Source organism: Olea europaea, chromosome 18 (genome assembly GCF_002742605.1).
Source record: "Olea europaea var. sylvestris chromosome 18, O_europaea_v1, whole genome shotgun sequence".
Classification (NCBI taxonomy): domain Eukaryota; kingdom Viridiplantae; phylum Streptophyta; class Magnoliopsida; order Lamiales; family Oleaceae; genus Olea; species Olea europaea.
In genome coordinates this window covers 31,165,647-31,225,193 of record NC_036254.1, presented here as the reverse complement: position 1 = coordinate 31,225,193, position 59,547 = coordinate 31,165,647, and the positions used below count along the sequence as shown (strand labels likewise).

At 34.0% G+C, this 59,547-nt stretch overlaps 7 protein-coding genes across 12 annotated transcripts; 3 read left to right on the top strand and 4 right to left on the bottom strand.

Moving 5' to 3' along the window:
* Positions 1-1,320: 1,320 nt before the first annotated feature.
* On the bottom strand, positions 1,321-10,765 carry LOC111368159 (probable E3 ubiquitin-protein ligase RHG1A). 6 transcript variants are annotated; one of them, XM_022989396.1, is made up of 7 exons: positions 10,747-10,765; positions 10,119-10,163; positions 6,867-8,752; positions 4,743-4,796; positions 2,511-2,609; positions 2,284-2,427; positions 1,321-1,736 (listed from the first exon to the last, which is right to left on the bottom strand). In XM_022989396.1, the coding sequence occupies exons 3-7, from the start codon at positions 8,661-8,663 to the stop codon at positions 1,596-1,598; spliced, it is 2,235 nt and encodes a 744-aa protein (XP_022845164.1). In that variant the 5' UTR covers positions 8,664-8,752; positions 10,119-10,163; positions 10,747-10,765; the 3' UTR covers positions 1,321-1,595. The 6 variants fall into 6 exon arrangements, with proteins under 6 accessions (XP_022845164.1, XP_022845163.1, XP_022845162.1 ...); XM_022989395.1 differs by lacking the exon at positions 10,747-10,765 and adding an exon at positions 10,254-10,534; XM_022989394.1 differs by lacking the exon at positions 10,747-10,765 and having other exon boundaries at positions 10,119-10,498.
* A 13,097-nt stretch (positions 10,766-23,862) lies between these two features.
* LOC111368158 (classical arabinogalactan protein 4-like) lies at positions 23,863-24,719 on the bottom strand. Its single transcript, XM_022989393.1, has one exon. It carries the CDS (start codon positions 24,550-24,552, stop codon positions 24,184-24,186), a length of 369 nt encoding a protein of 122 aa, XP_022845161.1. The 5' UTR covers positions 24,553-24,719; the 3' UTR covers positions 23,863-24,183.
* Positions 24,720-27,557: 2,838 nt separating this feature from the next.
* Positions 27,558-31,810, bottom strand: LOC111368157 (14-3-3-like protein B). Its single transcript, XM_022989392.1, has 4 exons — positions 31,132-31,810; positions 28,420-28,542; positions 28,078-28,194; positions 27,558-27,844 (listed from the first exon to the last, which is right to left on the bottom strand). Exons 1-4 carry the CDS (start codon positions 31,612-31,614, stop codon positions 27,785-27,787), a joined length of 783 nt encoding a protein of 260 aa, XP_022845160.1. The 5' UTR covers positions 31,615-31,810; the 3' UTR covers positions 27,558-27,784.
* A 1,141-nt stretch (positions 31,811-32,951) lies between these two features.
* Positions 32,952-36,604, bottom strand: LOC111368156 (cytochrome c oxidase subunit 6b-1-like). Its single transcript, XM_022989391.1, has 4 exons — positions 36,460-36,604; positions 33,416-33,745; positions 33,223-33,305; positions 32,952-33,132 (listed from the first exon to the last, which is right to left on the bottom strand). Exons 1-4 carry the CDS (start codon positions 36,499-36,501, stop codon positions 32,967-32,969), a joined length of 621 nt encoding a protein of 206 aa, XP_022845159.1. The 5' UTR covers positions 36,502-36,604; the 3' UTR covers positions 32,952-32,966.
* A 7,020-nt stretch (positions 36,605-43,624) lies between these two features.
* On the top strand, positions 43,625-47,055 carry LOC111368154 (putative receptor-like protein kinase At3g47110). The gene is made up of 2 exons (XM_022989388.1): positions 43,625-46,290; positions 46,565-47,055. Exons 1-2 carry the CDS (start codon positions 43,659-43,661, stop codon positions 46,954-46,956), a joined length of 3,024 nt encoding a protein of 1,007 aa, XP_022845156.1. The 5' UTR covers positions 43,625-43,658; the 3' UTR covers positions 46,957-47,055.
* Positions 47,056-49,278: 2,223 nt separating this feature from the next.
* LOC111367014 (cytochrome P450 81D11-like) lies at positions 49,279-49,887 on the top strand. The gene is made up of 2 exons (XM_022987691.1): positions 49,279-49,334; positions 49,431-49,887. The coding sequence occupies exons 1-2, from the start codon at positions 49,279-49,281 to the stop codon at positions 49,885-49,887; spliced, it is 513 nt and encodes a 170-aa protein (XP_022843459.1).
* A 342-nt stretch (positions 49,888-50,229) lies between these two features.
* Positions 50,230-51,137, top strand: LOC111368155 (F-box protein GID2-like). Its single transcript, XM_022989389.1, has one exon. The coding sequence runs from the start codon at positions 50,371-50,373 to the stop codon at positions 50,878-50,880; it is 510 nt and encodes a 169-aa protein (XP_022845157.1). The 5' UTR covers positions 50,230-50,370; the 3' UTR covers positions 50,881-51,137.
* The last annotated feature ends 8,410 nt before the right edge of the window (positions 51,138-59,547 follow it).

Here is a 59,547-nt window from a genome sequence, read left to right as displayed (position 1 = left end):
ACATTAAAGTGTCACCTAATTTCAAATATAAGTAACAGTAAGAAAAAAGTTAAATATGTTAATGTAAAATTATGTGTCAATTAATCATTTGGTGGACAGCAAATTTTGAACGGTAGACCTCAACTCTTCTTTAATTACTTATCCAACTGGATTCCACCGTCTTGAACCATTTTTCTTTGAGGTTTTGGGGAAAAAAATATATTTTAGAATAATGATTTTTTGAAAATGTGTAATTAAAAAGAAAAATGAAAAGTTTTGTGTTTATGTATAATGTTATTTTTTCGAAGAATGTTTGATTAAAAAAGAAAAGAGAAAAAACGCATTTAGAATAAAATGGAGCCCAAACTGAAACATGGAGTAATAAAAGCGCGATTCCCAAGTAATTCTTCACACATTTACAATCCCACTTGCTTCTTGGATGGGAAAGGAAATAGAGATGAGGTAAAGATTGAGATCGCTATCTCTTTGGAGATTTTTGAGAGAGAAGACGGTGCAAGATGGATTTGGAAGCTAAAATATCATATCATACGAGTGTCCAAATGAAAACTACGATCTTCGTCCCACTCTGATTCACCAACTAATCGGAAAATCACCACCTCATTTGAAATGCGACAGCGTGGGTCAAGACATTGTCTATGTCAAAGAAGGAATTACAAATATGTTTTCTTGTATTTAGTGTTTTAAAATCTGAATTGATTCATGAAATGCCAAAAGAATTTAGATAGATGAATAGAACAATTCTTTTATTTTGAAAAGGTTTGGATCATTCGATTTCTGTGGTACGCCAGCTAACTTTGCAGTTATTTAACTGGCTTTTAAATTTTCAGTTTTCCATATAATTCGACAGATTCTCAATCTGATTTTTTTTTTTTTTTTCCTTTTTTATGGGTTAACGTCACATGTCAACCCATTATTTGGGAGAAAATAAGAGTTTTAAATAGTGATTTTTAAAAAAAATGTGTAATAAAAAAGTAGGAAAAAGTTTTCAATTTATGTACAGAACGTTTTATTGTGTGAATGTTTGATTAAAAATAAATATGCTAAAAAAGAATTTGAAAATAATGATTGTCAAACAAGGCCGGACTTGTCTTCACAATCAATTCATTGTTATATCTTTCAAAATTGACACTACGTAAGATACCACTAACCATGCATAAATAAACTGAATATGCCCCAAAGGGTAACATCCATCGATGACTCCAGAACAATTTAACTCGTGGAATCAGAGCCCCCAAACCTATTGCTCTTTCACAAGCATCATTCTTCAAGACAGAACTTTGAGGGCACACAATAAATAAATGAATGAATGAATGCAAAAAATAACACCCGCATAAAATCATTAGATTTCGATTAAACCAAAGCAATTTATGACTAAAAATGAAAGAAGGGTTCTACTCTGTTTTATCAGTTTCAACTTCCACAAGGAGATTGAGTATATGCAACTATTAAATATGAAACTTGTCCTGAAATTAAGGAGAGTTGTGCCCTGGATGAACACATACTCCACTTACTGATACCAACCATATTAAGCAGATACTTTTCGGCGCACACCACAACCCGTTTCAACCGGGGAAGAAAGCAGTGGCCCGATTTGTTTACCCGTCTTGTGTAGACAATCCTGTCATCTTACAGATGGGACACAGATTTTTGTGCATGAGCCACTGTTTAATACACTCTACATGAAAGTCATGATTGCACTCCAATGTTCCAAGATCTTCTCCATCTTTATATTCTTCCTGCATGGTATAATATCGCAGTTAAACCAAAGTATTGCATAGAATACAAAATGGGGAAATTTGCATTATTGGCACTTCAAACTTTCATTAAAGTTGTACGATTGGTCCGGGAAACCATCCAATATTTATAAATATATGTTGCTTTTCAACTTGGGCCAATACCCAGAAATTTGAAGTAAAGCATGTTTCTATGAGTCACGTAATGATTTAGGACAAAGCTACAGGTATAAGCCCTGCTTCACAAGGTATGTACAAGACACACATGGGGCGTGGGTAGGGTGATATTTTTTGACAATATTTTAATCACATGGGCACACCCCATGTGAGTATTCGTAAAAATTTTATAAACCATACCCCTGTACATATGGCATTTTCCAAAGATTTAATAGAGACTTGGATGGTTCCAGTCGTTAAGGCCAGATTGTGCAACTCTAAAGAAAGGTTTGCGACCAAAATGCTACTCTAGCAATAGATTGGGGACGGATGACGTAAGTTTCCCTTCAACTCGAATACGAAAGATGCATAAAGTAACAAGAAAAGGTCATACCTGACATATACAGCAAGGCTCAGTCTCTACTTGACCTTCTATTTTAAGGTCTACATATTTCATTTGCTTCAAACAGCTTATAATGGTTTCTTCACTCAGTCCTGTGCACACATTTCCGATGCGCTCCTCTAAAGCCAACAACTCCTGGCAGACAAATAATTTTAAATAATGTCGAGTTGTATCAGGAAACTGATGTCATTATATATAAAGTTATCCTTATTTCTCACCTCATAAGACATGTTATCTACATCTAGACGCATATCCCGATGTCTATCATGAATATCAGCCATTCCAAAAAGCACCGACTGATCAAGGATCATAACATCCTAGGGCACAATCAAAAGCACCCACTGGATTCAGAAATATGATGCCACAAAAATATAAAACAAGAAAAACGTCCTTTCTTTTCTTAGGAGTGGTACAAAAAATCAGAAAAGACAAAATACTATGTAAAGTGCGCAGATTCCAACTTATTTCATTTCGTATCAGATCCCATGCATCTGCAACTATAAGCTTGTTTAACAGAAATATATATATCATGATGAGCAAACCTTGCATGCATTACTCTCACCCCACCATCTTGCGGAAGATATAGTGCCATGGTGCAGGGTATGGGTTGGGGGTGCATAATTTTTAAGGATAATTCTACATATACATTATGGTATCCATAAGGGTGTCCATAATGTACATGTGAAATTCCATGATTGGCGGATTGAAAAAACTGTTTTTCAACTCTCCAATGATATTATGTTACTTGTACATTATGGACACCATAATGTACATATAGCATAACCCAATTTTTAATATCCTCAAGAGTAAAAAATAACACTAGAACAGCTGAGTGATCTATCCAAATCTTGAGGAACACCCATTTATTCGAACAAGATGGTCATAATAGTTCTCATTCACTTTGACAACGAGAAAAGCACCATCTTGGGCCAACCCCGAATGATTGACCATTACCATGTTTAGCTAAGCTTAAAAAGTTTACTTATATGTATATAAATAAAAATGTTAATTACTTAAATATTTTGCTAGTAAATTAAAGACTGACTTCCAAAATAACCAACTTTTTTTAATTGGAAATAAGAATAAGAATAACATAACTTATCGATACCTGTTCGTGAAACAAAAATTTACTTATATCTTCTACATCATTATTAAGCTTAGCCAAACAGGCTCATGTGCAGTGAAAACACAAATATACTGATCACTATTATGCCCAACTAATTTCTACAAGCTACTGCAGTTGGACATCTTTACAAATTGCCATAATCAACATAGCAGGCCTAACCAGATGGTGCGTCAACTTCTCAAACCAGGGGTGGAGCTACACGGAGCCCACTGAGGGCAGTTTGCATCACGGGATGTTGGGGAAAATTTTTATTAGGAGTGAGGGCTTGGAGGCTAAATGATTTTCCAATGCCTATATTGACTGTGGTATGGTGTAGATGGAGTGAAACATGAAAAAAGGATGGGATTTAACTGCCACCACACAAATTAGAGAAAGAAAGTAGAACAGATATACATTTATATATGCACAAATAAATATAGACAAATACCTAAGAAAGATACAAATTATGAACTTTTCAAGATGAGATTTAAGGCAGATACAATGGAAGAGGCTATGAAATTATAATTGTAGTTGCGACAGACTGTGTGAGTGATCAAGAGGCTTATCACCAATTAAATCAAGAGCAAAGAATTTATTGCAGGTGAAATCTGCTAGGTGAGGGAAGAAAAGAGAGTAAAATTGGAGAAAGAAAGAAATATGCGTGTATTTAAAGAATACTGCACACGCAGACATGGTTATGTTTTACACTTTACAAAGAAGTATGTTGGGGTTGAAGTTACAATGAATAAAAGAAGGTTCCAGAACATTGAGCCATTAATATTTTGTTTGACTATCTACTAATTAATTAGACCTATTAACTAATTAGGTGGAAACAAATATTCAACAGCTAAGGCTAGAAACAAAGAAACAACTGCTTGAACTTTTTAATATGGAGGATTTCTTAAAACCTTGTTCTTTACTTTTTGGTTCATTGGCTGGAGATTTGGGTACATTTTTAGGTTGAGATATGGAAAGTGTATTCCTGATTAGAAGTTAATTCTTTCCCCCAACCTGCCCCCCCCCCCCCCCCCCCCCCGCCTGCGGGGGCGCGGAGTAACAGTCCTGGCTTCACCCCTGTATTCAACACCCCTTCCATCACCCTTTAAAATAAAATTTATCCATGCTATGTATGTCTAACTGCCTTCAACTCCAATCAACAATGACTACGATTAATGCCACTTATAACTAAAAGACATCGCTACATAATGATAGAATAGAGCTGGTTAATATGAGCATGTAAGTGGAGGGGTGTAATCAAGATTGAAAAATTATATGCACACAAGTCTTAATCCGCCAACAGTTGCAAAATTTAGTGTTCACAATGAATGATGTTGAAGAATCTAACCTCAAATCTTAAGCCCTCTCCTCTTCGCATGAGATCCAAGACATTGCGAATCTGCTAAAAAGCAAAATAAACATTATTATTTTAATTCAAAAATTTCCTCAAAACAAATAGGGTCCATTTGGTTGCAAAGATGGAATTTGGGTGAAAAGAAAACGAATTCCAGAGAATTGAATTGCTTGGAAATTATTTTCCTGATATTGTCAATATATTGTGTTTGATTGGTATAATTTTCCACGTGAAAAATGTTGAAATAAAAGTATTTTTTGGTATTCGTTTGACTTTATTTTACATGAAAATTGTCAATTAAAAGGATAAAATTTACTAATATTGGGATAAAATTTGTTTCTATTTCCACAAAAAATAAAAAAATAAAGAACCAAAAAAACCATCTATTTTTTTAGTGTTCGTTTGGCTTTATTTTACATGAAAATTATCTATTAAAGGGAAATATTTTTTTTTACAATAATTCTTAAAATTTGTTTCCATTACCCCAAAAAATAAATAAATAAATAAAACAGAATAAAAAAATGCCGCTACAGTAACCGGGAAAATGAATTCTCACCAAGTATTAGTGAGAATTCATTTTCTTCAATTACATGGAAAATGTCTAGTTGGCACCCAAAGTTGGAAAATGTTCTCTATGGAAAACAAATCCTATCAAACACTACAAAAGTTGAAAAATGGACTTGATTTTCCAAGTTTCATGGAAAACCCTTGGCTATAAAACATAGCCTTATAGGAAATCTTTTTCTTTCCAATGGTAACTAGCATATAAACTGATTGAGTAAACCAAAATCTCATCTTGGATTCACAAACATATGCATGTTAAAGAGAAATAGGAACGTAATTCAACTTATAATGACATTCTCTATCAACGAGCACGTAACACAAGTTCGTTCCACACATTAGGTATTGGAAATGCCCACATACAGATTAGGCCCCTGTTTGGGCTCCATTTCAATTTCAATGAATCTTTATCTCTCCTCTTTTAAACCACACATTCTTCAATATAATAATATTACACATAAACCTGGATTTTTTCCTATCTTTTAACCACACATTCTTCCAAAAAAAAAAGAGGGGGGGGGGGGGGGGGGGGGATCACCATTCTGTATTACATTTTCTCCAAAAACACATTAAAATGGAGCTCAAATAGGGGCTAGATATCAATCGTCTCAGCAACAATGTTTCACAAGGAAATGTGTGAAGAAAAAAATTTTCAAAAAAAAAAAAAAAAAAAAAGGGGGGGGGGGGGGGGGGGGGATCACCATTCTGTATTACATTTTCTCCAAAAACACATTAAAATGGAGCTCAAATAGGGGCTAGATATCAATCGTCTCAGCAACAATGTTTCACAAGGAAATGTGTGAAGAAAAAAATTTTCAAAAAAAAAAAAAAAAAAAAAGGGGGGGGGGGGGGGGGGGGGATCACCATTCTGTATTACATTTTCTCCAAAAACACATTAAAATGGAGCTCAAATAGGGGCTAGATATCAATCGTCTCAGCAACAATGTTTCACAAGGAAATGTGTGAAGAAAAAAATTTTCAAAAAAAAAAAAAAAGAGTGAAGCCCTAGTGGAAGGACAAGACAGAAACAAGATTTAAGGGTTCTGTTCAAAAGCTCATAGAAGATAGAGGGGGGCAGAGAAGAGTTCATCTGACTCTCTCCTGTCTTTCATACAATTGAGACTCCAGTGTTTCATGGTTGTTCAAAGATGGTAGGGAAAGAGCATTAGCATATGAATATTACTATTTGTACATAATGGAGTTATAAAATGGTTTGCATACAAATGAAGCATTTAAAAAAAAATAATAATAATAATAATAATTGGAATTTTATTTTTATTTTTTTTATTTGATTGAAGAAATTCTAACCCAATCATATCTCACCACATCATCTGTGTGTAAATCATTATGTAAAGATAGCACAACCGTTAGCATTTTAGTTACAAGGCAAATGTGAATTCCTATCACAATGCAGAATTCCAAATTAAACAATATAATCTTAGAATCCAGTTTACGATCTATCAAGTCTAAATTCCAACTATATGTAACACATTAAAACGATAAGCTCATTCAAATTGTGTTCATTGAGTGCAGAGAATAAGAAGATACGGTACATACCTCAGATACTAGCCTACTGTTTCTTCCTTCACTGGAAGCAGCCAAAGTTCGCAGCGAATAAGGTACTCCAAAAGCTCCATCTAGATGTCTCTCCAACATGGCTGACCTTGAATTTGGCAAATGATGCTCATGATTATCAGATGCAGACGAAATTGCCACCTCCTGGGAAGCAGCAGAACGCAGCAGTGCGCGATTGCTGGTCTGACTCCCAGACTCGGTACCTGCAGAGGTCAGCAAAGATCTTCGAACAATTTCCGACAGTCTTCGAGGATATTGTGGAGAACCCCGATGGGACCAATTAGGCATAGATGAGTTGACTCCAGAAATAGAGCCTGCACGAGAAGAAGATGCAATGTTTCCAGCCACATTGATATTACCACCAGTTGAACGCATTTGGGGAGGATTTTCAGATGAATTTCTCATCTCAGTAGCAGAAGCAAACACGGGATGTTCAGAAATGTTTCTTGGCACACTTCTTGTGGTAGTTTCTTCATAAAGCACAGCATCCGTCTCCCCAGAAATACCAGAAGCTGATGAACTGCTGGCTCTTGAGCTAGATGCTTCATACCGCCTAGACTGTCGACTCCAGCGCAGCGAAGGAATGTGCAAACCAGATGATACATGAAAACCTTCATTTTCTTCTGTAGATGCTGGCCTCGACTCAAAGAAATGATTATGAAGACGTAATCTTGCTGACTGTTGGGAAGATGGAAAGCTTGTGTTCCCAACATTAGCCTCTGTTGATAACAGATTGCCAGGTATAGAATCTTGTTGGTTTGAGCCATTTATCTGCAAGCATAAATTTTGTCTGGAACTTTCGGCAGTCCCAGAAGCATTCAGAGTCAGAGGACTTGTAGAAGCAGATCCTCCAACATGAAGCCCCAGTCTTGCATTTGTGGAGAATTCTTGACCTCTCTCAATATCTCTCTCTATTAGAAAATCCTGATCTGACACATCAATGGCAATAATGGCATCTGGTGCTGACATACTAGTGCTGCTCATGGCACCCTGTGTTGCTGGCATGGCATGCCATAGACTTCTTCCAGCATGCTGAAAATACGTTGAACTTCCGGTTCCAGAAGACTGTCCCGCATTGCCTTCAAAGGCTTTTCTTTTGCATGATAAGCGTCGACCATCCATAGAACAACCTGGCCTGCCATCACTTTCCTCCATCAAATATCCACCACTACCAGAGGAAACCCCAAAAGGATCAGAGGAACTACTGGCAAAGGGCATCTGTCCATTTGAAGATCCATTGGATTTGAATGTGTTCGGACGCTCCACTACCTGACAGTCATCATCTTCCTCGTCTCCAAACCCAGAACCCATGTTAAGATCCCCGTTACGGATGTCATAACTAGAATTTTGCAACAAAGGTGACGCATCTGTTGCCTGATTGTTATTTGAGTTTACATCAACATTATCCAATAAGAGAATATCAGATGATTCATAGTGCCCATCGTCCAATATATGAGCAGCTCCAGAGTGAAAACTCGTAAATGAAGGCCAGCCATCTTCTGTTTTTCTCTCATCCAGTTCAGACTGATTTCGTGCACAACTGGAACTTGTTTCACCCACATTCCACCCACTTGAGGACTGCTCCTCATGGCTAGCATGGCCAAGATATGTAACATCTGCGTCACTCGACATCATATAATCTGATAGTTGATTTTGAGCAGAAGTTTGTGTATTATTCCAGGACATCTGCTGATTTATTCCAGCATCACTTGATGTAGACCCGTGATCCGAGCTCAAATTTTCAGCCAGTGTACTGACAGCACTCCTTTGCCCTTGCATTAAAGCTCCCGTTTGATTTGCTCAATCACTCCAGATAGATTCCAAAACAATGGAGATAGAATATCCGTAACCGTAATTTTTCAGCAAATCTGGAAATATTAACCCACAAGTTTAAAAGACAGATTTCAATAATTGAGAAGTTCAAAAGAGTACATCAAGCACAATGAGTTCATATAGCAAGAATAAACAAGGAATGTTAACCAAAACCACCAAATAATGGGTTCCAATAAAACAATGATGATCTGCAATTAAAAAGCCAAAATTCTTTAGATAAAAAAGGAATCATTGATTAATATTAGTAAAGATAGAAAATCTAGTAAGAGGGATAAATCATTTAATTTCTACAACAGATTCTATCAAATCCTCTAATGACACGTGTGGTTCATCTGTCTGGTACCATTTTCATTGGTATCTCAAGTGTCACGTGCATCGACCACCACCAACTGCATCCAAACAGATACTTAAGAATCTAATAAATTTACTCTCATCATATGACCATGTTCAGACAATTTTTATTTGTCATCATGTGCACATTATTTTCCCAGTCGCACATGAGAGCCTCCACGTTAATGTCATGTTGCTGAAATAATGACATGGCCATCTCCTTCTCATCAACGCAACAATAATATTTTATTCCACTCACAACACAAATTCCAACCCAAAATACATGACTACATTAGCATAAGAGCATTAATTACACCATAGGAACTTATTTTTATCCTTGTATCAACAGGGATAAACACTGTTCAGAATTCAAAACCCAAGCAAATAATAAAAGCTTTAAGATTGAACAAGAATCAACATTCTAATATCAAACAACTAGAAGCTCAATACAAAGACATCAGCTGTTTTTAAACACCCCAACAAGCTGAAGAACCAAAATGAATATATTAGCATTTTGTATGACAACCCAACCTTTACACCCAAGTAAAGATTGAAACATGCATATCACCAAACAGTAATATTATAAGGTATAGAAAAGGAAAACAAAATAAAAAATCACTCATTTATTTCAATATGCATACATACTAGCATAACTCATATATACATACAGATAAGAAACTTTATTCTAGGCATCAAACGATATTTTCCAGTGTAAAAGAAAAAATTAAAATCAAATAAAAAATTAATAGTGTAAATATAAAATCTTTGGTACAAATACAGAAATTATCAAACCTACTCAATCATGAATTATCTCGATAACATCGAACCCTTAACAGATTGAAACCATTGAAAAGGGGGAAAAGGGTTTACAAATTCAAGGAGCCAGTACAATTCTTTTGTTTTCCAAAAAAACAAAAAGAAACCCATCCAGAAAAATGATTTGAAAAAAAAAAGGATCCCAGAAACCAAATTCATTTAAATTTTAAACAAAAATAAATTAAATTAAAAAGAGCTAACAGGATTGTGTCATCAAAATATCAATACAGAAATGAAACAATCTAATATATTTACCTGCCAAGAGCGTAGCAGATTGAGCAATAGATCTAAGGCTAAGACCTGAAAATAGTAAAACAACCGTCAAAAGAAATTTCTTCGGCCAAAGAAAATGTGGGCTTTGAAAATTATCAAAAATTCTTCCCAACTCACCTCTATTTTCACTCTTTAGAAGAAGAAAAAAATTAAAAAATACAGAAATTTAAACAAAAAATATAGAGAGAGTTTTAGATTGAAATGAGATGAGAAATAAAAATTGGGTGGTGTGGTGTGAAAGAGAACAGAAACTGAGAGATGGGTGGGGGGATTAATGAGGACAGTAATCTTTATTTACTCAAAACACCCCACCAATAGCCCACGGGGCCAGGCCACCTCCTCCATCTTTATGCACAGACAAAAAATTTATACAAAAAAAATGTAAAAACTGAATTTTCATTAATGCAAAAAAATAAATAAACAAACAAAAAAAGGGTAAAAACTGAATTTTCGTTAATGCAAATAATTTCTTAAGTCAGCAATGAGGATTCTTCCTTCTTAGCTGTTCCCAGTGATGGGATGTAAATGAAAATCAATTTTGAATGAAAATGAAATGTCAAAAACAAAAATTTGTGTAATCTGTCATGGATTCTTGTCGAGGGTGGCTTACTGAATGGCCCTTTTTTCTTGTGAAATGGGTCATTGTTTTCAACTCAATACTCCCAAGACCCGCCGATGTAGGTGGTCTGGTCCGTGGGGAAGGGAAACGTATTTCGTTTTCGTTCTCCCTTTTCTTTTGTTTTCAATCTCCACGCCAAGCACCTGTCCCCTGTATGTGTCACGATGCCATACATCACATGGCTGGCATGTGTTTGTACTCTTTTAAGTTCAACGTATGCCAGATTTTCTATGCGTATTTTGGGTAAATTTTACCCTTTCATAACGGGTGGAGAATTTAACCATGGTGTTGGATGATAGTGAAATCTCATTTAATGCCATAACTAAATAAGTCAGTCGATAAATGAAGTTTTTAAATTTTCAAAATACATGGTATCCATCAAAATATTTGGTGACGGGTGGAATCTTATTTATCGTCATAACTAGATGACAAGTAGAATCTCATTTATCATTATAACTAAGTAGGTTAGTGTCACGGCAAAATGCAATTATACAAATTTTGGAGTACAACGTATCCATTAAAGTACAAAAATCGGAATTTTCTTATGAAGTATTCTGGTATGAAAAATGTACAATTGTAGCGATAAGTACATAATGATCTACCGACAAAGAAGAAGACTCGTGTCACGATAAAATCATGATTGAATGCTTTTAATTGTGAGAGACGATGCATGTCAACTACAATATTGAAATCACAATTTGGTGATGTGCATATTTCTGGAAAGTATTTGAAGTCATTTCTCATACCATATCTTAAATGCTAAAAACTAAGTAAATATCTAGATTTTGAATGCCAAGTTATTTAAGCAAAAAGATTATTCTACCAAACTAGTACTCCTACATGTAATAAAACTATGATTTGTGAAAAATAATTTACCATAAAATTTTGCTTTAAATGAGATAATCAATATCAACATCTTAGAAAAAGAGAGAATAATAGTGTCCAAGCAAGAAAATGAGATACGAAAGTTTGAACGACCTTTAAATAAAAGAGAATCTGCACTCGAAATCAACACAAATGGGTAGATAGAGAATACTTACGATGCTAGACAACACTAACTAAGAAACTCGACAAAATAGCTTCGTAACTTCGAGAGAATGGATGCTTCCTGTTTGACCTAGTTGATCTCAAAATAAATATTTTTAATTTTAAAAATAATATATAAATTACAAATTAAAATTTATGCAAGTGAGAAATGTACTAAATAATTTTCCCAAATTTCCTTCAACCAAAACTTGGATGGGGAAAATAGTTAATTAATTTAAAGAAAATATATCCCATAATTAGATGGACTTAATAATACTTAAATTTTCTTCACAATATGGCTTAGGCAAATTTGTCAATCCATTAATAGACATATTGTTCACGAAGTGGTCCAAAGAAAAAATGACCTAATTTAGGTCAATTTATCTTATTAATTATTAATTTCACTTTTGGTAAAAGCATTTATTCTAATGCTCTATGCTTCATGCTGATAATCCACTTAGCTTATGTCAAAAATAGTGATCGACTTTCTTTTCTCATTTTTCAAAAAATGAAAGTAGTGTAAAAGAAAAAGGCTTATGCAAAATTTCCCTAATCTTTGCCTCTATTACGAAATATCCACTATTCTTTTATTTTGATAGAAAACCTTCCCGTATGACATTTGAGGTATTGAAGAACCCATTTTCTTTCATTTTTCTCAATATAAACCTTGTGAATTGATTAATATACCCTCTTATTTAAATAAAAAAAAGAATTAATTTCAACTATAATCTCAAAATTTTCAAAAAATGCAAACAAGTACCAGAAAAAAATTCATTTTCCTTCCACCCATCCCTCCTACTTCCTACCCCCACCACCAAGAAATCCTCTTCGATCTGTCTCTTCTCAACAACTGTAAATGATCAAGTATTCTTTGATCCCAAATTTTGAATATTGCTACAGACACAATAATTGGGTATTCTTTGGTTCCCGATTCTCATGTCGAAATTTGGCTAGCAGAAGTAGTAGCCAAGGGGGACCCAAAGACTTCGGACTGTGGGGTCAAAAATGAAGGCTTTGGCCTTTGCGGCTGCGCCGCTACTGTTTGGGAAGAAATTGTTAGATATTTTTCATCATTTTGCATGTATTTATTTTTTTGTTTTGTGAATGATTTGCCGCCCCGACTAGTGTTTGTCGTTGCGTAACAGGGATCCACCTGACCGGGTCGTGGGGGCTCGGGGGCAATGCCCCCGAAAGAGAATTTTATTTTCAAAAGTTTTTGAATATGTGCGTCTGTTCATTTTGACTGCTACTTCCAACATATGTGTTCTTCATTTCAAGGGACACACCTATTCAAACGGTTGCGTCAATTTCTATAAATTCTGGGCGAATTCTCATGTGCGAAACACATTAAAAAATATTCTTCTCTCTTTTTCTTAGCATCATCAGTTCTTTTTCGAGTGTCTTCTTGGTTTGATCAAATAGTCACAATTTGAATCAAACGCCTCCATTGTATTCTAAGAGAGATTTTCTATCATACCCCGTGACTTCGTTGGATAGGAAAGAAACACCTCTTAAAAGATAACGTTTTTCATGCCTTAGAGTTCATTAAGTTTTCAGATTTTCCTACATTTTTCTCATCAAAAATCGGTGGGGAGACAATGGAGTGGAGAGTGGATTATGGTCTTAGGTCTATCATCTATGGATTATGGATTAATGGATTGGAGTCATTGGATCATATGGATATGGATGATGGATTCTCGACATTGGGCTAGCCGGCTAGGAATTAATTGGAACCCCCAAATGTTCATGGATAACCGTTTTCAAAAAAAAAACTGTGGGGTCCTTTGACCCCACATGACCCCATGTGGGTCCGCCCCTGGTAGTAGCGTAGAGGCTATTTAAGAATAGAGAAGATAGTGGTGCGACCAACAAGAAAAGCTCAAGAGGATAGAAAAGTCTTTCCAATTAGGGGATGCTGCAGAAATCGGTAGACAACTGGGTGCTTGAAAAAATGGAACGACGAGTGTGTGTGCGTGCTCTGCTTCAAAATGGAGACCCATTAAGCGAAGGGATTTGGGTAAAGGAACGGTGAAATAATCAAGTCATGAAAACTGCTCAAGGAACTTGCCAATTAAAGTATCCATTATACTCTTTTCTCCCCCCAATGGTGAGGAATTCTTTTATTTAATTTTTGAAATGATTTTGTACATTCGTAGCTCAACATAAAGCCATTGCAAGGATGATTTTCCAATCGAAAGCCATGATGATGATTGTCGACGGCGAGAATTTGGTATGGTGTGGCGTGGTGGTTACTTGCAGCAAGAAAAGAGGGTGAAGAGTTACGAATAAGCGAAGTGATATTGAGGTGGACATGGATGGGAAAATCTTGAATGTTAGTGATCATTTGGGAATTTTACATGAAGCCGTGGATGGAGAAAGAAGGAAAAGTAACAGAGATAAATAGAATTATAGATAGAAAGTTGTGAGCAATGTTTGAAGATAAAGTTACAGAATGGGCACATCTCTTACTATCGCTAGCATCTTGCTGGCCTCTCGCTCAAGCGCTAGTAGCATATTTTAAAAAAAACTTTTTGCCTGCTTGTCACTCGAGCAACAACTTTGCCACTCGACCTACAGGCTAGGGGCTAGCCTAGTGTTTCAGCGGCAGTGTCATATGACTTTCTTCTTCTCCTCCTCATTTTTACTTTCAATTTTGGATTATAATTTCTCATTCATACGAAATTGGTATTGAGACTCAAAATATATTAGAATGATCTACTCAATGAGTAGAATAAGTTAATCTATTTATTTTTATAATTTGATTATTGCATCAAATCCGAATATTTGATCAAAATAGACACAAAGTCAACTTTTCAAGTTTTATACTTAACCAAATTTTACAGTTTTGAAATCAAATTCCAACATTGTCCCACATGAATGAAAATTCAAATATATTCATGCAGTGCAAAAAATATGATGCATCATAGAGAGGGTAGAAAAATACTACATCAGGTAAGGTAGCTTTCAGCTTGAAAACTTCCTTAGTAAAATACTATTGGATTTACTTAGCAAACTGGTAAATGTGATGTCTTGAACCATTTAGCCGTTAGGGTAAACCAAGACAACAATACTTAGACAAATATTTTCCCTAAACCGTTCATAGTTCTCATGATTTGATTCATTTTGATCATAAACCACTCTTGAGTTTCATAGGTGTTTAGAAAATTACAGCCTCAAACAATTTTCGTTGAAAGCCCCACTTCACATTTATATAGGTGATTTCTTATTAAGAGTATTCTGCCATACTCTACTTAACTTAATTAAAATATAGGAATCATTAAAAGAATATTGATAAGTGTGTTTTTGCACACTTATGTACATCACAAACATGACTTAAATACAAGTAAAATGATTGAATTGTTACTTAATTTTGTCAAATTCATGCAATGTAGGTGATTCTATGGAAATAGTGGAATTCAGGAGAAAAGAGCCGAAAAAGGACCAAATTGAAGTAAAATGAAAATTCAAGGATCAAATTACAATTATCTGAAAGTTGATCCGATGAACACATTAAGCAATTGATCAAGCTAAGCACCAATTGGAAGTTATAATGGAACATTGGAGCAACTAGAAACAAGAGAGGAGGTCAAGGAATGAAGGAATGAAATTTGAGGATCAAAATGACTCAATTTGGAAGTTCACTCTACTATGCGGTCGCATAGTAGAAAATCTATGCGGTCGCGAGTAACCCTCCAGGGATTAAAAACGCCAAAATCCATATACCTATGCGGTCGCATAGGTTATGCCTATGCGGTCACATAGGTATAATCTGTGCCCGATTTTTGCAGTTTCCTTATATGATTGCAACTCCTTTGGTAACATAATTTCGATGGGTTTAAATAGCAAAAAAGTCCAGAAGCCGAGACGAACGAATTGGGAGGCAAAAACATTCATGTTGGAGAGGATTTGAAGGCAAGAACAAGGATTGACGCGAAGATTTACAAGATTTCTTCAAGTTTTGATAACCCAGTGATGTATTTTATTCAAAACTTGATAGACTTCATTATTTTTATCATGATAGGCTAGATTTCTGAAACTAGGTGATCAATGAACCATGTAATTATTATTAAACCTTTTATTTCATAACTTTGAATTCATAGTTCGATGGGATTATTTGAATGAATTATATTGATTTATTTGTTTCCACAATTAATGTGCACTTAATTTGTGTGAATTTGGTGGTTTAATTCTGAATTTGAGGAAATTGGATTAAACTCGACATATATAATTCATCATAGGGTCCGATGGGGGATAGAAATATACCCCTATGCCCTATGTAAATCTTTAATTGCTCACAAAAGAAAATACATGCATTCTTGTATAATTGCATCCGTCATAGAAATATAGGTTGTTGATTTATGAGAATAGATTCAATACATTTCGAGAGAGAGAGAGTATTGAATAGATTTAGGACCATTGATTTGTCAAATTCTCATTGGATTATCAAAATTGTGAAATTAGGGTTTACTTAATAATTATTTGGGGATTCGTGACCCTAGTGCATTCGTTTTACATAAATTTTCATAAATTGACAGTACATTTCATTTATTTTCATAACATTTCGTAAATGAGTCATTCGTTAAGTGAATTTGAGTAATTAGGGTTTAATTTGAAATTAGGATTCTTCAATTTAGGGATTTCTCCCAAAATTAGGGCTTTTAATTTTAAAATTCTTCTTAAGTCAATTAGTTTCGGTTAAGGCTAAAATAAATAAAATTAAACTACTCTTTCTCTGTGGGACAATACTCGGACTTCTAAAGTCCACTTTATTACTTGTCACGACCCTTACACTTGCGATAATTTAAATCGAAAGAAATATTTCGTGAACAAATATATTAACCTTTAGCATTCTGTAGAAAGCACTATGATTACCACAAGATTGAGTTTGGAAGTATTTTCCTAAGTGCCTTTTTGAATCTTCATAATTTAGTTATTACTTTGAACCAAGATCTTGGGATTTCCAGTTAGTAAGGTAGGGATACCATAACAAATACTCTTATGTAATAAGTTTTAATCTCATTCCTTTCGATATGCAATGTACTTAATCTCTTGGTAAATCTTTCCTAAAATGATTCACGATATTCTCCTTTGATATCACACAATCTATAGAGACGATAGTATTTGAGATCAGGTGCTTAATGGTATGGTGTCTAGGACATATATGCCTAGATTTTCCATTATATATGATGTTTTTCGCCCTTCCAATCACCGATTGACTATCACAATATTTACCTATTGCAGGTACCGACTTAGGCCAACATAGAATATCTTCCAGGAAATTACGAAGCCATTCTATTACTTCTCCAACTTTGTCCAAAGTAATAAACTTCGATTCCATCATTGGTCGAGCTATACACATTTGCTTTGTTGATTCCTATGACACGACAGCTCGGCCAATGGTAAATACAAAACCACTAGTAGACTTGAAATCTTTCATGTCGAATTTCCAACTCATATCACAAGATATACTTCAAATACCTAAGAACCCTTATCAAAGTCTTCTAAAGATCATGTTTTGGATTGCTTATAAATCTATTAAGTTTATTCATAGAAAATACTATATTCGATCAATTGCAGTTTGTAATATACATTAGATTGCCTATAACCAACGAATACTTTAGTTGTGACACGCGTTTACCCCTATTTTTTTACTAAGTGTCAACTAGTGTTAATAGGGATTTTCGCATGACTTTCTTCAAGCACATTATACCTTTTAAATATACTCTCAATGTAATGAGTTTGAAAATATGCAATTCATCCGATGTTTTAGAAATCTCAATTTCTAATATCACATCAGTCACATCCAAGTCTTTCATATCAAAATATTTCATTAACATTCTCTTAATGTTTATTATTATTACGTGACTACTACCCATTATTAACAAGTCATCTACATATAGACATACAATCACCTTGGCTTTTGGCATTTGTTTTATTTATACACACTTGGTGCCCTCATTTATCTTAAATTCATTCGGCAGCATCATTTTGTCAAACTTTTGGTGTCATTATTTAGGAATTTGTTTCAATCCATACAAGGACTTAACGAGTTTACAAACATTTTGTTTGTGATTAGGAGTGACAAACCCTTCAGATTGTTCTGTGTATATCTCTTCTTCTAACTCACTATTTATGAATGCCTTTTTTACATCTATTTGATAAATTTCAAAATTATATATTGCGATAATTGCAATCAACAACCTTATCGAAGTAATTCCAGTCACGGGTGAGTAAGTATCAAAGAAGTCAAATCCTTTCTTTTATCTATATCCTAGAGTAACCAATATAGCCTTATATTTGTCAATAGACCCATCCGATTTTAGTTTCTTTTTGAAAATTCATTTACATCCTAAAGGCTTATTTCCAGGAGGTAAATCAACCAATTTCCAAGTATGATTTTGCATTATAAAATCTATCTTTCTATTGATAGATTCTTTCCAATCGGTGCTTTCGGTGTAGACACCGCTTCATCGAAAGTCTTTGAATTATTTTTTACCAAGTAGGTTATATAATTTTGGCCAAACAAAGTAGAAGTTTAGTTGTTTTACTACATCTTGGTTCTTTCTTATTTGAAGTGTCATTTGTAGTTTTATAATTTGTTTTTTATTTGGAGTTGTATTTTCCTTGTCTTTACATGAAAAACATTCAAGAAGAACTATGCATTTCTCGAATCAATTATGGTTCCTTCATGTAAGAGGAAACAATATGCACTATTATTATTGATGTATCAAATAAATATGCAATCAATTGTCTTAGGATCAATTTTTCACTTGTTTAGGCTTCAACCTTAGCCAAACATTCCCACTCTTTCAAGTGTTGGTAGAATGGATGATGACATTTCGATAATTCATATGGAGTTTTTCCATTTTTTCTTAAGGAAAACTTTGTTATGAATGCTATTTGTCGAAAAAATAGCCTCCTCCCAACAAATTATGGGGTAAATCCAAACTTAACAACATTGAATTCGTTATCTCTTTAGGAATTCGACTTTTGCATTCAGCAACATCATTCGATCGAGGTAAGTTGTCGTTGTTTGATGAATAATTTCATGCTCACAATGGTGCCCCTTTATTCTTTATATCTATCACTACGAATATTCTTTATTCATTTACCAAAGTTGATTCTCAACTTCCATCTTATAATGCTTAAATATATCTAAGGCTCCGTCTTTACTTCGTAGTAGAATGACATAACAATACTTTGTATAATTATCGATGAAAGTTATAAAGTATTACTTACCACTTTTAGTTTGACCAATTTCAAATCACATATATTGCTATATGTTAACTCTAAAGGTATCGTGTTCCTTTGAATAGAGTGAAAATGTGTCTTGGCCAATCTTGTTTCAACATATACTTTACATTGATGATTAAGATCAATCTTAAACGCCGAAGTTAAACTTTAATTCATAAGTTCGCGCATAGATTTGTAGTTAATGTGTCCTAATAGATTATACCATAAACAAGCCAACTTAAGCATATAAGATGAATAGAATATTTATTCATAATGTTTTTTAGTACAATTGTTAGGATGTTCATTTTGAACATTTATTCACTAAGATAACACTTACCAACATACATATCATTTTTGGTAAGTAAAAACTTGTCCGATATAAATACAAGTTTAAAGTCAATCTTGCCAAGTAGAGATCCCAAAACTAGGTTTTTGCGAATGTCAAGCACATGAGAACATTATTGAGGACTAGTTCTTTCCCAGAAGTCATTTTCAATGTGAAATTCCCAAGTCCTTCAACCTTCGAACTTGCAAAATTTCCCATAAACAATTGTTCTCCTCTCAATTTATGATAGTTTGATAACACAGTCTTATCTGCACAAATATGATTGGTAATACCAGTGTTGACCCCCCAATTCATTGGATTACCATCTGTGTTGCGTTCAAAAACAATCTCGGATAGACTCATTTCCTGAACCCCTTCAAATAGGGTATCTCTTTCAACCATGTTTGCTTGAGTAGTCTTCTTCAGCTTTCAACATCCGTTTGAATGATGTTCAACTTTTTCACAATTGTAACGGTTGCCTTTAAACTTTTTGGCATTCTTAGAGGTGTCCTTTCTCGATGCATCACTGGAGATCTTACGCTTCTTGATGACAACCAGTTTCAACAAAGTTTGCTTCAAAATGTAAAATAGACTTTTTTTTTTAATTTTTCTATTGCCTTCTTCCATTTGAAAAAGAAATCTGAGACAAGCTATTAACATGTTTTTATTAAGACAAAATTGTCCTGAAATGGTGCTAACGAATTATGGCATTTATTTTTCAAGATACAATGGGTGAAACTTGTGATAAAAGTACTTCAAACCACAAGCAATAGCGAATTCGAAAGAATTTTTTCTCTCTACAAGAAAATAATTATGGAATGATTTTTGGAAAGTTTTTGTAAGAGATTTTGATATAATGCTCAATGCAAATAATATATGATCATAATGGATATCCAAATGGTCCTATATATAAACAAGGAATGTTGTGAGTGAAGAAACAAGCCACAAAATTTAGCAACCTTAAAAAAGGGACTCATTTCTTGTTGTAACTAGCTTGTCGCTGTCTTTCGCTCGAGCGCTAGAGACATATATTCAATTGAAACTTTACGCCCACTTGTCATTAACTTGCCGCTCACTTAGCGCTAGCCTGCCACCTGAGCTGCAATGCTATATGATTTCCCCCTCTTCCTCTCCTCGTTTTTCCTACTAATTTTGGACTATAATTTCTATTTCATCCAGAATTAATTTTGAAATTCCAAATATACTACGATGATTTACTCGACGAGAATAACAAGTTAGTTTATTTATTTTTATAATTTGACTATTGAATCCAGTTTGAATATTTGATTGGAAATTGACACAAAATCACTTTTCAAGTTTATACTTAACCAAATCTTTCAATCTTTAAACCAAATTCAAACAGGTATTGTCCAGTTCTTTAAGGTAGAAAAAAATTAATTTATTAGAGAGAGAGATGGGAGAAACAAGGTGGTGGTAGGAGATAGGGAAGATTGAAAAGAAGAAGGTTTTTTTCAATCTTTTATTTTTTATTATTTATTCGTTTGCACTTTTTTGAAAATTTTGAGACAATGGTTGAAATTATTTCTTTATTATTTCTGTTTATTTTATTTAAATATGAGATTATATTAATCATTTTACAAGATTTTATCGAGAAAGCGAAAGAAAATAAAGTCTTCTGCACATCAAAGGTCATATAGGAGGATTTTATTGCCAAAATGAAAGAATAGAGAGATATTCGACAACGGGGGATTTTGCGCCAGTAAGCCGAAAGAATATATATTCTCTTAATTTATAATTTCCTAATAAAAGAAAAGGTAAACTATATAGAGTTTTAGATGTATTTTCATATACAAAAAATTGATATCAAAATTAAGTATAATCGATTAAAAATGTTTATACTTCTTTCTCTTGATAAATAAAATAAATAGATATAAAAATATAGAAAATGTTGGTAAACCCTAATGAATTCTTTCTAACGTCCTCCCTCAATATCACAAGTTGGGCAACATCTTGAGCTTGGTTCTCAGGTCAAGAAACAATCGAGTTGGCAAGGCCTTTGTCATAATATCAACCAATTGTTCTTCAGATGGAATGTGTCTCATTGTTGAAGGACCCTCTCTCAAACAAAATGACAAACAATTTTCATATGGTTTTTTGGAGAATGTAAAATAGGATTGATAGTTAAGTATTAGCTCTTATATTGTCACACGAGAGTAATCATAGTGCTAGTAGTTGAAAATGTAGTTCATTAAGCAGAGACTCAATTCAAGCCACTTCACTTTTAAATGTTTGCAAGACCATCATACTCAAATTTTACACTTTATTGAGAGAACCTTTTAATTGGAGGAGGACCATGAAAATACAAATAGCCACTTGTACTCCTGCAATCACCATAGCAGCTAGCATTTTTGCTGAAGTAAATCTAGTGAAATAGTTGTTAAGGGAAGAAAATGAAAGAATAAAGAGAACAGTAGGAAAAATGGTGGGAATTGAATCCCACTTTGGTTTGTTATTTTAATTTTTGGGGAAAAATGTGTTATATCTTGAAAATACAAAAATGAAAATTGCATGGTCTGAAATCAAAACTTTGTTGGACAGTCATGAGCTTTGGAATAATAATCAAGAAAGGTAATAATTTTGGTTTGTGTATGGGGAGATATATAAAATGGTAAATTTTCGAGCAGGTCTCAACAATCAGTTTGTACATTCTCCACCGACTAGTAACTACAAAATCGATCATAAGCAATACATATAACAAATACATCAAATGATAATCAAGATTAAAGGAAATCACTTGAGATTAAATTTTACTCTAGAAACATTATGCCACTGCCTTTTTCTTTACATATTCATTTTAAATCACATGTTCACACAATAAAATATTCTGTACGTAAATTTGAAAAAAACTCCTAACTTTCAACCACACATTTTCCTCAAAACCAGTATTCAAAATATTGTTTTTCCCGAAATAATAACCATCAAGCAGGAGCTATGTGATCTCCAATTTTAGATGGGATAATTGTTACGGATTTGCTAGAATCGACGTCATCCACTAAGCCCTCACATGAGCAGATTAGCATGGTTGTATTTTAAATTGTTACTATTACAACTTTATCATGTTATCACTTGTCACTATATATTTATACATTCAAATCTCGATACGCATCATAATTTTATTTACAAAAATTTAAATTAAACCCCTTTGAATATACAGTTCCTACCTCAAAGGACTTCGAATCAGGGCATCCCATTTCCATTTTGCCTTTTTTATGAGTTAGATTAGAAAGCAACAACAGTCAAACAAGCATAGGTAACATATATGGTATTCTTAATTATTTTTTCCATTAAATTCAAAATTACTAACCTTTCCATTCGAATTGAAAAATAATTTTTAGGGAAATGTTCTATTGAATTGAAATTATTTGATAAATACTTCAAAACTAAAAAAGCTACAATCGCAGCAATTGTATGCTGTTTTACAGCTGCTCAAATTCTTGTACCATGCGATCACAATGTTCATACCACGTGATCGCTTGGGTATTTCGTCCAGCAAAAGTTTGGTTTTCTAATTTGATTCAACAATTTTTTAAGAAGTAATTGGGTCATGAAATTTGACCTAATTCTTTGGTTATAAATAAAATTCTTTATCTACAGTTAGAAAGGCGAAGCAAGGGGCTTCTGTATTAAATTAAAATATTTTAAAAAAAATTCAAAAAAAAAAAAAAAAAAAAAAAAATGCACTTAAGGGCGTTACTTAAGAAATTCAAAATCAGATTCAAATTTCATTTTCAATTTCTCTACTACTTCCAATGGTGGATTTAGCACCCAATTAGCACCAACGGCCTCGCATGCTGAATTCGTCAGGAACAAATTTTTTTGTTGACAATAGATAAAAGTTTTAGATTATATGTCTGATAATTTATTTTATTTTTTAAAATCTATTGAAGCTCACTTGGTTAGAGTTTCCATTTACAAATTGGAAGTTTTGGGATTGAATCTCTTCCAAACCAATTTATTGTACAACTTTTCTAGTTTTACAATTTTTATCAAAACTAATGCAAATAGAAAGGAGATTCGAACATGTGATCTCTCTTTCTTTGAATTATACAAAACTTAACTACTATGTCACTCAGTTAATATTTGTTTATCCATATAACAGAATTATATATGTTAGTTTTAACAAAATAATTATTATATTTAATTTTTATTGTTTTATTGCAACCGATCGTTGATAGTTGTCCGTGCTCACTCAAAATCTCAGATCCGTCACTGACTACTTCCTTGAGAAGCACCTCCATAAGCGACGCGGGAACACAACATGCAAAATATATGTATGTGAAAAGGGCATATATACAATCTTATCATTTGGTGAATATTGTCAATACATATAACAAAATTATATATGATAGTTTTAACAAAATAATTGTTATAGATCCGCCAATCCTCGAGAAGGAAAGTACACTTTATTTTGTTGCACAGCAGCTTTTGCGCTGGAGCACATGGAATTCCAAAACAGCTGTCACGTCACGTGATATCTGTTTCCCCGCAATACAAGCTGCTAATAATAGAATCATAATTCAAAATGTTGCATGATTGATCCCTCTTACATTTCTCAATTAGCAATTTAATCCAAAACTTTTAAAATAGAACACTTTTCCAGCAATAGACATTAATTTATTTTTAAGCACAACAGACAGAGATCTCTACAATGTGTAAAGTGTAACAAGCCAATGGATTTAATGAACAAAAGCGCAAAACTCAAATAAAAAAGAATATTTAAAAAATAGAGCACACAAAAAGTAAAACTAAATAATCAAACAGTAACAAAACCCTAATCTTCATGCTTGCCGGAAAAGTGAATATTTCGAACTAGATCAGTAGGTCTAGAGCAAAAAAGCAGCAAAGAACAACACTGCAGCTGCAGATCCAGCAATCGATACTCTGTTAAAAGCAGCGGCGTTGGGTGAGGAGTTAGGAGCGGCGCCACCGGGTGCGGAGGCGATAGATGGAGGAGTAGCGGTGGGTGCACCAGGAGTGGGAGGCGCAGGAGGAGAAGGCAATGGAGATTCAGAGGGTGATGAACTTGTAGGAGCTGAGGCTGGTGCCGGAGTTGGAATAGCACCTCCCTGTGGTGGAGACGCAACGGGAGCCGCTGCCGGAGATGCCTTTGGCGTGGCGGCTGGAGCCTGAGCTAAAGCTATTGCAGCCAACAATGCAAAAACCAAAGCCACCATTGATTTACAGTAAGCCATTTTGTCCCTTAATACTTGGAATTTTGCTAAATAGAGAGAGAACAGTATATAACTGTAGAAATGCTAATTATGGAGAGAGAGGCTCTAGTACTGGAAGATAACTGGAGAAGGAGACTTATATATACACAGAGATATAGAGAGAGAGAGGGATCTTCAATGAGAGAGAAACAAAAAATTATTTATGGGGTTAAAATTGTCTCTGCTCATTGATAGACAACTCAGCAACAGAGAAAAGTAGATAACTCAACGTGTTAACCATTTGACGAATAACCGAAATTGATCCAAGCCGTACGCGTGTGATTGTTACTTTTAGGTTAATGTTAATCTGGGGAATTTGAACGTTGGGAAATTTTTAGTGACCGTTGTGATTGGCATGTTGAATGATGATTACAGTACAAATGATGGCCCTCTTGCTCTCGACTTTAGCCCTCCTTAGACAATTATTAAGCACATTTGATTTTCATTTTTATCAAAATATATATTTTTTTTCTTTTTAATGACATATTTTTTTATTAATATAATATTATATATAAATAAAAAAGTTTTCGTTATTTTTCATCCACACATTCTCCGTTAATTTACTATTCTAAAATTCATTTTTCTCTATAAAAATGGGTGTCAAACACCCTCTAAAAATAGTTTCTTTTAAAAAAGATGAATTTTAAAATAGTAATTTTTTGAAAGATATGTGATTAAAAGAAGGAAAAAATTTCAATTTATGTGCAAAATAATTTTTGTAAAAATGTCTAATTAAAAATAAGTTTGAGGAAAAGAAAGTTTTATTTTAATGATAGTCAAATGGGAAATTTAATGTTGGAAGAAGTTTCTTTTTATTATCTATTTGCCAACTATATGGGAATAGATTTTAACAAAATGTCTACACCCAACGTGATGGACGGAAATTGATAGCATCTTGACTCCCAACGAAAATGGATCGGAAGATTCTTCAATAATATTGGACGCGTTCTCGTTCATAATTTGAGATTTGACAGATGTTAAAGATTGAAACCCGCGTCGAGTTTAACACTTGAGTTTTGGCCATATTTCAAGGCTTGAAAGATTGGAATGAAAGGCAAACCCTTCTACACACACTCCCCTCACACGAGGGGAGGCAGGGGCGGAATCCCATTAAGTCCAATACGGGCATCTGAACTTTTGGGCTCTAGTAGACCCAAATTTTTATTAATTTTTTAATATAAATTTTGTTTAGCCTTGTTCAAGTCTCCAACCCAAATAGAAGCTCAATTGCCTACAGCCCATGACCCGTTTACTGACGTAGACCCGAAATCATAATTCAATTAACCCGTTTTCATTCAATCAAGCTCTTCATTTCAACTGAAATCAAGACCAAACCCTTGCTCCCTCATATGAATCGCCTCTCTCAACTCTCGCTTCCCTTCTCGCGACTCGCCGACTTCCAATTCCAATCCATTGTCTACAGGCATCTCCTAAATTAGGGGCTCAAATCTCTGGCCCCTGACTCTAGCATTCCCAATCCCCCACCGCAACTTTAACCGCCAACCGTCACCACCACCTGAATTGCAGAACCGGCTATTGTTTCTTCCAGTTCCAGCCAGCCCAACGAAAGAAGAAGAAGCCAGAGCCCAGAAGAACCGAAGAAGGTGATTTTGATTTCAATTTCAATTCTTTAGCAGCAGACTAGTGATTTATTTATTTATTTTGGTAAAATCATCATAATCATGTATTTGTTTTGTATTGTATATGGAGTTAGCTCAGTGAATTCATTGCTCTGTGAAATGTGAATTGCTTTTGCTTCCAGTATTATTACCACTGTGTCCGTGAATTGCTTAGCGAATAGCTCTATTTTTGCTTCCAGTATTTGTGATACGTGAATTGAATTGCTTTAAGTAATTGGATGATGTGAATTGAACTGCAAGGTAATTGGCCTATATTGAGCTTTCTTGATGACATTTTTTCATAGAACAATGCTATATCATTTTTAGTTTGCGGTAGTATTGTTTTATATTTTTATCATTATTAAATTCATAGTCAAAAATTCAAAGTTCGGCTTTATTATGCCCGTGTCGAAAAATATTCTTAGCTCCGCCCCTGAGGGGAGAGGTCCAAGCCCATTTAATGCTTGGACTCGTCCCCATGTGAGGGGGATCGATGTACATATAGCAAAGTCGTTTCTTTTTATAAAGGGAGATGCATTCGTGGAAAAAATTTCATTTTAAAAATCAGAATTTAAGATTTTTTTTATTTTTTTTCAAAATCAGTTATATATTGCATCCTACCTTCCAGTTATCTTCTACCATCTCATCCTATCACTTAATTCAACTCTTCCCAAATTTACCCCCATCTCTCAAAACCACACTGTCATTTTAAAAATCAGAATTTAAGATTTTTTTTTTTTTTTTTTTTTTTTAAAATTCTTTTTATTATTCACCACCAATTGCCAGAGGCAGAATCACCTCCCCTACAGGCTACAACCCCCACCAACTCCACCACCTCCAATCTATCAAACATCATCGTCAATCCACCAAGGTCATGATTGTTGTCGTTATGAAGGAACCATTGACGATGCTGACAATGGCGGGAGCTCTAGTCTGTAAAGCCTTAGCATTCCCCAAATTCCAGTTACTATCAATCCTTCAATCGCTAACTCGTGATATAATCAGCTGAATCGACTTTGCCATCCCTTTTTTACTCTTCATCTTTAACATTCAACCCTAACTTAGATGAATCATGCTTTCCATTGCTAGCAAAATGGTGTCTGGGTGTTGGTCAGCACTAACTTTGCAGATATGGGTGGCCCTTTTGTGGACGAAAGGGTGTGGATTGTGGATTTGAGGTTGCGATTTGGTGGTGGAGTGGAGTGGAGTGGTGTTAGATGAAGGAAGTTTATGACCATCATCAATTTTTGTTTTGTTTAATTGTTGTTGTTGTTGTAATTTTTTTTTTCTTTTTTTCTTTTTTTAAATAAATGTCCAATGCTGGTTCTACCCTAAAATATGTACACTTGTTAACGTGAATGCACCGAGTATAAAAGAATCATGGTGCTATTATCGATTTAAGTAACTATTCACTTCAAATTATTACAATTAAAAGAGGCTGCAAGGGAGAGCCATTTATATCAATCAAGCACAATTCAGTAACAAAGAACTTTTCTAAGAATAAAATCCAGAATAGCAGGGAAAGGAATAAAATCAGCTTCCCCAAATAAAAGCAACCAATAGAAAGTGAAAATCTCCTTCAAGGACGAATACCCTTACTGTTGTGGGTCATCATCGTGATTTGGAGCATCTTTTATCTCATCAGCTCCATCCTCCTGTAGCAGAACCCATATAGAGATAAATCAAATACCATAGAAAAGAAAACAAAATGCCAAATGAGAAGTTTGTAGCATGTGAAACCATAGTTGTTTGGTAAGGCTGGTTGGATAGCAACAATGGTTACAGTTTGGTCATATCAAGTACTACATATAAAAAAATGCGCTGATAGTTTATAAATCGAAAGAAATGTTGACATGCATGTAACACTGAGTCCTACATAAATGAATACCTGCATATCAGAGGTCCATAGAGTGAGGTTATCACGAAGAAGTTGCATAATCAAAGTGCTGTCTTTGTAGGACTCCTCGCCTAGTGTATCCAACTCGGCAATTGCTTCATCAAAGGCCTGGCCAAAGTAGGGAAGAAACTAGCATCATAAAACTGATCACGATGAAGTCTAAAACGGAAAGGTGAACCCATGAACCAAAGCTTCCACAATGAGACAGAACTTACTTTTTTCTTCAAGTTATAAAATTTAATTTTCCAGTAAGCAAGTCTAGTAACTTTTAAGCATGGCGAGGAAAGCTCTAATTCATGAAGTTCTAAACAAAGGATATAGGTGTAGACTTACCTGTTTCGCAAGATTACAAGCACGGTCAGGAGAGTTCAAAATCTCATAGTAAAACACAGAGAAGTTCAGAGCCAGTCCAAGTCGAATTGGATGGGTCGGCGCAAGTTCTGCATTGGCAATGTCCTGAAAAGGCAAGAAGCACAAACTCATTTTAAACATGGAAATTAAGATGATAAGCATATCTCTACATACTCTGTAAAAAAATAAAAAATAAGAAACTCGTTAGCTCGTTTATACACAAGAATTACCAGACAAAATTTTAATAATTAAGCACCATATGCAGATTAATCAACGTAAGGAATCCCTATCTAAGACAACATACTACAGTATTAGATTGGGCAGGAGAATCTTGAAGTACCAAGGATGACAACAAATTTTAAAACGTTAAGTTTCCGTAAATTTGCGTACAACAAATGGCTGACAAATCTTTAAGCAATTTATAGATTTCTTTTTGTCCCAACACCTCGTGCTTTATCTACACAAACAACTTACCCCAAAGGTAAATACAACATTACAGTAAACTTTCAATCCAATAAATTTGAAGCCACTTCCATGAATCCTTTTTCATCCGTCCATTAGATCTACCTTAGTGCCTTACACAGTATCACATACCCCAAAATATATATATATATATATATATATATATATATATACAAAAAAAAAAAATCATTTTCTTTAAGGTAAAATGGGATTTATAATCAAATTTGGTGTACAGATGAGTAGCAGGCATCGGATATATAGATTTTAGAAGGTTAAGACTTAAACATAAAAACCAATATGTTTGCCAGGAGATGGGGAAAAAAACATTAGAGGCTTCAAGTAATTGCGAATGGGTAATTATCCATTCACCAATTAACATACATAATATACAAAGGAAATCTATAATGTCATTGAAAGGGTTGATGGTTAATTCCTGGAAAACAGTCCATAAATATTGATTTTAGGATGAAATGTATGTATAGCACCAAATGAACATATATCTATTAAATATCACATCAAGTGAGAATCACTTTTTGGATGATTATAGTCCCACTGCAATTCAATTATTTCAATAATACCTAACTTTTCGTTTTTCAATATGTATTTAATATATAAACTGTAATAAATACTACAATATTCTTTTTCATGCACGTATTCCCTATATTAAATTCTCTATTAATTAACATTCACATTCATTTAATTAGTATTCACATTCATTTAATTAGTATTTCGGTCTATGTCCCTATTATTAATTCTCAATTAATTAATATCCACATTCATATAATTAATATTAATTAGAATTTTACATTCAAGAGTGCAGTTCATTATTCACGTTCATGTATGTTAATTAACATTCATTTTCACTAAATTGAAAATTAAATTATATTCATTTAGTATAAATGATTTGACATTCATTTTCACGTACGTATTCCTTGGTATTAGTTCTAAATTAACTAACATTCACATTAATTCATGTATCGTATTTGCCATTCATCTTCATTTATACATTTAATTGTAATTCTAATACTCACATTTAAGTGTATTTTACTATTTACTTGCATGTATAATAATGAGCCTTTTATTTACAGATGTTCACATTTCTATCATATTTAGATCAAAATGGTGAATATGTGGTTAAATATTACTTTCATTGTACTTATAAAGCATTACAGAATAATGTGCAATACTCTTTCAACATTAATTAGTAAATACAAAATAGGTAAACATTATTTTTCTGAAAAATATAGATTTTTGGTAATAAACTGTTAAATTTATCACAAGTCAATCTCAAGATTCAATAAAACCTATAATATATTAAGTATCACATGAAATGAGAATCATTTTTTAGATGACTTTAGTCTTATTATAATTCAATTATTTTAATAATACTTTACTTTTCGTTTTTCAATATGTATGTAATTTATTTAATTATTTAGTTATCATCAATGTAAATGTACATTTGAAAGATTCATTTCACCTGTTTACTTTTATTGGTATATGAATTATTAATTCTCAATTAATTAACATTCACATTTATTTAATTAATATTCATTTTCATTTATTGATTTCAATGTCATTAATTATAAGTTAATTAGAATTTAAAATTTAAGAATGCATTTCATAATTCACGTCAATATATGCTAACATCCAATTTTACTTAATTAGAAATTAAGCCCCCCGTCTAGACCCATTTTGTATAAATGAAAATGGATGGAATTTTTTATTTTTTTTTAAATGAGTGGTTGAAAAAAAAAAGGAAAAATTTTCAATTTACGTGTAATATTAATTTATAGAAGATTATGTGATTGAAAATTGGAGAGACAAAAATGAAATATAATGGAATTAAAATTAATGGGAGCCAAGTGGAGGCTAAGCACCCATTTGTTTTCCATTTTTTCTTCATTAAAATGAAAAATATGACCGTTATCCATCACATCAAACCACCAAATTTGAATCACTATCTCTTGTGTGGGGCCATAATGGCTATATTGTTCATTCTCATTTTTACATTAATATGTACCAAACGGACTCTAAATAAATGATACATTCATTGTCATATATTCCTTGAAATTAATTCTAAATTATTTAAGATTCATACATATTCAAATATTACTTTGGCAGTTATAAATTATTTCATTATAAAGTGCAACTCAACATTGACTAGTGAAAACAAAATTAGCAAAAATTTGAAAAATTGCATCTGATTTCCATAAATATGTACCGTAAACAGACCTGAGCAGCCTTGTAGGCTGTGAGGGTGCTCTCAGCAGCCTCTTTTCTTTCAGCACCAGTTTTGAACTCAGCCAAATACCGATGATAATCCCCCTTCATTTTGATGTAGAACACCTTCGAATCACCCGAAGATGCCGAGACGATGAGCTTAGATTCAAGCAGCTTTAGAATTCCATCGCAAATATTGGAAAGCTCCGATTCAATCTTAGATCTGTAATCCTTGATTGTGCTGACATGGTCCTCATTCCCCCTCGATTCCTCCTTCTGCTCTATAGACGATATGATCCGCCATGACGCCCTCCTCGCTCCTATCACGTTCTTGTACGCCACTGACAGAAGATTCCTCTCCTCCACAGTCAGCTCCTCGTTCTCCGTCAAAGACTCTGATACTTTCTCCATGAACTCCACCATTTCCTCGTACCGCTCCGCCTGCTCGGCCAGTTTTGCCTTGTATACGTTCTCTTCACGCGCCGTCGCCGCCATGATGGTTGGTGATCCGGATTTCTGGAATAAAAAGGAAATGCAGGGGGAAGGAAGAATGTGAATTAGATCTGAGGGGAAAAGTGTGAAGGGGCTTTGGTGGTTTTGAAATGTGAGGAGTGGAGGGGATTTAGGATATTTTCAAGGGGCACTACGAACGATAGCCATTAGATGGAGGACTTCATGTCCTCTAGTGAAATCGAGCCCTGGGCAATGTTTGGGCTCCATTAATCTTATTAATTGCACATTCTTTAAAAATTACTATTTGAAAACTCCACCCCCCTCCCCTCTTCAAACAAGCACTAGTGTACTGAATTGAATTGTATTATCAGTGATTAAATCTAATTTTCATAAGGAGCAAGTCTCCACCTGCCTTCATTCGAATATAGTAGAGAGAGGGAGGAGGGACGGATGGGGTGGGGTTGGCTTTGACCCCAACATTGTCCCCCCACCCTCCCCCCTTCAAACAGGGACTAGTGTACTGAATTGAATTGTATTATCGGTGATTAAATCTATTTTTCATAAGGAGCAAGTCTCCACCTGCCTTCATTCGAATATAGTATAGGGAGGGAGGAGGGACGGATGGGGGCGGGGTTGGCTTTGACCCCAACATTGTCTATTGATAAAATGAAGTATTAATTACTTATAAGAATGTCGATCTTACCTCAAAATTTATAAAAGAGGACAACGAAATCAAATTATGATTACAAATCTAAATTCAAAATGAGAAGCTCCTGAAGAATGATGATGAAATAAAAGGCAGCAATATAAAGGAAAAGGCAGTACCAAGCTAGTAGCTTTTCAGAAGTTGAAAAAAATGAAACAGGCGAAGCCAAAAGTAGGAAGCAAGCAAAGATGATGTCGCATCAGTCTATCTACGAGGACAGAAATGATTGTGGAAGCCAGAAAAACGATGTAAAAGAAGAAGAAGAAACAACAGCAGCCTGCGAATTGGACAAGCCACAAGAACTCTTAAAAGAGACGAAAATTAGAAGAAAAAATTGCAGGAAGAAACTGAAAAAGAAAGCAAGCACACTAAGTCACTAACTGCAATAATTAGGGTGTAACAAGAAAAAAATTAGCACTCCAAGAAAATGAAGATTTCCTATTGAAGAGGATATAGAAAACCAATATTAAAACTTCTACAATAAAAAAATTTCCAGCAAAATATAGGTCCTATAGGAATTAAAGGTGGCCAAAACTTCCAACAAGTTGGTTAAACATGACTGGCACTATAGCATACCCCTTGCTCGCATATAAACATGTTATCAAGTCATTGCAAGTGATCCATTCTCCTTATTAATCAATTATACAGAGCGATTTGTACCACTAAGATCCAATACACATCCTTCCCCTTACTTCACTTTCCCCTGGATTATGCATTCAAATAAGGAAAATAGAAAATCTGTTTTCTTAGCAATGTAATAGATGCAACATACCCATTCACTCGGACAAATGGAACGGTAATATTTAGCAAACTTGTTACATTCGGGAGCATCTTCACCCTTTGCAGCAACACATCTGAAAAGACAAGCATTTAGTAAAGAAGGCAAAGACACAATTGACCATAAATTGCTAAAATAAGGTATCATCATAACTAGTCTAACCTACCTGTGGTATTCAATATATCGAGTGAAGCAGTGCCTGGTTTGATTTGTCGTAGGGAAACGATAGTCAGCTGGTGCTGTTTCAAGCTGGTAACCCAAGTAGAAGAGCAACAAAATGTGTAAATCAACAAAGTAAACACATCAAGTAGGTCACGATCATTAAAAAGGATTGCAATTGAGGTCGTAGTCAAACTAACCTTGATCTCTGGAGTCTCTTCAGCTTCTTGCTCACCTGCATCCTCGGGTTCAGCACTGTCAGTGCTTTCTTCACTGGCAGCTGGATTGACCTCACCAGTGGCTTCATCAACAGGACTGGTTTCATTGCTTTCTCCAGCAGCACCATCAGAGTCGTTGGCACTCTCCTGAGAAGCAGCAGAGGAAACTTCATTGTCAACAGAAACTGGGGTTTCCTCAGTTTCCGCAACAACTTCCTTGGCAACAGCATTTACTGAGGATTTATCCCCAGTTTCTCCCACAGATTTTGCAGCAATTTCTGATTTTTCCCCATTATCCTTCAGTAAATATTGCTATTCATCAAAGAACCAAATTGTTATGCTATAATCAGTAACGCGAAAACAGCGAAAATGAATTCAAACCAGAAATGAAGAGAAAATTTTATTCTTAATTTTATAATTTTTTAAAGCTCTTCTCTTGACAAGTTAGATTTTTCAATGTTCTCATCTTTGCAGCTCTTCAGTAATCATTAGCACCGAAGAAAACAAAAATATTCACATATAATTGAAGTCATTAGGCCCAATATTAGTTTTCAACAATCTGCTACATGACTTGTAATGCCATCAAAGTAATAGATAAAACTTATGCCGACTAGATTTATGGAAGATCCTCTCCAGTATAAAGTGTCGCCTTTTGGTGTCACGTAGGAATTCTAGAAGAATTAAGTAAATTAAAAAAAAGCGAGTCATGCTTTCTAGGGCCAGATGGAGATCAAACTGAATAATGAAAGGTGAATAATTTGAATAACTTAAACTAATTTCATAGCTTAATTGCGTCTCAAACTTCATTAACTTCCTTCCACCATTTGCACAAAAAATGTTTTCTCATAACACAATTTCTTTTCAAAACAATGGCCCAAGTTCCAACATCTCTGGAAACATTATTGTCAACTCTAAGAATACGATGCATGATTAAGAGATGAAAATGTACATTGCACAAACACGTGTTTATTGATTCAACTTATGTATATGTTGTTCTATAGAGTCCAACACTGAATGCTCAGTCTTGTGAGGACTTGTCTTATTGAAAAGTAGAAGACTTTTCCTTGTAATCTAAAAGGAAGTCTCTGATCACACAGACTCATTCCATTTAAACCAACACCCTTAACATTATAAGTGACATTGTCACCAATTTTCCTTAACAGATGATTGAACTCAACCATTGAAACGATTCAGTCCCAGTTATTTAATAACTACCATGTCCCCTTTCATATGTACTCCACTTTTCCTATTTATGAATGATACATATGATACTACTGAAGGATCCAAAGTTTTCAATAATTGTTGGATTTTATGCGCAATAATAAAGAAGTAAAAGAGAGAAATCATCACAAGCATTTAACATGGTTTGAAGAATGCCTACGTCCACAAGGAGTGAACCAAAAATATTTTATTCAGTATGATTAATAGGTTTTATATCATCAATATTTATACTAACCCTAGCATAAACCCATACAAGACTTTAAGGCCGTACAAGAAAATACCCACGCATCAGCCAATTTGATCTAGTAAACATGGGTTGCACTTTATATGAGCCACATGTACAACAATAATAATTTCTGACAAAAAATTAAGTCTGTAACCTTACATGTTTGATGAGCCTCTTAGATTTAAACATAACATTTTACTGATGGAAGTACACTTAAAAATTAAAATTAGTATATAACACCTTTTGGAATTATAAACCTTCCATTTACTGCTATAGTTTACTATTAGAAGACTGAATGGTGATTAAAAAATCTCTGTTTTTAGAGAATTTGCTACAGAAATAAGGTTAGTGTCCTTAATAGAAGTAGCAAAGGAACTGTGCGGACAATATTACATGAAACTTCTGAAGCATAATGTTTTATCTGTCACAACATTGCATATCCTCGATTCCAATTTATAATGAAAAAGTTGTATATCAGATACTAGTACAGAATAAAAATTTATGCAAAATACAATTTTAAGAAATAAGTGATCTTAAACATTAATATCAATGGCAAACTTGCACTTAGTGTAAATTCTAAACAACGATTAATTCCTCGGGAAGCATAAGAAGAAGTTAACATGTCATTCAGAAAGAAAAAATGAGAGAAGACCATAGAAGGGAAAACTAACAATATAATGCATAAGGTTCCTTTGTAATCTGTAAAAGACAACGACTCTCATTTCAGCAATATGTTATAAATGAAGAGGGATATTTTACAGTAGTAACAACTTTAGCTTCATTTTATTTGCACAAATACCAACTATTATAGGACTGAACTCAGACTCTTGCATCTGGTAAACGAAAATATATAACTACTACAACTTAAGTGTTGAAAACTTTGTTATACCACGATTCACATCAACTTTTGACATATGAAATGCATATATTTACATGGTTTTATACATGGAAATAAGTGGTAGAGAATGCATAGGGATAGGAATTTGAACTTCTCCCAGTATGTATAGGTTTCTTTTGTGAATTTATAAAGCATATCCCCTCTTCCATGGAGATTTTTATTATTTCAATTTAACTATTGTACCAGAGAAGTCTTCAATCTTGTTCTTGTTTAGCCAAAACCCAGATGAGGTATAAATGAGCCCAGTCAAGACCTAAGTGTTAGCCTGCTTATACTTTCGGCAAGCTCGTCTGGTGAACCTAAGTAAACCAGCTTAAAATATGTTAAAAGTTCTAATAAAGCTCCAGTATCTGAAGAGCCCAGGTTACAAACCTAATACGAGAGTGCTTGATTCACTAAAAAACTCTAATCATACATCATAAATCCATTTATTTATCTAAGATGCGCCCCTTTTTACCGATTAATTCTTTAAGCTCGAAAATATTCAATTACATTTTTGAATTAAAAAAATATTATTTAAACTCTTCTTAATAAAACTGATCCGGCAACAACAAATCCTATAGATCATGAGACTCGGAGCTAAATAACAGAATTTCACGGAGAATCATTAAATTACAAAATACAGTGAAGAAAAAAATAAAGAAAAGTAAAAATTAAATGAGAATATGAAAATGATATTACCTCAGCCAGGGAAGGGGTATTGGAGGCTTCAACTTCAGCCATTGATTGCAAGAGCTAGTTGAAGAGGCCAATTCAAAGAGAGAATGCAGTAAACGCAGAGGAAAATAGAGAAGGCGGAGAAGAATCTAGGAAATGACTACGAGAGAGTGGCAACCGCAAGATAGACATGGATTTGGGCCGTACATGTAACGGGCCTTAATGGACTGGATGAATACATATGCATGTTGGTTGAGCTTAATCAGACTATTATTTAAAAACTTTTTTTTTAATTTATTTTTAGTAACACGTTTTATTTTTCAATAAAATAATTCTATATGTAAATTTAATTTTTTCATACTTCTTAGTCAAATATTCTTTTAAAAAATCAATATTAAAAATTTATTCTCATAAAATCAAACCCTTAACCCTTGTATGACAACCTCATAATAAATTAGGCTCGAACAAACCCTTAACCCTTGTATGACAACCTTTATTTGGAAAAAATAATGTATAGAATAGTGATTTTTACAATCAGGATAATGTATAATTAAAAAATAAGAAAATTTTTTAATTTACGCGCAAAATATTTTATTATGTAATTGTGTGGTTGAAAATAATATGTAAAAAAAAAAAGAGTTTTCAAATAATAGTTGTTTAATTTAATTTTTTTGGGTTAATTTCATCAACGACCACCGAAGTTCGTTAAACATTTCTAAAGTAGTTTTCTAGCGGTAATACTATATTAATGCCCTTGTTTGAGCCTCATTTTTTTTAGAAGACTGAATTTTTTAATAGTATATTGATTGAAAATGTGTGGTTAAAAAATAAGAAAATGTTCTGAATTTGCATGTAATATTATTTTATTGAAAAATGTGTGATTGAAATGATGTCAAAATACTATTAAAAATGTATTTTTAGAAAAAAATGGAGCTCAAACAAGGGCAATATGTTTCTAACATTTAGACTAATTGTTAGGCATATCTTTATGAAAAAATGCACTATGCAAAGGTTGAAAATTTTCATATAAAAAAATAAAAATAAAAAAATGAGAGGGATCTAAAAGGCCCAACAAATAAATAGCTCCTTTATTTGACTGTTATCATTTTCTCAATCGCCCCTTTTTCTTGAAAATTGTTGGATAAGCTTATAACTTTTAAAACTAATAATATTTTATTTGAAAATAAGTGAATTTTTTATTTTGACAAGCTAATTTCTTGTAAATAACTTTTTTAATAAAAGTAAAACTTAGCCAAACATGCTTTTGAGTAAATTATTTTACAAGTGTAAACACAAATGAGATTCAGTTGAATGACAAATTTTGTCGAACGATGATTTTGGAAGTTTATATGAAAAATAAATGTTGAAACTTCAAATACATTGACAATCAATTATAATCGTGTTGGAAAATGACGCGTAAGAACTTCAAATACATTGACAAACATGCATTAAATAAAATGCCTAATTTAAAAATAAGATATTCACATTTCATAAGTGTCATGAAAATAGTATTTAATAATTGTAGCATCTTAAACTAGATTTGATTAATTGAGCATTGAACTTGGGTTAGAATTTAAAATAAAGCTCGGTTAACACAAATATTTGAGCCAATATTGAACAAATTATTCTTAATTTTCCATATGGACAGGCAGCCACGCCCCACTACCTCTGCCCCTAGTCTGCATGTAAGTTTTGAAAAAAGAAATATTTATCTTTGTGTTTTCTACAGTAAACTCGACATTGGTAACCCATTAAATTTTGGTGTCTCAAAGTAGTTTTGCTATAGCAAACACGTGTTTTAGTAATCAACTAAGTTTACTAGTGGGATTTCAATTTAACAATTCTACGTGTAATCTAACTTACTAAGTATATTGATATCAATCGTACATATTGCTTGGCTAAGCTTTTAAGCATTGGATCTCAATGAATATGTGTTTAAAACTTGTTAAACGATGTGAATTGTACAAAAAATGTGGATAAAAATAGAGTTTAATCAACTTATAAACAATTATAATTAACAAACATTCGCTTAAATCTAGTTTAGCCTTGACTGTTGCCAACGATACTACTAGACATCAACAATTTTTGACTTGGAAGCATTGAAATATTCACATAAAACTCGGATTACTCTAGATTTTCCCATCTTTGTAGAAAATGCACTATGCAAAGGTAGAAATTTTACATGCAAAATTTGATAGGGTTTGTAAGGGTGATTTGTGTAAACTTAAAAGGGGGTTAAGTTGACCGAATTTTCGATAACTGTAAATTGTCAAGCTATATGAAAGAGAGAGGTTGAAACTATTGCCAATCAATTATTGTTTTATTATGAAATGAATCATTGAAATATTTCATTTAAACATACTTTTAAGAGCTTTTATCCTAATCTTTACCTAAGACTTTAGGCTTTAGTGAGTCGCATTTAATGGTCCAGTCGCTTTAAGTCAATCTTACTAATTTTGAGTTTATCAAAATCTTGACCCTTTCCACAATTTTATGTTATCATAAAAATTCCCCCCTTTACCAAACATTGAAATAGTCATCTAAAACTCGTATTGTCCACAAGATTTTCCATGTTTGTCAAGTCTCACCGTCTTTATAGAAAAATGCACAATACAAAGAATCAACAAAGGAATAACAATTTTTCTTATAATCGTCAACTCCATTATTTGACTGCTATCATTTTCTCTATTGCTCCTTTATCTTCAACTTTGTTGGCTAAGATTAAAACCACTTATAAATAAGTAAGTTTATAAATTAATAATTTTTTAGTCAAAAATAAGTAAGTTGTTTATTTTGACAAGTTAATTTCTTGTAGACAACTTTTTTACTTAAAAATAAAACTTAATGAAACATGCTTTCAACTAAATTATTTTACTAGTGCAAATGTAAAAGGTTACGTTGAATGACCAATATGTTGAACCAAGACTTTGAAAGGCTGTATTAAAGAGAATGTTAAAACTTCAAATTAGGTTACGTTGAATGACCGATATGTTGAACCAAGATTTTGATTCAAAAGGCTACATTAAAGAGAATGTTAAAACTTCAAATTATGTTACGTTGAATGACCGATATGTTGAACCAAGCTTTTGAAAGGCTGTATGAAAGAAAATATTAAAACTTCAAATTCATTGACAATCAACTTTTGTAGTGTTGTGAAATGAATCACAAGAAGTTTTTTCAAGATTTTATTTATTAGTGACGTGACGCGTTATTGGATGGAATGAATAATGGATGGTTAGAACGTATTGCACAAGCAGAGTGGTATATTGATAGTTTGACACCACTACAAATTGGGATGAATACAGCTTGATTTGGACGATTTGAGGCAAATCTTCAAACCAAACCATTTAAAGTCACCATTTAAAATAATATTACAAGTAAATTCAAAACTTGTTCTCATTTTTTAATCACACATTATTCAAAAAAATCATTATTCTAAAATATATTTTCCTCAAAACACATTAAAATGGATCCCAAACAGGAGCTAGGTGAGAAGTATAGTTTATACACTTATTTGGGATTCTAAAAAATGATATTTTGTTATTCTTTGGATGGATTAGTGTCTAATTTATTAATTATTACTTTTATTAGGAAAACTCAGATTTTTTCTTTTTGGAAGGGATGAATACTGACTTTCATTTATTTATTTATTTTAGGAATGAGTAAAATTAGGTCCAAATTTGTTTATTTACCTTTTGGACGGTATTGTTTAGGGCCATGATTGTGGTATTTTGAAAATTATAAAAGGATTCATTAGTCGGCATTATCATGTAACTTATTCCATTCCCAACCAACCATCTAAACTTTTAATTGGCTCCATTAAGGAAAATTCACCCCTAAAATTGGTGCGAACTAATATAATTTTAAATCAATCTATTATTAAAAAGAGAAAATAGGTTATTACCACAAATGTTTGATTCCAATTCTAATTTTAAAGATAGTAAAAATATCACACAATGTATTATAAATTTAATGAAATTATATTTATCTTCGATTTAGAATTACTACTCAAGTTGATCGTTTAGGACGTTCAAATTACATTCCACTGTAACAACATAGATATTCGAAACGAAATAAAAATAATATTAATATAATTAAATTAAATGGACATGGTAATCAGAAGAAATAAGAGCTCGGTATTACACAATTATACGCACAATATGGATGCCCTTTTTGTTGATAAGTTGATATTTCATTTTTAAAAAATTGTAGTACTTAAATTTTGGATTTAAAGAATTTAATAAATCTGGTTGCCTCATGTAATGGCATCAAGTGGTTTGATACCAGTTTGTAAGATCTTTACCCAAACTATTGAAGATTCACTCAAGAATTTCAACACCAAATTAACTTGAATCTATAAAAAGTTCGATTTCCTAACTCAATGTACCGGATCAGTCGAACTATTTTGCTGGCCATTGGCAATAATGAAACTGATGAGGGACTGTTTGACCAACAATTGAATGACTAGTTGTATCTTTCATATTGTAAGGAACTCATGAATTGTTTATCAAATCCCGTGAATGGCTTATAATTATGTATGTACAAGTCTGTATGGATTTTCTTATAATTTAATGTGATTATCGAATTCCTTGGGATTAATTCTTGACCATTCCTCTCTAAGGCCCAATTATGATAATTAACAATTCTTGATTTCACGTTTATTAATTGGTTTCCATTCTTCTTTACTGTGGCTTTGCTATTTTACTAATTTGACTAAGAATTGGAAGAAAGAATAAAAATTTAAAAAAATCGCGAAATGTAAATTTTGGGAACTAAAGTGCGAATATTCGAAACTTGTGATGGTTTCCAAATCGATAATTAGAGACTGCTAAGATCAATTGGATGTAATAAGAAATCAAAAAAGAATGAAATATAATCAAATGATCTTTACAAATCAATTTTCAACCACAAAAGGCATATATTCCAAAATTTCAACTAAAGTTTGAGACCCATTTTCAAGTAAAAGTTCGAATTGGAAAAATTCTATATTTAGAAGAAGTGTAGCATTTTGAGTTAGTTTTTTGAATGCATTTTGAATGATATTAGGAGATAAAGTTATGACCACAATGTGTAGAGACAAATTTATGCGTGCGAAGACATCTTTATTTATTTGATTAAAACATTTTTGGAAGGAAATTTGAACATGAATCTTGACCTAATTTCATCATAAAAAATACAAAACATGGGCAGCCATGGAGCGTTTCTCAAATTAGATCCATACCATAAATCATTCAAGAACAAGGGACAAATTCATTATAAGTTGGAGAGGAGAATATATCTAGCAAGGTATTGAATAAAAAAAAAATCAAACACTTGAATAATCAAATCTTGAGGTTGATAATCAAGAACAAGAATTAGATCCTGACATCATTTTTTTTAATTTATAAATTTCGGGTGATGTTCTTTGTTTCTTCTTGTTGTTTATCATTAGAAACATATTTAGCTAGATTTCATTCGTATTGAATTATTGATGAATTCTATTTTTGTTTATTTCAACTTAAGACTTTAATTTAGGCATTTCTTGACTGATTTTTCATTTTTATTGCACTATTTAATTGTTTGCCCATCAATTGCATAGTTAGTAACTTGTTGTAGTATAGGAATATTCACAATAAATTTAGAACGCGGTAAAATTAACACATGGATAATATGTATTAGGAATAATATCTATAACATGTGCAATAATGTAGATAACCTAAACTAAATGATGATTTTCATATGAATTTGGACTAATAATATGATCAGATCGTGTTAATTATAGGTTGGTGTATCTTGAAAAAGAACATTCAACAAATTAGTGTTATCGATTGTCAAAAATGCATGAATTAATTAGATTATTAATTCATAATTGAAATAGATGAAAGTAGAGTGAATTATGAATCCAATACAAACATTCACATTCGATAAAATGACAATTACATGCCATATTAGTATAGATTAAAAATAATATAAACAACGACAAAATCACTATTTTGCTGTCACTAGTCACTCGAATTGAATATTAGCTATTGAACTATATTTTAAATCTTATTCCTCGAGAAAATGATAAGCTCGAAACTCACTATTTTTATTATTCGAACATCGATCCAGTACGCTTGCGAGTTTCAATCAAACACTAAGTATATCAGTATCAAACCAAATATATTGCTTGACTCATATTTTAAGTGTTGGGTCTCAATGAATGTGTTTAAAAAGTAGTTAAAAGTTATGGATTATGCAAAATGTGTAGATAAAAATATGGTTTGATCAACATACAAAGCAATTATAAATTTTGTCAAACATGCACTTAAATCTAGTTTAACTTTGATTGCCCCAGTGATACTACAAGATATCACCAATTTTTTATTTGAAAGCGTTGAATTGGTCACAGAAAACTCGTAGTCCACAAGATTTTCCCATCTTTGTAGAAAATGCACTATGGGAAGGTAGAAATTGTGCATGCAAAATCGACGGGGGTTTGAAAGTGTGATATATATACTAAAACTAAAAGCAGCAATTTTAAAAGGGGGTTAAGTTGTCTGACTCATACTGCTGTAACAATGGTTAATTAGGATGTGTAACATGGTACATTGACACCACACAAATAAATAAATAAAACACGAATTTAGACAAAAATATGTTATTGGAGATCATCACGATGGATTTTTTCATTATAAAATTCGAAACCTTAGTAAGTAAACTCCAAGATACAAATATAAGATCCATCGCAATTTACATCACAACAACGAATAATTTCATAATAATTCAATTGAAAAAACATGTTTTTTTCATATGATGCTCACCGTCATGATATTTGATAATTGAAGCAACTATTTAAATTGGTTATGTTTTACATTTTTATTTTCATGTCGACTAGAAGTCAATTGTATGTTTCTCTAAAATATATGTATTTTTTTTGCTTACTTTTTGAGAAATTTATAGAAACCTCGCATGAGGTCTATAACAATCGAGACACCTCTCATTTAAAATATTTAAGAGATCCCACATCTTAGCATATATTTTCCATTTTTACCATTCATTCTTATGTTTTATATATATATATATATATATAGTCTTGGGAAGAAAACACATTGGTCCATATAGCATGCCAACTGAAGAAGTCGAACTGAGAAAAGTCACTGAGTTGGTACAAAAGGAAGTAGCCTGACTCCCCCCGCCACCCTCGATCCCTATATAATAAACTACTTGGTTTCTGCCTTCTTCACACATCCTTCCTCTCATTCATGATGGATTTCTCCAACTTTACTATGATTCTGCTTGTCATGTTGATACTTATTGCCACTTATTCTGATTTACAATTTGTAGCCTCTCTAAGCATTACTACTGACAAGGAGGCCTTGATCTCTTTCAAGTCTCAAATAAACGTGGAATCGCCTGATTCCCCTTTGTCAACTTGGGATGAAAATCTTTCTCCATGCAACTGGACTGGGGTTTTCTGCAACAAACAAAGCCAGCGAGTCGTTCGAGTCGATCTTTCAAACCTTAGAATGACTGGTACCATAAGCCCTCATGTAGGTAATCTCTCCTTCCTTACAACGCTTCAGCTACAAATTAACCAGTTGAAAGGAAAAATCCCTGATGAGTTTGGCAATCTTCCTCGCCTCCGTTTTCTAAACCTGAGTTTCAACAGCCTGGAAGATGTTGTACCGCGTAATATAAGCCAGTGCAAACAGCTCAGAGTCCTGGATTTGATGCAAAATCAGATTTCAGGACAAATTCCTGAAGAGATTAGTTACCTTAAACAGCTCCAAGTTTTGAATTTGGCTAGAAACGAGCTCTCGGGCTCTATTCCACCATCTCTAGCCAACATTTCTTCCCTCAATGATTTGAATTTAGGCACAAACAAGCTAGGTAACTCAATACCTTCTGATTTGTCCCTTCTTCGAAATCTGAAGTTTCTTGATCTCACTATTAATAATCTCACTGGTAGTGTTCCTCCCTCAATATACAACATGTCTTCTTTAGTTTATTTGGCTTTGGCTTCCAATGACTTGTCTGGTGATCTTCCTGGAGACGTTGGACTAACACTTCCGAATCTTCTAGGCTTCAATTTTTGCTTCAACAAATTCACGGGTACTATTCCATGGTCTTTGCACAATCTCACAAACATTCATGTCATTAGGATGGCGCATAACCTTTTGCACGGGACTATACCACCAGGACTTGGAAACCTCCCTGACCTAAGACTTTATAACATAGGATTCAATAGGATTGTCAGTTCGGGGAAAGAGGGTCTTAATTTTCTTGAGTTACTGTCTAACAGTACCCGTTTAGACTTTCTCGCCATTGATTTCAATCTTTTTGAGGGCGTAATTCCAAACTCCATAGGCAGTCTTTCAAAGGTTCTCACAAAGTTTTACATGGGTGGAAACAATATCTATGGTACTATACCTCCCTCAATTGGTGAGCTTAGGGGCTTACAATTATTAAATTTGAGCTATAGTTCAGTTTCCGGTAAAATTCCAGAAGAAATCGGGCAGTTGACAGAATTGCAGATCCTGGGACTGGCAGATAATAATCTCTCTGGCGAAATCCCAAATTCTTTAGGCAATCTGCTAAAATTGAATAGGATTGATCTATCCAGGAATGAGTTGGAGGGTAGCATACCTACGACTTTTGGAAATTTTCAAAATTTAATTTCCATGGACTTGTCTGATAATAGGCTCAATGGAAGCATACCAACGGTAATTTTCAAACTCCCCAAATTAAGTGCATTCCTTAATCTTTCTCAGAATTATCTGACAGGTCCTCTACCGGTAGAAATTGGGCTCCTGGAAAATGTAGTGACAATCAACATTTCTGACAACAAAATATCAGGTAATATTTCAGAGTCAGTTGGGAACTGCAAGAGCTTGGAGCAATTGTTACTTGCCAGAAACACGTTTTCAGGACAAATTCCATCCACTTTAGGAGAAGTCAGAGGTTTGGAAATTCTTGACTTGTCCTCCAACCAGCTCTCTGGGGCAATTCCACTTGATCTAGAAAATTTGATGTCACTGCAACTCTTAAATCTCTCCTTCAATCGGTTGGAAGGAAAAATTCCGGTTTTTACGAATTCAATGAAACTTTATTTGGAAGGCAACCAAAACCTTTGCCTGGATTTGGCATGTAAACATTTCCATGTTCGTCGAAGGACTGTTTATATCATAGTAATCCCCATTGCAATAGTAGCACTTTGTTTTGCTGTTGGCTTGCTATTCTACATTAGGAAAGGAAAAGGAATGGTGAAGGGAAATTTTGAATCCTTTAGGGGACAGCATCAAATGATTTCTTATGATGAGCTCCGACAGGCAACCGAGAATTTTAAGGAAGAAAATCTGATTGGACAAGGAAGTTTTGGATCCGTTTACAGAGGACTTATACAAGGAGGAATTGCAGTTGCCATTAAGGTTCTTGACACGACTATGGCTAAATCCCAGAAGATCTTTTTAGCAGAATGTGCAGCTTTGAGATGTATTAGGCACCGGAATCTCGTTAAACTTATTACTGTATGCTCCAGCATAGATTACAAGAATGACGGGTTCCTCGCTTTAGTTTTCGAGTTCATGAGTAATGGAAACTTGGATGATTGGATAAGAGGAAAAAGAAGGTATGAAGATGGGAAGGGATTGAATGCTATGGATAGACTCAACTTGGCAATAGGTGTTGCATCTGCTGTAGAATATTTACACAATGAAACTGGAATTCCCATAGTGCACTGTGATTTGAAGCCAAGCAATATTCTCCTGGATTCAGACATGACTCCCAAGGTCGGAGATTTTGGTCTTGCCAAGTTGTTGATTGAGAGAAATGATAATCAGACAGCCATCAGTTCTACATACACTCTGAAGGGGACTATTGGTTACATTCCACCAGGTTAGTTCTTTCGATTCTTGTAATTACTACTGTTGGTCACTGAACTTCATCTTGTAAAACACGCTTTTTTCATAGTTGAATGTTTTAAATATAAAACAACAGTTTGTAAGTCCACGTTGGCTTTTCTGTCTGCCAGGTCAGGTTTTTTGTTGTTCGATACACTGGTTTAATTGGAAATAAACTATTGATTTGGAGCAAAAAAAGTTTATTAACTTAAGTCAAATTTTGCTCAAGTTCGTCAAGTGTTTTTAACCAATTAAAGCGTTATATGCAGAATATGGCTTCGGGGAGAAGCCATCCATTGCCGGAGATGTGTACAGTTATGGTATCCTTCTACTCGAGCTGTTTACGGGGAAGAGCCCCACTGACCAGACTTTCACTGGAGGGCTAAGCCTAAAGAACTGGGTAGAGAAGTCTTTTCCCACCTACTTGGCTCAAGTGCTGGACCCTGTGCTACTTCAAAATGGGAAAGATATTTGGGATGAGAGCAAATGCACTAAGCCTGAAATTCAAGATGATTGCCTTGTCACAATCTTCAAGATTGGGCTTTCTTGCACTGTTGATTCTCCCGATGGGCGCATCAGCATGAGAGATGCTCTTGGCAAACTAAAAGGTGTTAAGGACATCCTTCAAAAAGCTGAAGGCACTGAAGTACGAATGACCTAAGTCTTTTGAGGAACACTACTATGGTGTTTTTCTTCTCATATTATCTGTCTTCGAAAATAAATAGTTATTTTAATAATATTCGATGTTATATTTTACTCATTGTGTGTGTGATTATTTTTACAAAAAGTGTAGAATCTTTCCTTTTGAGTAATACTCGTATAAAACTAGGTCAATCCCTTATAATGAAAAGATAGAAAAGTCATACAATTTCTGCTGCTGCTTTTCCTGTTTTTGTCTCAACTACTCTGCAATAAATCGAAAAAAGCAGGTTGAAGGAGTTGAAGCTCTGTAAAAACATAAACTAAGCACTTACAAACACTGAAATTTTTCATCTGTTTTCAACAAAGAGATCTGCTTTGTTCAATGCAAGAATGAACAGAACTTCAGAAGACTTGGCCTCTACAAGAAACCTAAATAGCATATATGGCTCGATTTGGCTGCTCCATCGAGAAAAGCACCAGCAAACGATACATTTCACCATTGGCGGATCCAAAAGCTCGCTCTTGTACTGACTCGCATTACCAATCCTTCCTCTCTTGACCAACAAATCAATCGATGATACCGAGATATAAAGCATTCCATGTAATTATTAATGTATGAAAGCTGAAAATAAAATCGGAGTACGAGAAATGTGTTATTTCCTCATGTTGCCATATGTGTCAGCACAAGATTCCCAAATTGTAGATGGAGTTGGAGTTGGAATCGAAGTTAGGACCGGAGTTGGAGTTGGAACTTGGAGTAAAGTACACATAAGCTAAAGCATCACACAATTATGTCACTGATTACCTATATTTTAACCTCAGCAATATCAAAAGCAGAGATTTGATTAAGATAAAAGATTAAAGACCCATTAAAGCGTTTTAAACAAATATAGTTAGTGTAGAAAGCCAGCAAAAACAAATATTATCTGCAGAGAATATTACACATCCCAATTTGGGATCTTACCAAAATGGAAAAAGAAAAGAACTGCTCTGTCACAAACTGCCTTCCATTTACAATAAACCTGACATAATCTTTTCCGGAATCATCCAGGAAAGATCAGAAAACAAGAAAACAAAAAACAAGTCAACACTATGCAATCAAGTGTTCATAAAACTATGCATGAACGAAAAATAAAGAAGTACTCGCACAATATAAACAAAAGAGTTGCAAGACAGTAGGTTAGACTATCTTTCCTTCGATAAAAATGGAGATATGCTGGTGCTCTCTACTCCTTATTTTTTCAATCTTCTTTATATTCAGGATTTTGAATGTGAATAATTATTCAAGAAACCTGCCACCAATTCCGCTAGCTATTCCAGTACTCGGACATCTCCATCACCTCAAAACCTTGCCCCACTGTGCTCTACAAGATCTGTCCAAAGGCTCCATCATCTATCTCCATTTCGGCTGCCGTGGGATCCTCCTTATTTCCTCCCACTCGGTGGTCGAGCAATGCTTCACAAAGAATGATATCATATTTGCCAACGGTCCAGATTCCCTGGCAAGCAAAATCCTGGCTACAATCACACCTCCCTTGGATTCTCCCCATATGGAGATCACTGGAGGAATCTCCGCTGATTATCCACAGTACATATTTTCTCCTCCTCCAATCTGCAACATTTTGCATCCATCCGGACTGATGAAACTCATTTCCAGGGCTCTGTCAATGCAGCCCGGAGGAAAGTGAACCTGAAAAACTTATTCTCTGAATTGGTTTACAATGTGACAATGATGATGGTTACTGGAAAACGCTGGTCCATTGAGGATTACGAAATTTTCAAGCCTGGAAATTTTATGGATATTTGTGATTATATTCCTTTGTTAACATGGGTGGGATTTAGAGGGATGGAGAAGAAACTAATAAATTTGCAGAGAAAAAGAGATGATTTCTTACAGGGTTTGATTGACGAGAATTGCAGCACCATTACTGGTTCGAAAAGGAAGACTCTTGTTCAAGAACTCTTGTCCTTGCAACAAACAGAACCAGAATGCTACACAGATGAAATCATCAAGGCAGTCATTCTGGTAAGCCTTTCCCGGGTGCCTTTGATTCCAAGTGCATGTTTTGTAAGCTTAAAAAGCATTACTTAAAATTGAATTTACTTGTAAGTAAATAAGTATGTTTTATACTTAAACGTGCTATTTTATAAGCCTTAACTTGAACACATTAGACAGGATTAAAGAAGCAGCAAATTCAATATCCTTGTTTTTCACTGTGGAATACTATGCATTACAGTCTAGTCTAATACGAACCAAACATAATAAATCGTGAAATTAATACCTTCTTCCATCTTGGTTAAGCCAATGTTGACAGCAGGAACACACAAAATAGCTCTAACCATGGAGTGGGCAGTGTCACTTTTGCTAAATCACCCAGAGGAGCTGAAAATGGCCCGGTTTGAAATCTACAACAGTCACCCCTGGAAAATTGCTTGAGGACTCAGATCTCCCTAAGCTATCATACTTGCACTGCATAATCAATGAACACTCAGGCTGTACCCAGTTGGACCTCATTGTTCATCGCAAGATTGCAACGTACAAGGATTCGAAATTCCTGGTGGTACAACGTTGTTAGTAAATGCCTGGGCAATTCATATAGACCCTAAGGTCTGGGAAGAGCCCACAAAGTTCAAACCTGGTAGATTTGATGGAATTGAAGATAGAACAAATGGGTTTCTACCATTTGGAGTGGGGAGGAGGGCATGTCCAGGGTCCGGCATGGCTATACGGCTGATGGCATTGGCGTTAGGCACATTTATACAGTGCTTTGAGTGGGAAAGGGTTGGATGTGAACTGGTGGATATGGAAGAATTTTGTAGTGGACGAACTTTGTCCAAAGTTAAGCCTTTGGGGGAAATGTATAGACCGCAACTAGTGGTGGAAAGGTGGTCCGGAGTGGTTCGACCATTGTTTGCTCCAGTCTATGCTTTCGTGTTGCATCGCATCTAGCCAGCCCGAAGATGCGACGTTTTGAAAGAGGAATAGTTAGCCAGCTTTCTTGTCCACCGACAAAAAAAGGTTCCCTCTTCATACTTTTTCATCATTTTAGTTTGAACGACATAAGAATAGAACACTTCTTTCTCTTGCTAAGGAAAAATTCTGCAAAGCTAAAGATTGTGGATGTTTGTGCGAGGAAATGTAAGTTGGTGAAAACAGCAACAAAGTCAAATAGATTGGGGACTAGTGTTGCAATTTATTTAATTGGATAGATAATGAACCAATAGCCAAAAAAAAAAAAAAGTGCATCACAGGGACAAAATTGTCATTTAACATTGAAACGACCACCAAATGCATTCATTTCGCAACTTGTCTCTATCGAAAACAACCAAAAACCTCCATTCCACCAGTCCCCTCAGCAATCCCACCAAGCCCTCGTTATTTTCCCCTAAACTAAACCCTCAAATCCCTAAATTTTCGATTCCCGATTCGGCAATGAAACGCCCACTAGCAGTCGCCGGGGACAGCAATATGAACAAAAAGCTCAAGCAAGAAGAAGAAGAAATGTCAAAAGAAGCTGAGGCAGTACTACTAGACGACAATCTGTTGACCGAGGTTCTGAAACATGTCGACGACGGACGTACGTTAGCCTCTGCCGCGTGCGTTAGCAAGCAGTGGAAGCGGACGGCACACGACGATCAGCTCTGGGAGTTGATCTGCACCAAGCATTACAACCGCACCCCTCTACAGCTCCGCACCGTTGTGCTGGCGCTCGGTGGCTTCCGACGGCTCTACTCCAGCTACCTCTGGCCTCTTCTTAAGCCGTCTTCTTCGTCTTCCTCTTCTCCGCCGACTGTTTCCGCTTGGCCTTGCCTTCCGCCTGCTCCGGCGGCGGTGCCGACACGATCGAAGGCTCGATGGGGAAAGGATGAGGTGAATCTTTCACTTTCTTTACTCTCGATCAAGTACTTCGAGAAAATGAGTTTCAATAATCGAGGAAAATAATCATATTTCATAATTAATTAATTAATTTACTAATATTTCTTTGTACTGAATTTAATTTCGCTGTGAAATTTACATCCCAGATTTCAGTTTTAATTATTGTGATTTGTGATGTAATATTTGAGATTGTTGTGTGTCAGATCTATATTATCGTCCTTTTCGTTGTTGGTTTTTGTAAATAGAATGAGGGTACCATACATGGTGCTTAATGTACAACTGTTGATCTGGTGATTATTTGATGAAACTTTACTGTCATGAAATTACATTTCAATCCAAATTAAAAAATGTTTTTAATTTTGGTCGGGAATCTATTTATTTACATTTTCTGGAAAATTGGATTTGAAGCACGAAAAACCAGATTGGAGTAGACAATTGAGATGTCATCTACAAGTTGGATGGAAATAATATTATGGGAATCTAATAATATTATAGTCGGGTCAATAATGCATAATTGTGGGAATCAAATAATTGTTTTGTGTCTAAAGAGTAAAGGACAGAGATAAATGTCTGGTGGGGCTTAAGGCCATGTTTGACTAAGCTTATAGTAAATAGACAGTTCACGATACTTGTGAAGCAAACCCACCTACAAATTGAATCAACCAACCAGTTAGTGAAGGATTTGTAGAGATTATTGCAAGAAAATCAAAACTAAAAATCTGAAAAATTGAAGAACGATTTTCCCCTTTTTTATTTGGCTCAAAAACTCGATCCACACTACAAAGGTATTACTTACCAAACATGCCTATCAACCTCTATCTTAATACCAAATCATCTTGCAAGTCAGATAAGATAACAAATAGTTTAAGGAAAAAGACTTATAAGTTTGTATTGATGTTTAGAAGATCAAGACAGTTTCTAAACTTTACCAATGGGAGCATCTTAGTTTCCATATTTGCAAGATTATATTCTGAAAGGACTTTCTCAAGTTTGATCAATTCTTGAGAAACTATATCTCTAATGAAATGCAATCTAATATTTATATGTTTAGTACGTTCATGAAAGATATGATTTTTGCATAAGTGAATAGCATATTGACTATCAGAATATATTGTCATAATGTTTTTAAAAACTCCAAGTTTATTTAATATACCTTTAAACTACAAAGATTCTTTAAAGGCTTCATTAACAGCAATGTATTCTGATTTTGTAGTGGATAATGCAACAACATGTTGAAGTAATGATTTCCAACTAACACATGAATTACACAGAGTAAAAATGTAGGAAGATGTAGATTTTCTATTATTTCTATCACCAGCATAGTTAGCATCAGTAAAACCTTTCAATTTTATTCTTTCAGTACTAAACTTATATATTAAGCCAACATTGCATGTTCCTTCAAATATCTAAACAGCCATTTCAAAGCTTCCCAATGTTTGGGACTCAGGTTGGACATATACTTGCTAAGTGTACTAACAGCAAAGGTTAAGTCAGGTCTAGTACACACCATTAGAAATATCACAGAACCAATGACATTTATATATGGAATTCATTTCATATATTCTTCTTCTTCTTCATTAGCAGGTGATTGTTCTTTAGATAATATAAAGTGATTAGCTAAAGGTAATGTAACCGGTTTACATTCATTCATGCCAAATTTCTTCAAAATTTTCATAATATATGGAGCCTGATACAAAAATAAAATTGAATTAGACCTATCTCTTTGAATTTTCATGCCTAAGATCTTTTTTGCATTACCTATGTTTTTCATATCAAAGTCATTATTTAAAGTAGTTTTTATATCATTTAACAACTTCAAGTTGGGACTAATCAAAAGCATATCGTCCATGTATAACAACAAAAAACACACAGTTATTAGTGTTTGCATTACTTTGATAGTATAAACAATAATCAAATTCACTACTTCTAGAACCAATTGTTTTAACAAACGAATCAAAACGTTTGTACCATTGTCTAGGAGATTATTTTAAATCATACAAAGAGCGTTTAAGAAAATACACATGATCATATTTTTGTTTATTTTCAAAATCTTTAGGTTGATTCATAAAAATCTTTTCATCAACTTCTTCATGCAGAAAAGCAATTTTAACATCAAGTTGTTCAAGTTCCCAATTGAAATATGTAACTAATGCAAGCATAGTCCTAATTGTGGTATATTTAACAATTGGAGAAAATATTTCATTGTAATCTACCCCTTCTTTTTGTGTGTAATCTTTGGTCACAAGTCTAGCCTTAAACCATCTTTTTTGGTAATTTCCTCCTTCATTTTAAAATCCCATTTACACCTAATTATACACTTGTCTTTAGGTCTTGGGACTAATTCCCATATTTGATTTTTATTGAGGGAGTTTATCTCTTCTTTCATTGCTTTCACCAAATTCTCAGATTGTTCACTCCTCAAGGTTTCTTCATACGTGGTTGATTCCCTATCAACTAGTTCTTCATAACTAGCATAAGCAAGTTCAAAATCAGACTCTAACTTTTGAAGCACCCTATGTGTTCTTCTAACTCTGCCTCTAGTTAACTGGTAATCAGACAAAGGGTTTTGCTCTTCTTTATGTTTCTCTATAACTTCATTTCTCTTAATATTTTCACTCTGATTATCTTCTAGCTCAGGATTTTGATTCTCCACCTTGATTGAGGTGGTGGGGATTTGAACACTTAAGGACCTTTAATTTATTTGAGATTCGTCACTAATGTTTTCTTGCCGTTTTTCTTTCAAAGTGTCACTTTCTGATTTTAGACATGGCATTTCAGACTCATTAAATGTAACATCACGACTTATGATGATCTTAACTCCATTTTGGCTTCTATCCCAAAGCTTATACCCTTTAACTCCTTTAGGGTATCCTAAGAAAACACATTTCCTAACTCTAGGTTCTAGTTTTCCCTCATTTTGATGAGAGAAAGCAGTACAGCCAAAAGTTTTCAACACGGTATAGTCAGCACATTTACCATACCATTTTTCATGTAGAGTATCATCATTTGATGCAATAGAAGGTGTCAAATTAATTAGATAACACGCAGTGATAATAGCTTCACCCCAAAAAGATTTAGGAATTTCAGAACTTAACATTATACATCTAACTTTGTCTAGTAAAGTACGATTCATACGTTCAGCTACCCCGTTTTGTTGAGGTGTATAAGGAACAGTTTTATGTCTAGTAATTTCACATTTTTCACACAAATCATCAAAATCATTGTTATAGAACTCTAGGCCTTTATCAGTTGTTAGATATTTTATCTTTTTGTCAGTTTGAGTTTTAACTTGCAATTTTCACAACTTGCAATTTCCATATTTTGAAAATTTTAAAGGTTTCAATTTGATCTTTTAGCAGATAGACCCACACCCTACGAGAGTAATCATCAATTATAGACATAAAATATCCATTACCACCCATTGTAGGATTAGTAGCAGGCCCCCACAAATCAGTGTGAATATATTTTAAAACATTAGTAGTTTTGTACGTGCCAGTTGAAAAAGGTGACTTATGATGTTTACCAAGTACACAGTGATCACGAAAAGGCATATTAGACACACAGTCTTTTCCAAAAACTCCTCTATCATTTAGCAATTTAAGTCTTTTAATACTTATGTGAGCTAATTTATTGTGTCACTTGCATGTGTCATCAGTGTTGGTCAAATTTATAGAGGAAGTTGAATTTTTAACAATTTCAACAGTGGTCAAATAAATACCGTTTCTTTTAGTACCTTTACATGTGACAAGAGCAACCTTAATCATTTTAAGCATATTGTTTTCAATTTTACCAGTAAAACCATCAGTTTCTAATGCTCCTACTGAAATAAGATTCCTAGCCATTTCAGAAATATATCTGACTCCATATAATTTAAGTACATAACCAGTTTCAAATTTTAACGTGATATCACCAATTTCATCAATTTTATATGCATGATTATTGCACAAAATAGCATGACCACTTTCAGATTCTTGCATATTTTCAAACCAGTGTTTATGTGATGAAACATGAAATAATGCACCAAAATGAAGTATCCATTCATTTAAATGTGATTTCATAGTCAAATTTACTTCAATAGGTTCAGAGTTTAATAACACATATACTTCACAAAATTCATCAGAAGAAGTAAGAGCATTTGTCTCGTCGTGAACCTTTTCATTTTGTTTGTTTTTTTCAACATAACAATCTTTAATGAAGTGCTCAGTTTTACCGCACCCATAACATTTTCTACCTTTAGTTTTACTTTTTGACTTAGATAAACTTCTACTTTTCTTTTTACTACCAGACGTGTATCCACTTTAGTTATCATGGGTCCTAGAGTGAGACCTACCTCTCATCATATGAACCTCGCCACTTTTTCTCTCGACTCTCTCGGCTCGCATTTCCATTTCTTTATTTCTTAACGAGTTTATTACAATTTCAGGTGTTAAAAGCATCTCTTCCGTATTTAATAGCATTTATAACTTCTCTATAAATTTCAGGGATAACATTTAACAACATGATTGCCTTATATTTTTCAAATACTTTTTCACCACAGCTAGTGATATCTTACACGAGTTTATTAAAGACATCCAAATTATCATTCAAATCTTTTGAAGAATCGATTTTAAAGCTAAAAAAGCTTTCAAGTAGAAAAAGTTTATTTGGAGTTGACTTAGACACATAAAGTTCCTCCAATTTTACCCAAAGTTTTTGAGCTGATTTTAATTTACCAACTTTTCTTAATATTGCATCAGACGGGTGTAATATTATAGAAGTGTATGTCAATTCATCCATATTCTCTTTTTCTTCATTAGTCAAGTTTGTAGGAAAAGAGTCATCAATAGCTTTGGAAAATTTTTGTTGAACAAGAATACCTTTCATTTTTTGTTGCCAAATTGAAAAATCTCCTTTACCATTAAGGACACCCAACTCAAAATAACGTGTCGACATTTTACCAAAAAATGCACAGAACACAAATTCAGATATGTAAAAGTCACAGGTCACACAAATTACACGGAGTAACAAGATTCTTATGATTTCACAATAATACGCTATTCTAGAACCCAAGGGTTTCGTGAGAACTGAGTTCTCAGATCAAGGGAAGAACTATAATAGGAGTCTGGGTACAAGTCTAAAATAATACAAGATAATGCAATGACGTTCAACAAATTAATCTAATAACGAATAAATAATTTCACTTAGAAAATTAAACAGATAATGGCAAGTAATCCTAGATTCTATCAATAAGCAATGGTTGTTAAGTAATGACAACCTCCAATTCCAATTTACCAGAGTGGACTTGTCTAAATCCGTAAATTACGAGAGATACGAATTTACTATTTTAGGGCCGTAATTTTGGCCTAAAGTAATTCAGTATATATGTGACAATTTAAACCGTTGATCCACAAAGGGTAAAATCGTCCAACTTTTTCTGTGTAACCTGAAACAGAAAACTCCCAATACGACAAATGTAAGAAATAATGTGAGGAACAAACTGTCTGAAGACAACTTTTCCAAATTCAAGACCACGCGCTATCGCCGGAGTTGCCATGCGCTGCCATCGGGAACACACGCCACGCACCCAACACCGCCTCTACCTGCACGTCTCAACCCCGATTTTCGTTTTCACCAATGGACTTCTGGATTGCCAGGAAATTGCGTTTGCATATGCGATTTTTGTACAAAAAACTGGGCAGTCCGTTTCTTTTGTTTTTGGTCGAATTTTGGCTGGATTTTCACCACCACTAAGCTCTGATACCAATTGTGGAGCAAACCCACCTACAAATTGAATCAAACAACCAATTAGTGAAGGATTTGTAGATATTATTGCATGAAAATCAAAACCAAAAATCTGAAAAATTGAAGAATGATTTTCCCTTTTTTGATTAGGCTCAGAAACTCGATCTACACCACATAGATATCTTCAATTTGAAGATCATTATCAGTCACAAAGACAAATTCACAAAAAAAGGCAGAGGAGGATTTGTTTTTACACTAAGCAGGAAGAGATTTTCTCTTGTTTTTGGGTGTGTAAAATAAAGAGTAAAGACTCCAATTTATAGGCTCGTATAGAGAACGGATTTCCCAAAAATCTTGCAAGATTAGGGTGAATCAAAACTGCAAGATTAAGTTGACAGAATGATAGAGCTCATCCAAGACGAGATAAAGTGGTTGAATAAAAGATATCAATTATATTTATCTATCTTTCTCGTGATTTTCAAATTACCTCCAAATTGGGTATTGAGCATCTAGCCCAATGTGCTGATTATCTCTAATTACCCAACATAATTGGGTTACGTCAATTGTGGTGTGAATTAATTCTTCAATTCTGGGCTTATAGCATATGAAGTTAAAAAGGGCTTAGATTTTTCATCATAGTTTAGGGGATTTGGGCATCACTTACCAAACATGCCTAATAATACTCTTTCACTATCCTACTTAATGGTAAACATACAGTATTTATTTATTTAAAATTACAATTAGGAATTAAGCATAGAGTAAATTGCGGCCACCATTTGCAACCTTAAACCATTTTGCAATCCTACCAAATAGGTTTGAACTTAAGGTTTTCAATAATGTTGGGCGTACAGAATATTGTTCACGGAGGTTTTACAGGAAACTTGAAAACATAGTGAGGTGGCATTTGAAAAAAAAACAAAAACAAAATGTGAGATAATCGGGAACCACGCATTACATTTTCCCATCTTCCCCAAATTATCCAATATCACCTAGAGACTACACCCATCTTCTCACTCCATCGCAAGCTAACCAATCGGTGCCACACCTCCAGCCATCCCAGTTGAAGGCTTTATTGCTAATTGATAAGTGTAATTTATGCACTTATTTAGGCTACATTTATTAAACTTTTCAGTCGTCAAATTATTATTTCTATTTAACTTAGGTTAATTTTATTCTTGTTTTTAGTGACGAACCTGTTTGAAGTAATTGGAAAGGAAGAAGGGCAAAATCGAGTCAAATATATAATTTGGGATTAAATTCCACAAGTTTGTAATTGAGAAGGACATTGATTGCACAAATAAAATTCATATCAAGGACTAGATTGGCTGGTGAGAGGAATTACACACCAACCGGGAAGAGAAAAAATCAGAGAAAAAGGTTGGCGGGAAGAGGAGAAAGATAGGGCTGCCAATTGTTTGAAAATATACAAACATTGAGATTGCTTGGCACCCCGTTTGGTACCCAATTTTTTCAAAATATATTTTTCTCTCTCCTCTTTTCAATCACACATTCTTTATTAAAATAATATTATACATAAATCAAATTTTTTTCTTATTTTTCAATCACACATCAATTTACTATTCAAAAATGTATTTTTATATAAAAATATCTCCCAAACACCCTTTGGGCTGATTTTCATACATACAATTACGTGAATTGTCGACTACTTGATATATTATATGCGCATCAACAGGCAGCTGGTGGGGGAGACAAAAACCATAGAAAAAGATGCCAACATTGAGGATTGTTGGGCTATATATATACACTTTGATACACACAACAGGAGAGGACTGTCGACTGAGAAATTGGTGTGCTGGAATTGGAGATTACACGCACAGAAAAGTGGCAACCAACTTTGGGGAATTGATTTTTATATACAAACACTACACACAATTTGGCACCAGCTAGTTTGGGAAATAAAATACAAAAGAAGGCTGCCTGGAGTTAGATATACATATCCATACATGTGCAGTAGTCGAGAAGAAATTGTGGAGTTAATCACGTTTCGTCAATTTCTCGGTGATGTCTTTTCAACTTTATGTGTTTAATTTCAACATTATGCTAGGCTAATTTTTCTCATGTATTGGATGAAAATAAAACTCGTTATTATTTATTTTTAATTCAAGACACATAACTTAGTTAAATTCTTGCAATTTCTTTATTAATCTTGCATGCAATTTTGAAGAAAATCCGCCTCCATCATCTCCTGCGAGGTCTTAAGTGTCGACAGGTGGTACCCTGAAGTGCCTGACAGGATTTGAACCTAAGGATGCACTGTCTCCATAGCCTCACCACTAAAGTGACTTCAGCGATAAAACAACAATTGATCTGGTCTGGTCTAGCAACAATTTTATTATTTAGTTATCGTCTCCATCTTCAAGTAGTCCTGCTCTACTAACGCTTAGCTAATAAGACCCGCATATTTCTTAATGAGCCAGTCAGACCCTATCTATTCAAAGAAGGAAAGAAAAAGAAAAAGACAGAGCCAGTTATTCCTATCTCTACCTTAGCATAGTCAGAATGTGGATAGACGGTACGGAGCAAGAAAACGGCGTTAGCGCAACGGTGGTCGTAGATCAACAAATCAATCCCTTCCTTGTTTGCTAAAGAGGTTGATTCAGAACCGTAGTAAAAAAAGGGCAAACCGGCGCATACAGAATCAAATTCTTTTTTTTAAGACAGGGATTTCAGAATCAGTTATGGGAGGGCGACTCGAATCAAGTGGCACCACTATTTGTCCAACCGAGATCAAATCGCTGCGAAAATCTGCACTCCCTGGATCAAGCACATTTTAATTTAATTATTTGATTGCTTGATCACCAATTAAATATATGATTGCTTGATGTAGTGTTGGGAGGTTCACAATAAGTTTGGAACACTGTATGATTAACATACGTGCAATAAATTTTAGAAATAAGATTTATCACGTATGCAATTTTTGAGATAATTGTAAAATTGAATCCGTTCTATTCATATGAATTCAGACTGGGAATGGATCGGGTCGTAAATATG

Coding starts and splice junctions, on each gene's coding strand:
- LOC111368159 (XM_022989396.1), bottom strand. CDS start 8,663: ATGCAAGGGCAAAGGAGTGCTGTCAGTACACTGGCTGAAAATTTGAGC. Junction 4,797..6,866: donor ACAGTAGGCTAGTATCTGAG/GTATGTACCGTA, acceptor TTTGCTTTTTAG/CAGATTCGCAATGTCTTGGA. Junction 1,737..2,283: donor AGCCTTGCTGTATATGTCAG/GTATGACCTTTT, acceptor TATACCATGCAG/GAAGAATATAAAGATGGAGA.
- LOC111368154 (XM_022989388.1), top strand. CDS start 43,659: ATGATGGATTTCTCCAACTTTACTATGATTCTGCTTGTCATGTTGATA. Junction 46,291..46,564: donor TATTGGTTACATTCCACCAG/GTTAGTTCTTTC, acceptor CGTTATATGCAG/AATATGGCTTCGGGGAGAAG.
- LOC111368156 (XM_022989391.1), bottom strand. CDS start 36,501: ATGGCTGAAGTTGAAGCCTCCAATACCCCTTCCCTGGCTGAG. Junction 33,746..36,459: donor ATACCCCTTCCCTGGCTGAG/GTAATATCATTT, acceptor TTTGATGAATAG/CAATATTTACTGAAGGATAA. Junction 33,306..33,415: donor AAGAGACTCCAGAGATCAAG/GTTAGTTTGACT, acceptor TTGGGTTACCAG/CTTGAAACAGCACCAGCTGA.
- LOC111367014 (XM_022987691.1), top strand. CDS start 49,279: ATGGAGTGGGCAGTGTCACTTTTGCTAAATCACCCAGAGGAGCTGAAA. Junction 49,335..49,430: donor GAGGAGCTGAAAATGGCCCG/GTTTGAAATCTA, acceptor ATGAACACTCAG/GCTGTACCCAGTTGGACCTC.
- LOC111368157 (XM_022989392.1), bottom strand. CDS start 31,614: ATGGCGGCGACGGCGCGTGAAGAGAACGTATACAAGGCAAAACTGGCC. Junction 28,543..31,131: donor CAGCCTACAAGGCTGCTCAG/GTCTGTTTACGG, acceptor TTGCCTTTTCAG/GACATTGCCAATGCAGAACT. Junction 27,845..28,077: donor TATGGACCTCTGATATGCAG/GTATTCATTTAT, acceptor GTTCTGCTACAG/GAGGATGGAGCTGATGAGAT.
- LOC111368155 (XM_022989389.1), top strand. CDS start 50,371: ATGAAACGCCCACTAGCAGTCGCCGGGGACAGCAATATGAACAAAAAG.
- LOC111368158 (XM_022989393.1), bottom strand. CDS start 24,552: ATGGCTTACTGTAAATCAATGGTGGCTTTGGTTTTTGCATTGTTGGCT.